Source organism: Cyprinodon tularosa, unplaced genomic scaffold (assembly GCF_016077235.1).
Source record: "Cyprinodon tularosa strain WSP-4 unplaced genomic scaffold, ASM1607723v1 ctg6, whole genome shotgun sequence".
In the NCBI taxonomy this organism is placed as follows: domain Eukaryota; kingdom Metazoa; phylum Chordata; class Actinopteri; order Cyprinodontiformes; family Cyprinodontidae; genus Cyprinodon; species Cyprinodon tularosa.
The window spans coordinates 59,299-120,246 of record NW_024039340.1 but is presented as its reverse complement, the minus strand read 5'-3'; the positions used below and the strand labels follow the sequence as shown (position 1 = coordinate 120,246).

The following is a 60,948-nucleotide window of genomic DNA, read 5'->3' as shown; positions in this document are numbered from 1 at the left end:
TTCTGAAAAAACAGATTTTATGAATTACAAAAATCTTCTGTATCAAATGCACAAATTGCTTTGCATTGCCCATCCTTTTCAGTTGCTTGCCTGTCCATCTTGCAGATTCACCTTTTTGCAGTAAAAAAAAAAAAAAAAAAACACAGTTACAGATGGTTTAAATTGCACATTTCTAAACTCTATCGCTATTCAAGTTATTCTATGAGAATCATATAAAACAAAAAAATATATTGTTCAGGAAATATAAACATTTTAACAAGTAAAAAAAAGCAAACAAGTGTAGTGCTATGAAGATTGCAGATCAATTTTTTTTAAACTGGCACCAGGAAATTGTGGACTACACAAATGAATGGATTACATAGTGTAAGAAGATACTGATCAGTATTGTAGAAGTAAAGCTCACTAGTGTGTTGAACTCTGGGTTACAGAATAAATGTGTATCATAACGATGTTAAGAGATCTCGAACTAATCAAAGGAGTGAAGAAGAATCAGCTGCTTACCAAGAGCATCGAACAGTAGCAAGCCAGGAACATCTTCTAAAAGTAAACAACAAAGCTGGATATTCTCAAAAATATCTTCAAAATCAGTCAAACAACTGTAAACGTCCTCGAAAGGCAAAAGAAAAAAGTCGCTAAAACAACCATATAGTGCACTTTTTTTGTTTAAAAAAAACACTGGCAGGTACACTTTTTAAGGATGGAATATTTTCAGATCTGTTCAGTGTTATTATTGGCAGAGGAAGAAAAAAGGTAAATATATTATACCAAGAGAGAATCTGTCAAAGTAACTGGAAAATGTGGGGCCAATATTACAATATATAACTATATCAGAAGAGTGTGTCTTGGAGAAATAGATTTTACCTTTATTTTTATACAGGTTTAGGTCAGCTTTCACCAAGCTCTTTTAGGCAAGCTCTTAGGCCCCACCCAAGTTTACAATCTTTTTCTTGCTTACTGCTTATTTAGTACTGATTATTATATTATTTGTATGCGACGGATGGATCCTCCACACAAAAATGTTTTTTTTTTTTAGATTATTTGATAGGTATTAGATTCATTGTGATTCTGTCAATGTGATGTTTCCTTAAGGAAATCAATGTAAATGTTTAGGAAATCTTCCAAGCTGTTGAGTTTTATGTAGTGCTTTGAACAGAAAAAAAGTGCCAAAGTGATTACTGTAACTCAGTCAGATGATGGCTTGCAGTATAAGTTTATTACTGAATAAATTAGTATATTTTAAAAACTTTAAAATACAAAGCAGTTTTATTTTAATTGATTTTGAATTGTTTCTATTTTTTTTTTTATTTAGCTGTTATTTTGAAAGGTTATTCAGCTTGAGTTAACAATTAATCTTTGTGTTTCTTATCAACCTAATAAAAAAAAAAAAAAAAATTAGCATTTTGATCTTAGCCTGTGTGTTTTATATGAGAGATATTTCTTATAGGTCCAGAAAATAATAACAAAGCAGTTAAAGAATAATTGTATTTACCACATCGTACCCCTGATCTGATGAAGAGTAGAGTTACAGTGACACCCCGAGGCTTGAAATGGAACTACAGCCAACCTAGCAATTTCAGCTCTTGTACTGTGTGTGTTTTCAGTACACACAGTACAATGCTCTGATTCCCACCTCTTTGCACTTCTTAGTCAGATAAAAAAAATAAACTGTTTAAATTGGCTTTATGATTTTGGTATTGTAAACAAGCATATCAAAATAGCCATTTGCTTTTATCCTCTTTCTAGGATTCGATTTGACATCACCAAAAATGTTGCTGTTTTATACATGGCTATGCTAAAATTCAGTTCTGTATGCAAATCAAAGTGATCATCAATGTTTGAAAAGAAAAATTATATCTTGAATGTGATTTATATGAATACCTGCCTGATGAAGTATGCTGTCATAAAATAATTGAGAAACACTGAATTTGTGCACTGGTTTTCTAAAAAAACAAGCACTATACAAACATACCAAATAAACATTAACTTCTTGATAAAAATATGAATTGATTATAATATTAATTCAAATTAAATTAAAATGCTTCACCTAAAAAACTAGCTGAAATAAAAAATTCAACTAAACTGCTAAGTAAAATGAAAAGAATAAGATCTCCATTCTTTAACTTTAATCAAATTTAAAGAAAAAATATATAGGGAAACATTTCAAGACACTTCATTGTATTTGTGTAGAAAATATTTGGCAAGAATGCTAATGTAGTTGACCATAAAGTCCAATTTGTATCCACAATATTAAGGCTAAATGTATCATTGTTGTATCTCTCGAGTCCAATCTTGCTTCATTTCCTTAATTTTGTGATTCTTCAGGAAACTCAGCAGGTTTAATTCATCATGTCACTGAATTACATTTTGATCCAAACTCTTGAGGCATCTGCTAGAAGGTTAACGATGAAATTTTTGTTTCAGCATCACTACGAGCCCAAACATCCATCCATCTTCTCCTGCTTAGTCCTCGTCAGGGTACCAGTGGGGCCGGTGCCTATCTGCAGCAGTGTATGGTCAAAAGGTTGGGTACACCCTAGACAGGCCCCCATTCTGTTGCAGGGTAACACAGGACCATGCACACACACAGTCACACCTAAGGACAATCTGGAGAAGCCAAGTAACCTTACAGTTAACTGTGAGAGGAAGCCGGAGTACCCAGAGAGAGCCCACACATGCACAGGGAGAACAGGCAAACTCCATGCATGCTTCACCGCCGTGCAGCCCTTAATATAAACCCAATCTACTAAAAGGTTGTTTTAAAGGAAAAGTCCAGTCACATTCAGAATACAAACTTCTGAAAGGAAATTATAAGAAATTATTACATACTGTTCAATAAATTATAAGTGTTTTAATTAAGAGTAATTTTATTTGAATTTGCTTTACCCAAGACATCCATGTTTGTCAAAGAACACTACTGCCACGTACCGGTTTGGGACATCACAGAGCGGTATTGGCTGTTGATCAAGTCCCAATGCTGAATCTGGTGTTTGTCACAACGTACTATTATCCAAGATGGGAACGAACAGTGCACTATGCAAAGCAGAGGTAACGGATTAATTACATGTTTTTCTGGCCAGAAGTTCGATGGCAAATCCTCCCTCAATCCAACAACAAACCCATCCATGGAGGATCAGTAATCAGAAATGTGAAATATGTAATGGTTTTTTCACTCTTTTTTTTTCATCTTTGGGCAGGTTCACTATAGCTCTGGTGAATTTCAATGGTGAAGTCCTCTGGAAATCTTCAATAATTGTTGTTGATTGCAGATGTGTCTAGTAGTTCCCATTGATTTAGCTTGTAAAGCGGGGAGAATGGCGCTAGGCTTACCGCACCGTGACGTCACTGCTGGAAGATGGCAGGAGGGAGGTGATACTATATTTGGGCAAAAATGGCCGCTCCCAGACGAATTTATTTTTATTTTATTTTTTTTACTGATTAACACTAAATTAATTAAATCACCGCAGACATATTAGTTTTATGTATAAATAATGATCCAGTGATAATTCCTTGCTGACCGGACTTTTCCTTTAACTTTATTATGCTGAGGTGACTGGAACTCAATAACATTTTGTAGAGACTTCTTATGGAGGAAACTAGAGAGCTGTAGTATTCATCCTCTCATCCATAAACCGTTTGATAGCCAGTTCACATAGATTCAGTCAACGTTACTTGATAAGTGGAATCATAGTTTGTCCTTCTTGCTCAGATCAAGTACATGCAAAAAAGGAATTACTATTTTATATGCTGCACTACCACAGACATCTTCTTGTTTTTGCTCTCAAACAGACCACTGAGCAACTTTTATGATTCTTCTAGGGCTTTTAATTAAGAAATAAAGAAGTACTTTTATTCATTGACTTGTCGTTTTTATAAGGTTCTGTTCTAAGAGGTGAGGTGTAAAACCAAACAGAAAACACAAATATCTTTCAGAACTTTTCTTTATTTATACTGATCTATACATCAATCGAATCATACAGCTCTCTTTTTCCTAACTTATAAATCATGTCTCAGTTGAGACTACCTGTAAAAATAAAGGTTTGTAAAAAGATTTTGTTTCCTGCATTAGAAGCAGAGGCAGTGCATTTCTGACAACAAATGACAAAGTATGGAAATTATAACCAATATTTTTATATAAAAACAGTATCCAAATCAATCTCTTGTCAGCTTTTATAATATCTATTTCTGCCTCTGCTTTTCAGAATATATTCAGACATTACACACTAGGAAATAACGGCTTTTTTCTCCCAGTTTGTAAACAGGCAGCATTTTCATGTGCCAACTTCTTAAGACTGGTGGAAAAACGAGCTGTGAGGCGTTTGTCACATAGGCTCACAATCCTCATATTCATGTAAACTCCAGTGGCTTTCCGCCAACTTAACTCTCATTGTACATAATACAATGAAATATGTGTCGTAGGCGGAGGGCTGGTGCATCATGGGGGCCCCAGGTAGGAGCGGGCAGAGCGATGCATAAACTTTTCCAAAGAAAAAACTGAAGTTGCCCAGAAGCCCTCTGGTGATTTGACTTCAGTCCAGCTCTGCTGCAGCCTGGACAAGGTCGGAGCAACGTTAGAAATCCATGTTTGGTTAAAATAGGAGACCACAAGGCCCCCCCATGCCTTCTGGGCCCTGAAAACAATTCAACTTCCGTTTTCTTCCACTGTCTTGTTCCAGCTTTTTAAAAAGCTGCGCAGTGGTGTCTGCGGTTCTCCATACAGACACTAGATGGCAGTGTTTTGTCACCATCAACTAGAGCTGCAGCCCTTCTGCTCTGTTGAGGCTGAAACAAAAAAGGAACATTTTCAATAAGCTAAAGTAGAGCAAATCAAAGTTTGTTCTTAATGTCTAATAATCCACTATAAATATGTCAGGAACAAACTCTGTTGGTTAAAAAAAATATATTCACTTGCAATAAATCTGTCATTATTTACCCATTGTCACCTTTTATATCTTAGTTTAATTGGGTACAGATTAAAATAAAACATATCCCAGTGCATTTGTGCATTGTTTTTAGATGCATTATAATTTGTTCTATTTATTTGCATTAAAATCTATTTCTTAATTCTTATAGGTTTTAACTCGAGCTTAATACCCTGCCTCTACTGACTGTCTGACCTTCACCAAAATGCATCCTCAAACTTGTACTTCAGTATCTACAGATGAATATTCTATTTCTATGGTTCCTACAACACACAAAAGAGTAGCTGACAAGTATTCTTTTTTACCTGTAAGGGCTCTGAAGCGCTTCTTGGCCTGGGCTCGCTCCTCAGAGTCAAAATACCAAACCGTAATAGCGTACCTGAAACAAATACAAGCCTGCCTTAAACTTTTGCATTTGGTTACAAATACCACAGAGCAAAAACAGCATTTCTTAAATATAAAAAGCAAGAAAACTTCCAGTGTTCTTCTAGAGGGTTACCTGGTGGCATAGGAGGGCTGCACCTCGTGTGGGTTTCTGCGGTCAGACCAAAAGACCAGAAGCCTGTCGAAAAGCGGCTTGATGTCAACCACGTAAGGTTTACTTTCTGGAAAGATCCTGAGAACTCCACCGTGCTCCTATCAACACAAACAGCCACATTAATACACAATCATGTAGCACTCAGGTGCAGCTACAGGAGAAATATAACATTAATGCTCAAAGATCTTAATTGGTTGTTGGTCAAAGATAGATTGTTAATTTTCATAAAAAATATTTCTAATTCCAAATTTCCTTCTGTTTTGTTCAAGCATCTTTCTTTCAGTGTAGTAAATCATCAGTACAGTACTAGACATGCAACTAAAGGTAATTTCACTTTACCCATAGTGAGAACAAATGCCATAAAAAATACTGTTGTGTTTAGAGGTATGAAAGAATGGAACAATCTGCCAAAACATATCCTGTTTGCGAATAATGTCAATAAATTCAAATTATATGTAAAACAGCATTTATCAAAATAATATAACTGAATGTTTATATTTATATATGTGCGCGAATATGTATGTATATGTGTAGGTATGTTTACAGGTGTAAGTGTAGAATGTGTTTTATATTTGTCATATATCACACTCGCATCAGGGTACATATGTACGCTAATATGTTTATATATTGTACATGTATTTGTATATGTGTTTGTGTATTTTCTTTTTCTTTCAAATATTGGTTGTATTCTTGGTTTTGTTTTTAATGTATATATTTTTTCAGGACCCCAGGAAAAATAGCTGCAGCATAACAGTATGCTAATGGGGATCCTATCAATAAAACTAAAATCACTGAAAGGAGCTGAGAGTTATAAGACGACAGTAGAGGTGTGCGGTGTACTTTTGGGTTCCAGTTCTTGTTGAGGTAGTAGATGCAGGTAAGATGGCGTCCATCGTGATTTGGGTTGTCCACATGCTTCACATAACCTGCCCCATTTCCTGGGTAGCATGCAACCATTGCCTAAAGACAAACACACAGGCAAACTTCATATAAATCCAAGTCAGTTTATTTCTATAGCGGCAATTCACAACACATGTCATCTCATATATGAAATGGGAACTATCAGAAAGTCAGAAGTCATTACGAGTTTTCTATGGGGATTTAGAGTCAACGCTGTGGTATTTTAATGATCATAAAAACATGTTTATGGTGGAAGATGAATGACGAAGAGTATTTCAGCGAGAACCTCCCACCATCAGCACCACAACAAAAGCTATTGCATATCAGTTGGATCAGATGGTGGAAGCTTCCTGTGCAGCAGCCGTTTGCACGTGGAGCCGTTTGCTAACGTTTCTGCCGTACGTGTGTCATAGAGCCACAAGCACACCTGCATGAACACAAATAGTCCACACGCTAGTTCACGTATGCTAGCTTGGGTCTGTGTTTCTGGCTTCGCTATTAAATTAGGCCTTGCTTAAACTAGCTAAAACAAAACCAAAGACTTCAGGAGTGAGTGGGAATTATTTCTGGGACAAATTGTCTCAGACTTTGTAGGACAGCTATGGAAGCTTGGTTATGTGAGGGTCACGTACGCATTAATCTTCCTCAGTGATCCGTCTATAAATAAGCCAAACTCAAAACTGTGGTTCACGCAATACATCTGGCATTTGAACAGCGGTGCATAGCAGAAGTTATTATTCAGATGTCACCAACTTTATTACGACAAACTGACATCTTTATATTGATGAATTTAGTCTTCCGAGGCTCCTGGTTGGAATAAAGCTGAAAATATTGATTTTTCTACATGTTTAAGCTTGTTTATAAGGAGAAGAGGTTAAGACGTGTTTATTTGCTTCAACCTTTCCACCTGAGCAGGAAGTGTGTGTTTTGCTGAGAGCAGAAGATTATCGACTATGAGGCTGGGTCAAGGTCAATAAAAAACCCAAACTTTGGACTTTCAGCCAGAATAAAGGAAATATTCCTCACCTGTTCTTTGCAACTGAAATGTTAGCTTGTAGGGTTCCTTTCGCTGGATTTTACTGGGTTTAGAAATAGGTAACCGACGATGCTCGGTCTGCCTGAAGGCCCAAAGCAACGAACAACGACAGTGTTTACAACAATGTCGTGTTTGTTATCTTTACATCTTACTAGAAAACTCAGCCCTGTTTGTCTTTACGTAAGCCTTTCTACACGCTATTGCTGCTGACAACAAACCCCAGGACTGATAAAGAGCCACTGCACAGATCCCACGTGATGGACTGCTCGTGCCGAGCGGAAGCAGGGTGATCACGCGAGGGTGTTTACTCACCAGAGCCAAGGCACGTACGCATACGTGCGCCACACTAGCGTTTCGTTTTTTTTTTTTTTTTAATGGTCCTCATCACCACACAGACTGAATAAAAACAATATAGAGGCCAAAGGAGCTGGGAGAGGAGGAAGTGGAGAACAGCTGGAGAAAGATACTCAGAGTTTAAACTAAACCTTATCTTATCTTCTCTGCAAAGAAAGGTGGGAGGGGTTGGGTGAAGTGGGAATGTGAGGAGTTCTGAGGAACAGTTTGGCTGATGTCCAGCCTGCTGATGGTTTAATAACAGAGCTACGTGTGGTGCGTGGAGTTTCCATTCACTGGAGATCTGCCCACATGTTTCACTGCAACCCTTAAACTCACCTACCTATTTCTTAGCTTTATAAACAGATTTTTGGCTGATTAGACTACTTAAAAAATGCAAAAAATTTAAATCTAAATAAGTCATTGCTTCTTAAAACATTGCATTATCTTATTTCTATTTTAAGTGTAAAACTACTAATTTCACTGGCAAATCATCTTATTTACCTACCGGTACTCAAATAAAGGGTAAATACACTTCACTTAAGATCTTTTTGCTTATTTCTAGATCGTTTTTGCAGTGTAGGTGCTAGAGCATGGCCTTTATGAGGAACTCCTGCTACTATTTCAGTTTGTAGCATGGATCAACACTAATGGAACTGAAGAATCCATCATGTCCCTCCTCTAAATGATGTGCACTTCCTAAAATGTTCTAGACAGATAGGTTCTATGTTCTGCTGGTGTCGGGGGGCAACCATTTCCAGGAAACCACCATTGTCAAATTTAAACTAAAACCTGTTTGTCAGCAGCTCTGGAAAACCTACATCCAAAGTTGGCTATGATTGTGTTCAGATTTATTAAAAATAGAAAAGGATTTAGATTGTTTCACATGTCATTCAAATATGAATCGTTAAAAAAATTGAGCAATTTTATACATGAACAACCAGAGAGGATTATGAAGACAATTTTTCTGGCTGGTTTCCAAGGAAACTTTGATGATCTATACACCACCCACCCTTCCCAAAAGCAGATTTCTGATAAGGGCTAACTATACGCACAAAACCCAGCATGCCTGCCCAACCCCAGTTAGCAGTGCGTGGAGCTGGATGGGCTTACTGGAAGTGTGTATGTGTGTGTTTATTGTACATCTGTGTGAGCCAGCGAGCTGGAATCAGTTCTGACCAGGAGCGGGGCAAAAATAAATAAATCTGAAAACATTAATCACACGTGTTTTTGTTTTCCTATGGAAACAAAACTGATGCTGCTCCTTCTGACACCTGGCTGAGGACGATGGATCGACCTCATAACAGTTATCCATTAGTCAGAAGGATAAATAAAAACATGAACGCGAAGAGTGATATAACCCCCTGCCAATCAGCACCTGCTAAAGACCACCTCTAATGGCCAGTAGGGGAGCAGTGTGTAATACAGAGATGGGAAGTAACTAAGTACAAATACTTCGTTACTGTACTCAAGTAGATTTTTCTGATATTTTTACTTTACTTTACTACTTATTTTTATGGCAACTTTTTACTTCTACTCCTTACATTTTTACACAAATATCTGTACTTTCTACTCCTTACATTTTAAAAAATTGGCTCGTTACTTTAGTTTTGAATCATCTCAATGGAGTTACCGTTATTATTTTTCACGTCATCAATACCAAATTCAGTCTAATTGGATGGGAATCTACGTTGCATTTGACGCACCACTACAAGATGAATCGACAGATTCGGTGGTATTCATTCGCGGCAAATCATTGCAGCTTGGTGGCGGTGGCGTTAGCATAGTGGCATGGACGACGAGATGATTGAAAATGAACACAACGGAGATCTAGTCCTATTGGCAGACATCCATTTAAAATGTAGGCAACGGCATGAAAAAAGTGGTTTCTACTTTTACTTTTATACTTTAAGTAAATTTATAAGCCTGTACTTTGTTACTTTTACTTGAGTAAAGAAGTTTAATCAGTACTTCCACTTTTACCAGAGTATTTTTTAACACAAGTATCTGTACTTTTACTCAAGTACGGAAAGTGAGTTCTTTTGCCATCTCTGGTGTAATATAGGTGAAGCATCCCTGGCAGTGTGATCTTTGGATGATAAAGTGATCCTTTCTGACCTTAACACACCTACAGTGCTTTGATGAGCCTGAGACGTATCAGTTTTCTCCCTTGAAACAGGGTGGCCGCAAAAGTAGAAGAAAAGATTTGTCCCACTATATTTTTCAAATATAAAAAGAAAATTCAGCAGTGAAATATATATTTTATATTTTATTTATGTTCTCCCTAATTTTTAAGCAGTAAACAGCAAAATAAAGCACAAATATATTGACTAAAACACCCACATCGCATCAGGTCTCTACGGAGCCCCTAAAGGGACATGGAGGGGGAAAAAAATTTTTTTGCAAGATCCCGCAATACTTTTGCGAGATCTCGCAATACTTTTGTTAGATCCTGCAAAACTATTGCGGGATCTCGCAAAAGTTCTTTTTTCCTGGGGGCCCCATAAAACTCGGCTTACATGTATAGTTAATACAACTATTCCTTATTTGTGCACATTGATTATGTTTTTGATAAAAAACATTTAACTGAAATGCCATCAGAACATTTATAATATTAAGTGTGTCTCAGCCTTTATGATTACTTGATGGATTTGCAAGATGCTCTGCTTGCATAAAAAAAAACAACTAGAAGTAAACATGCAAATAAAAAAAAAAGTTCTAATACTAAATGTAGACTGAGCCAAACGTTATAAAAAAAAATTTAATCCACAGAACAGAAAAAGCCTCAAACACAGATTTTAAAGCTTTAGGACGACAATGGTGATTTCAAACATTATTCCTTATTTTATAAATCAATTAAACCTTTTTAGCTACTAATTAAATTTGTTTATTTGGCACAGAACATAAAAATGTTTTAATCGAGAGATTAAAAACAATGGCAGAATATAAATAATTGAACTTTATTGATCTCACATTGGAGACATTTACCTCTGCATTTAAGCCATCCTGGCGGGGAGCAGTGGGCTGCCATTGTGCTGCGCACTGGGAGCAGTGTGGGGTTGGTTAAGGGTCTTACTCAGAGTGGCAGTCTGTGGGAGTGGGTTTCAAACTCACAACGTCAGGATTTTAAGCTCTATGCCCTAAACACTAGGCCTACACTCCCCCTGTATGTCCTCATTATTGGCTTCACTACAGCTGCACGGCTTCAGAGCGCACAGCTGATCGTTGAAACAAACAGACAGACAGACAGACGTCAAAACGAAAGGATTTCTACTGATTTCTTATTTATTCAAAAAGAAATTTAAATACCACAAAGAGCGTGCGGATATTGGTTTTGAGGCTTCTTAAATTTTAGTGAAGTTCAAATCCAATAACTATGTTGGGGAGATTAAAGTTTCGTCATGAAACAAAAACTATCCCGCAAGTTTCCAAAAGTATTCCTTAAAGCAAAAGTGTAGTTAGATGATTGCGAGAAAGTTTATGTCAATCATTTGATCTTTGTTATTGTTGCTCCTTTCAGATCATTGAGGAAGAATCCATTCTTTGCATCCATTTCTGCTTTATTGTTTGCATTCATTTTCCCAAACACTGCAGCTGGCTGTCCTCCTCTTACCTTGGACCTCTCCTGGATTGCCTTGTCTCCCAGGCGGGAGGCGCACACGGAGATGAGCCGGTCGATCAGATTGAGCAGGAAGCTGATCGCCTCGCAGCCGCGCTCTGCGCCGCTCACCCAGGCGATCTTATCCCCCCTGATGCTCCTCCGGCTGACGCCCGGGATGGAGCCGGCCAGGCGGCCGTCTTGCAGCTGTCCGGAGTTGTGCATCTCCACCACCTGGTCCAACACGGCGCTCCCGGCCAGCTCCCCGAGGAGCCCGTCCACGTAGCAGAAGCCGTGGGACAGCAGGGCCGGGACGAGCCGCTGCAGAGCGAGCCGCTCCAAGTCCGAGTAAGATATGTGTTCAATAAACGGCATTTTAGCTAAAGAACCAATGGTGGACTTCACTAAGCTTCAGCAAACTTTAAGAAGGACATCAAGTCTACAGACAGTGAGAGAAGAGTCGGTGTGCAGACTGCTGTCATAGACTGAATCAGACTGACAGGCGGATTTTCTCTGGGTCTCCTGTCAGGATAGATTTCTACCCGTGAGGAACCACAACGACTTTATTGAAGGAGGGGCAAACTTTGCCAGCACGTCGCTTCCGGTCTTACTTCACAATAAGAGTTTTCTTTCAGCATCATGTTAGAATTTTGAATCAAAAATTTAAATCAGTAATATACGACATTATATTGATTTTAATCATACAAAAACAACTTATTTAGTAATTATTTTATAGTGTAACATAACATTGTTGTTACAAAAAAAATGTTTGATCATCACTTGTGATGATTCTACTTAAATAAAAGTAAAAAAACAAAACAAAACAAAAAGCAACCTTTTTTTCCCAAGTTTCTTTTCCCATCCAGGAAGCTTTATCAATTCAAAATGTCAGGAATAGCGTTGAGTTACAGGTTTTATACAGCAACCCAACAAAGCCTTGTTTTTGTTTATAAAACATGCAAATTGAAACAGATGATCGGCTCCACCCCTTTGGGTTGGGGGTCATTTGGCTTCTTTTGTTAGCCTGCAATAAATTATACTGGTCTATGCCTCTGAAAATGGGTCATTTGGGGGAATTGGCTGAATAGGTGAGGTCCTATAGGCGAGCAGACCTTGCCCTAACGACCCCCCTTATGACTATGATCTGGATGACTGAGAATCTTCACCAGATGATTCTATTATTCATATACTTTTTTCTGCTGATACTTAACTAATAGCTGTAAAGTGTTTCTTTGTATTTTATAAATGTGCATGTTGTACACATTCCTCTTGTTTTGTTTTTTGTTTTCTTGCTCTTCTAATATTTCCCTTGTATATAGGTCTCCATTTACATCCATAAAGAGTATCAATTATTCTTTCTTATTTTCTTAGTAGAATAATAGCAACATTCCATTACCAACTGCATTGGCCAAATACAAAGAAGCAGAAATGTAATTAATTAAATACATGAATATTCAGAAAATTATGAAAATAAAATGTTTGGGTTTCTACTTTTGATCAAATTAAAATGTAATAATGAAAAAAGCTGCATAAACACACAGCCAGGAAGACGAGCAGTTGCCTTTGCCTTTTGTATCTCTGCTTCTGTCTCCTTGAACCCCAGTCGGCCTCAGCAGATGGCCGCTCACACTGAGCCTGGTTCTGCTGGAGGTTTCTTCCTGCTAAAAGGGAGTTTTTCCTCTCCACTGTCGCTACAAGCATGCTTAGTGTGAAGCATCTCTGGCAGCGTGCTGAAGAGTCAATGAGTTGATGCAATCAACTGCTTTTCCGTAGATAGAAAACTTTGAAACAATCTGACTGGATGATCTGGTGAACTGTAAAGTGCCTTGAGTTGACATGTGTTGTGAATCAGCGCTTTAGAAATATACTGAATTGAATTCATTAAATTTATCCAATCATAGCTTTTGGGATTTGTTACTGTTAGAAAAGGCAGAGGTCTGACTGATATGTTAGTTTACTTTTCAAACAATTTGAAGAACTGAAATGGCAAACAAATACATATATATATTTTTGGATATCACACATTTTAGCAACCAATGCCACTGTTTTCTTTTTTTTTTAACCTATTCATTACACAAAATTTCAACTATCCTTTATTTTGAAAAGCAATCTCCACACTTCCGCTGTTATTCTCGCAGCTTTCCAATGGGGGTTGAATGTGAGACGTGCTGAATGTGATGTTCCCTATGAGTTGAAAGAAGATCAGACTGGGCACTGCCTTTAATGAGACCCTGTTACGTCACCACGGGATTTCTTAGAAAAGTCCGTTTTTGGATCAAATAATCCAGTCCTTCTATAAACCAGAAGTAGCGCGCGCAGGGGTTGGTTGCTGTTTCTCAGTGTGTAAACACTGGAACTGAACATGTGTCAAACTGGAGATAGCAGCCTGCAGGGTTAAAAGACAATCAAAGCTGTTTTCTACGTGCTCGCACCGGCGCCATTGAGAACAACGCGGAGGGCATGTAGCCCTCGCGCTCCCACGCAGCCAGGAGGAAGTAAACAGTGGACGTGTTGAACCCCACGCGCAGGGGGAAACTGCTACAACCGATGGAAAACAAAGACAGCAGAGTTTCAATTCGATTCAGTTGATTTAGCTTTAAAGCGCCAATTAACAACGCATGTCATCTTAAGGCGCTTTACGGAGAGTTAGAAAGATACAATTAGAACAGATCTTAATTACGGCTTTGGTAGGACTGTTAAGTAGAGACCAATAAAAAAGTACCTGGATCAAGTTATTAACTGAATATACTTGCTTAATTAGGTAATCGTGTTTTCTTCTAGATTTTCGAAGCTCCCATATTTATAAATTTAGTGAAGTCAGACATCCAATTAAAACACTCTAAATCAAGTAAGACTCTGCATCACACTGATGACAACAAAAAAGGGAACTGCATATTTGCACCACATATATTTGACTTGGAACACTCTTAAACCTCCATATCAATGCGTTTTGCAACTTATTTTTTTCTTTCACGCTGTTTACATTTGACCACTGATGCACTTTATGGAATGGAAATATTCATTTCAGTGCTATGCTGCTTATTTACTGTCTGAAAGCTGTACTAAACGACATTTCATTTTGTTTACAGTCTGTTTATACAAGATGACAATAAAAGTTGTCTAAGGCTACGTTCACACTGCAGGCCTTGATGCTCAATTCTGGGTTTTTTTCCCCTTGCCGTTCACATTTCACAGTCATATGCGACTTCTATATGATAAACTGCAGACATAAAACGCACGTGTCCCGCATGCGCAGTAGAGGACGCAATGACGTCACAAGTCAGCGTGCTCTGTGTTTACGGAAGTAAACATGGATGGGAGTGCCGGAGTGCATCTAGCGATCTTTCCTAACCATAAAAACACAATCTTTTCAAGATGGTTAAACATAAATACTGCTCTCCGCATCATCGTCCGCCATAGCAAGAGCCAGAATAGTGACATTTGTCGGGTATTAATGACGTTCAGACACAGGTCTTATTTGAAAATGTCGGATTCAGAACCACATAGCCAAGTGGACTGGGGTCGCATTGGAAACAATCGGATCTGTGCTGCTCAAACAGCCATGTAAAGATCAGATACAGGTATGGGCCAAAAAAATCGGATTTGGGTCACTTCAGTCTGCAGTTTTTCCAATGCGACCCTGGTCTGAATACCAGTTTTGCTGCAATGAAATTTCAGCAGAATGGACTAACCTGCCGTATCATTTTTTTCACTGTAATTTTTTCGGTGTTTTGAATTCAGCCCTCTGTAGGTTGATAATTTTCATTTCAATCAAATGATGTAGTATCCTTTGTTCCCAACACAGCATCCAGTCCATATCAGTATAAATAAACAGCATCACACCCCACCATTGAGATCTGATGTGTTTTTAAAGTGTTCCTTTTATTTATTTATTTTTTTTTTAGCAGTGTATTTGGAAATACTTAATGTCTGTTCTGTTGAACATTGATTCCCATCCGGGGGTATTTGTACCCCTAGTGCTCCGAAAGTGCATATTTCTCAGGTAGTAAAATAAAGTAGGGCTGGGATCTGTTCTACTTTGTGTGGACCCAACTAAAAAACAAAACTTTTGTTGTTTTTTTTAAACAAAAAGACATTTACTGTCACATGTTTAAGTTCGTCTTCAGCTTTGATACACATCGAAACCAAGTAGAGGAACAGAGCTTACTGCAGCTACATTCATCCATTTTCCATCATGCTTTATCCCTGCTGGGGACGTGAGGGCCCTACAGGCAAGAGGTGGGGTCCATCGCAGGGCAACACAAACAACCATTCACACACAAACACACCTAAGCCAATTAACCCAACAGTCATGTTTTTGGTATGTGGGAGGAAGCCAGAGTACCCGGAGAGAACCCACGCCTGCTCAGGGAGAACATGCAGACTCCATGCAAAAAGACCCCGGGAATCGCACCCAGAACCTTCTTGCTGCAAGGCAGCAGTGCTACCCACTGATCCCAGCTACAAATCCATCCATGAAAATATTGTCTCACATTAAACGAGCCACTGCTGTAGATATTGGTAGGAAGGAACCAGCATTTATCTGCAAAAAACATTAAAAAACAACTAGGATCTAAAATATTTGGAATACTTTGTTTACCATAACATTACCTTAGTGCGTACTATAGATGAAAAATGTAGAAAGTTAGAATAATCAAACTACAATAATTTTAATGGATTTTCACAATAATAAAAAAGATTTCACTCAGTAGGACTTATAAAACACTTTAAATCGTAAACATTTATATATAAATGGTTAATAAGGACCACTCAGTTTTACCTTAACCTCTGGTCATAATGACAAAAGGATTGCTTTATATTAAAATGATTAAACACTCAAAAGTAGGTAAAACAGAACTTTAATAAGTTCACACATCTATAGATAGAACAGTATTACAATGGATTCACAAAACATCTTATGCCAACAAATTATTGGACTACAAAACTTTACAAATATGTATACAAGATTATATACATTGAAAAATATTGTGTCACAGATTTCTAAAGGTCAACTGTGGCAGTGGGAGTTTATATCAAGCAATAAATGGAAACACAATATCAAAAGAATAGAGGTCCAAATTTCCACACCTGGAAATGTGAGAGCAGAAGGATTTAGATTGAAGCTGCAGTTGAGTTCACTATTGCGTAGAGTGTTGACCTTTGGTCCAAGCATTTCAGAGATAAAATCTGATAAAATACCAAAGAAGAACGTTTACCGTCTACTATCTCATCTTCAACAAATAGACAATCCAGTCTCATCTCAGATAAACTGAATGGGAAAACTTAAAGAAAATACAAATTATTTTAAATGGAAATAGTGCAAATCCAAAAAAAACAAAACAAGCAAATTTAGAGTTATGCTAGGTTCAGACCGCTAGCAGCAGAAGCAGCTAGTTTCCATGCAATGTCAATGGTTGACGTGCATCAAGGCACTGCAAAAGGTCCTGCAGCACGTCTGAGCAGCCAAAGCAGCGTCTCATGAGCTTCTGAGGCGCTTCAGAAGCAGCAGCTGCAAGAGTTGAAAAAATGTAACATTTGCTGCTCAACACTCCACATAAACCAATCAGAGGAGCTGGCAGGGAGACAGACACAGCACTGCTGATGCAGAGCGCTATGATCACCCCTCTGAAACAGTTTATTAACTCTTAATTAACTTAAAATTTCGAAACCTGCCGGGAAAATATGCTAGATTTTAACATTCTGGTGGTTGCAGGTTGGATTGTGTACATGAAAAACACCTGCTAGCCGCCACAAATAGTAGCGGAAAACCACAGAGAGGCCACCGGGCCACAATTGAACGGGATTCCTGGTGACAGCTCACCGCCATTGTATGGGGGTCTGAGTGGCTCAGACAGAGACAGAATATTCATCTGGATGAACTGACTGCACAGCGGAAGTTTTCACAGCAAATATAGCTGCCATTTTTACAGGCAAAGAAAGGATAGGGTAGCTCCGCCCAACGCGCATCAGTCTCACTTTTCCACCGAGCAGCTACAGCAGCAAATATGCTTCAGCCGCGCATCAGAACTAAACTGGTACAGGCATAAAAAATGAAGCAGCATGTGTTTTTGCTGCCCCTGCTGCATGCAGTCTGAACGTAGTATTAGTCATTTCAAAGAGATTTTCACGTTGAAACAGGTTTAGATCTATTGCATATAAAGGGAAACGTCTGCTTTTTTAATTTTATACCTCATCTGTAGAAAGCTAATTAGTGTAGCTGAAAGTCTTGAAATTGTTATTTAGTGAAGGAGACTTTGTAGCATTATTAGTCAGTTTTAAGTCAGGCAATAAAAGAGAAACCTAATCAACAAAATGTGCTCAAAACTGCAGAATGTTACTTTGGAGTTAAATTCAGTTTTTTAGTTTGAAAAACAACGATCTGAAGAAACAATTATGATCACCGTTAATGGGATTTAAAGCATTTGTAAAAAAAAAAATTAAAAAAAAAGAAAAGAAAAAGAGATTAAGAACTGCTGAAATAAAGTCAACTGGGCAATTATGACTGCAGCATCCTACTTTGTAAAAGGAAAAAACAAAACTTTACCTTTAAAGATCAAAACCTCTCAGAGCTTTTGCAACACACAATGACTGTTTTTTGTGGAATGATGCTGTGTTTTTATTTCAAAGTTAGTGGAACGCTTCAGCTTCCTGACAGATGAAAACCGATGGAAGGAGCCACCTTAGATGAAGCCCCTTCAGAGACCTGACTCTGCTCCAACAGTGTTACACGGATCCAGTTAAACATCTAGTATTTCATTTATTGTCCAGTGCTTAAACTACACAACAACATTTTGATGTGAATAGAAACCAAAGAAAGCTCAGTCCATGAACAAAGTGAACACCTTCTGAAACAGCTCTTTACCTCCCAGTAAAACGTCAGCTCCCAGAGAGGGGAAGGACAGTTTCAGCGTCGAAGGGTTTTTCCTAAACAGCCTCCAGCACAGCATTCCAGTTTGGTTTGAAATGGGGTGAGAAGAGACTTTTAGATGGATGGACAGCAGGCGGAGGGGACGGGCTGAGCCGGCGGGCATCAGGAGGAACCGGGTCACTGGACCACTTCAAAGTAGTGGAGAATAGCCATGATGTGTTGCGGCATGAAAACGTAGCCGGTGTAGACGGCCATGGCAGCCACAGAGATCAGCAGGGAATCTGAAAGGGAAAATTAAGGAAGAACTTCGAAATGTGAAAACACTATTAGGCTGTAAGGAACCAAAACATGATTACTTTAGTTTTGGAAAGACAAACAAACATGCTGGAAAAAAATAGAAATCTTTTTTTCTTAAAATAAGTCTTTTTTTTTCTTCTTGAATTTAGCAGGTAAGTGAGACTTTGCCCATGGAACAAAATTATTTACATTTAGAATAAGAAAAAGAACAATTGCATTGTCTTATTTCAAGTGGATATTATCTGATGCTCTTATTTTAAGAGTAAAAATACTCATTCCATATCATCTTATTAGTAATGAGGCATCTCTAAGATACAACTGTATTGATGCTGCGTTGATACTGTCTCACAAAATACTGACACCTGCTGGACATTTAAAGACACTACAGGAACTGAACTTATTTGATGACCAGTACAATGATATCATTCAAGTTATTGTAGTTTATATTGTATTATTTCATATCTAAGTTTAAATTGAAAATACATTTGATATTTTTAGAACTAAATAATGTAAACATATTATGCGAAAATTTAGGAGAAAATGTTAATGAGGATGCTTGTGGACTAGGATTTTAAATCATATTTTTAAAACTATACAGTAAAACGGTAAATAAAATAAGAGTTAATTTGAAATTTAATTTAATTCAGATAAGTTGAGTTATAACTGAGAGGAAAAGGATGAGACAACAAGAAAATTAAAATAAAAACCCAACGGCTAAAACGTTCCTATTCATTTTAAGCAAAATTCTTGATCATTTTAATGATAAACCACAAAAGATGAGACATTTTTTTTAGCAGACGCATCATGTTGACAGATACGCTTTTAAACACAACTTAGTGAGTCAGTCAGTTAGAAACAACTCCTGTATCGGTCACATAACTTTCTTGAAACAACACGTTTTTACCTGTTTCTGCATTGTTTATGCAGATGACGTCCATGTGCGGCAGCTTCACCACCTCCTGCTGTAATCGGTAACATCTGAAACTGTCAGTAATCAGCTGGGGGAAATAGATTGATAAAAAATACTTTGAAAGACTTCATATAAATGTCCAGTTCTGATGGTGCAGGATACCTCAGAGCGCAGGAATGCAGCTAGACTCTCCTGACTTTTATCACTACTGACAGAATTCCAGACATACTATTGGAGCTCAACGATTTTGCCAAAAATCATCTTTCTTTTTTTTTAAACCAAAACTATAAAAGATTTTCTTCCTCCACTAGAATTCAGTTGTTTTACTTGAGGGTTTCACTGTTTCCATGACCTTGAAAACTTGCTTGTCCAGAGGTCATTATTGCAGGACTTAAGTTACAATTGTGTGGAAAACTGCTCACTTCTGTCTTACTTCTTTGTGACATTATCACCACCTAGAGGGCTGGATTGAAAAAGTCAACATCCAACTCATTTCAAACTGGGTGCCACTGAAATATGAAAATTGTTTTACGTAATTTGCAATTAAAATGCAGTTAATTTAAAGCCATTGTACCTGTTCATGTAAAATCACACTGCCCTATGCACTAAAGAATGACGTAGTGCTACAGTAAACAAAGCATGGCTAAAAAAAGCAGATTACGCTGGCTGCAATATTAGTGATGGTCACAGTAGGGAATAACACTACATCCTGGGCATTCAGCACGCCTGTAGAACTTTTCTAAGCATCTCCTTGACCCAGAGTCGACCTGGGCGGATGGCCGCTCACACTGGGCTTGGTTCTGAGGGAGGTTTCTTGCTAAAAAGCAGAGTTTCTCCTCTCTACTGTCGCTGCATGCGTGCTTGGTGTGAGGGATTTCTATAGAGTCAACGACAAAATGCAAATTGTTGCATATAGTGAATACAGTGCGTGTCCGGCAAAGTCAATGGCTGTATCTCAATTCACAAGAACGCGAATACGGACTTGTGTCCTGGCCAAGTTTGTTCTTAAGGAGAACACAGGAAAGTGTGGACTCTGGGAGAACGGGAGTATAAATATGGGTGAACTGGAACACAAGTATACTCGTGACGTCACCACACGCTCAGCTCGTCTGGAGCTGCATTTCACCTCCTGTTATTAAGAGTCTCTAGACAATATTACATTCTTACTTTCTTCATTTAGTGGGGGAATAATAATTAACAGAGCCAGATAAATAAAAAAATCAAATGAACATTTTGCCAAATAAAACCAAAAAAAAAAATAAAAAAATCACCATCAGAGCCAGTGGTACTTCACACACAGGTATACCGAGAGAGGGCTGCTACTTACGGGCTAACATTAGCCCTGGCTGTGGTTAGCCTCGGAGGTCTGCTGGTTGCCGTGGGACAGCTGTCAATCTCAAGAATGGACAAGTCTGCTCATGCATGCTGGGTAAAAAGGGAGGGGTGAAAACAACATTTGGGGACTTTGTTGATTCTCGGTCTTGCGTTCTTGTGAATTCGAACAGTACTAGGGCTGACGACGTTTCACAAGTACATGAGGATGCACAAGATAGAAAGATAGATAGATAGAAAACTTTAAACCAGTCTGACTGGATAATCTGGTTGTTTCTGTAAAATTCCTCAAGATGAGATGTTTTTAAAATTAGCACTATATAAATAAACAGTAATGAATTTTACCGTACACATTAGCAACTCGTCACCTGCTGCCAGCAAGGGGAGAGGTGTCCCCCATCTGCTGGGGGAGTACTGACATCTCCAGGTACGTTCCCACTGAACTCTAATGAGTCAAATGTTCAGCCAGGTTGTCTTGGGGAGGTCTCTTGACATTTCTAGCTGCCTGTTACATACAATCACTGGTTATGGCAATACGTTTAAGATTTAAGCAGTTAATTTCTCCATCTGGATAACATTAATGGATAACTTGAAAGTCATTCTGAATTTCAATTGAGTTTTGACTAGACAAAATTATCTCGCAGGCATCAGTAATGAGCATCTGGTCTTGAGATCATATCTTGGACAGCTTGCCATACACGGCAACAGAGCAAGTTTGCTTCACGGTGTAATAAAACAGAAAGAGGTTCTTTCTGCTTGCTGCTTCCAGCCGGTGTTCTGTCAGATCAGCATACCTCGTCAGACCAGCATACCCATAGTCAAAACCCGTTTATCCCCAACGGGCATATATCCCTTTAGCCATGTACAAAAAATCAATTTAATTACTCACTTTTTGGTGATTTTCAACTGTATGGCAACCTGACCTTAAATTGTTTTTGTACATGATTAAAGGGATACATGCCCGTTGAGGTAGTCTTTTCATACAAAATTAAAGGGATAAACACAAATCGGAGGTCTTGCACATGCATATTGACTAATGGCATGCTGGTCTGACAGGGTATGCTCATCTGACAGAACACTGGCTTCCCTGGATGCACAAATATGCTCTGACTTTGGTTTCAATTTATTAATATAGCTCAAATTCACAATGCATCACCTCAAGGCAATTCACAGAGACAATTTAAACCGGCCGTACAGTCAGATCAGTTTTCAGTCGGCTCCACCAGCTGCTCCAGGGGCTGTGGCTGGACCATCACCTCCAGCAGTACTGCCCTCTATCCAGAACCTAGTCAGGAGTGGCTCTGCTGCTGCAGGAAGACAGATCATCCTGCGGTGAGTTTTTGAATGAATGAGTTTTGCCTCCAATCTGCTTCTTACATCACAACAACATCCAGTCCCCTACAGGTTTAGCTAAAACGAACAAAGAACTTCTGATTTTTCCTTTTCTGTAAAACTTCGCTCTCCTCTCACCATGCATCCATCGCCCCTATAACTGCCTTGCAGCTTCACTCCGATAACCAAATACGTCCTTAGATCACAAACGTTGTACCGCAGGCCGCGTAGCCATGCCTTAATATAACGTTCCACGGGGATAACATGGAAACCATTCTCTGCGGTTGCCACATTCACCATGAACACACCTTTATTGTAAAACAACTGGACCCTAAAAGTGGAGATTGCAACTGCTTTTTTCGAATTCCCTCTTGATATCCGTCCGCATTAAGATTAAACCCAATGACAGCAGATTATTCTCCATAAGCTGTCAGGTGATAGCAGAAAGAGTCTGGGAAGTTGTTTTTTTTTTTTAAATCGGTGTAACCCCAAATCTCAGCCCTGCTGCTTCAATAAACAATAATCCATAAATAAAAATATAATATTCCTTTAAATGTAGCTGCATTTAAAAGTTGAATTACTCTGTAAAATGTTAAGCATAATGGTTTATAATTAAAGGATAACAATATATCATTACATGATACTAACATTGTTTCTGTATTTGCTTAGAAAGAACAGCAAAAAACGTCCTTGTTTTGTGAATATTTTACTTGAATTGTTTTAATCTCGCTGTCATTTAAAGCAAAAGTCCATTCAGCAAGGAATAATCAATGGATCATTATTTATACCTAAAACTAATACGTTTGCGGTAATTTAATTAATTAAGCGTTAATCAGTAAAAAAAAAAAAACTATAATTTTCGTAAAATTATTGCGCCCATTTTTGCCCAAATATAGTTACCCCTCCCTCCTGCAATCTTCCAGCAGTAATGTCACGGTGCGGTACGCCTAGCGCCATTCTAACCTGACTCCGCCAGATGGATTTGCTCCGCATATGACGTACTAACAGCATATGACGTACTAACAGAGCGACAACGAAAAACACAACCACAAGCCAGGCTACTCTTGCTGCTGTTGCCGAAACCAGTCGGGAGAAGAGCAAAAACATCTTTTCCTCTGAGAAGTGAAGAAATACTCTGTAATTCCGACAAAACTTGCTCGATAGCCACGCTAACGCTAGTTTCATCGGCTGAAGCGGCCATGTTCCTTAGACTGAACTGTCGCGCTTCTCGTTGCGTCACACCTCAACCCGCCTCAAAGCCAACGCTGATTGGACGTTCGTTTGGTGAACGGCTCCAAATGTTCTTTGACGGAGAGTCTCCAGACTGATCTGCGAGTGAAACATTGAAAGCTCGCGAGATCAGGATGGTCTCACGAGGCTAGCGCCATTCTCCCCACTTTACAAGCAAAATCAATGGGAACTACCAGACACATCTGCAATCAACAACAATTATTGAAGATTTCCAGAGGACTTCACCATTGAAATTCACCAGAGCTATAGTGAAACTGACAATGCCCATGGCAGTTGGATGTTGGAATACATCGGGTAAAAGTGAAAAATAAAGAGAGTTATTTCACCTTTCGGATTCCTGATCCTCCACGGACGGGTTCGTCGTTGGATTGCCAACTTGAATAGGGAGGATTTGCCATTGAACTTCCGGCCAGAGAAAAAATGTGTAATATGTAGCCAACATTTGGAAGAAGAATGTTTTCAAGATGACTTGGATGGATGACTTGGCGCTTTGTGACAAACACCAGACACAGCACTGGGACTTGATCAACAGCCGATACCGCACCGTGGCGTCACAAAAAGGTAGGTGGCAGCACAGGCGAAGCTTTCTAAAGGACTGGTGTGGACATATCACCACCACCATGGCCTGGTGGGGACAGTCCCCACCAATAATTTCCGCTTTTTTTTACCCCTTTCCACTCATTTACTTTGGCCAAAGGTAACAGAGGTTGGGTGCAGCTAACTGTGTTCAGAGCATTCTGAGTCAGTGTTTTTTTTCCCTCTCTCCCGCTGATCCCGTGTCCCTCCTCTTGGTGTTACATCATCGGATCTATCGCTTTGAGACATCCAATTTGCGGTCGCATTTCAATGTGTACAAAGTAGCTACGTCTGGAGGAGAGACACACAGCAGCACTCAGTGAATATTAACTAGCAGCTACTTCAATGTTTAAAAGTTAGGAGACGGGTTGGTTAAAAAAAATTGGAGATGCCACTGAAAAATCTGTTCATTAGACATACGGAGCTGTTTTAGCTAAAAATGGCAACAGATTGTAAGTTTATACAAGTTAGCATTATAATGCAAGAAGCTTGAGAAAACAGTTTTTTTCTTCTTTACTAGTTAAAAAAAAGCTTGGCTTCACCGAGGACCAGGACCAGGAATTTTAACCAGGACCAGTTACAGGTTAAAATTCAAACCTTTTCTTATTATACAGATAGAATCAGACTTCAGAGCTTCTATATTTGACTTTTTTTTTTTCCTGGCATCATTATATTAGTAAAGAGATTCATAAATCTTTTTAAACAGAGAGAAGCAGGGAGAGCTGTGGATTTAGAGGCGAAAAAGATTTACTGGGATATATATATATATATATATATATATATATATATATATATATATAATGCACTAAAAGGCATCTCTCTATTTATAAATATAAATATCAGAGTATAACTTTCATCACAAAGTTACACCCTTGGGTGGCAGTAGTGTTCTTTGCCAAACATGGATGTCTCCAGAAAAGCAAATTCAAAAGAAAGTTACACTGAATCAAAACTACTTATTTATTGAACAATATGGAATAATTTCAGATTTAAAGTACTTTCAGAAGTTTGAATTCTGAATATGAAGGGACTTTTCCTCCAAGTTCCTGTTAAACGTTAGCTCATCTGCTAAAGCCTGACCTAGATTTGGTTGCTTCAGCTAAATGTTTTTCTAAATGGGTTCATAAGAAAAAGGACCCGAATAAACATGTGGCGAAGCGTAAAACTTATGATTTATGATTGAAAACGAACTTTTTTAGGATTGGTGAAAACGCAGAAGTGACGCAATGATCAAAATTTCTTTCAAATCTTAAACATCAGAAAAATCAGTCAGAGCTTTAATCACATTTACTCAGTCTCCTTTATAATTCAACATCTGTCAGTTTTGTTTAGACTGGTCTGTTTAATCTTAAACGAATGTAAAATATCACCGGTTTCAATTTTTAAACATTAACCGACAGATATGTCATAAAATCTCCTCATTTTGAGGAACTACGTGTAATAAAACTTTTGGATAAGAGGTATAAACTGTAAAATGAAGCAAAGTTCTGTTCTTCATAACCACAGACCCACGTAGGTTAAGATTTCCACCGGACACGAAAGTAAATCAACACAATTGAGCTATATTTGTGTTAAACTATATGACCATTAGCTTAAAGCTAAGGTTAGCTTCCATTAGCAACAGCTTTGAGTCATGGCGACATAGAAAAGGATACTGAACACGGTCCTCTCCCACGGCTCCAGCATATACAGGGCTGTCACCAGGAGGTACTGGTAGTAAAACCAGGACAGCTGCTTCCAACAGTCTCCAAGCGCCATGATCCAACTTCCAAACACCAAACTTAGCTGTTCGGTTCGTTGATTCTTCTTCCGGCGTTTCCCAGAGCAGCTAGCTTCCTGGAACGTTTCCTGAGGGGCTCATTTTCAACCAATCACAGCTCAGTTCCTGAACTTACGATGGAGTATAGGGCAGGGTAGACAGTTTTTATTTATTTATTTATTTTATTTCGAGAATAAAGTTCTAATTAACGATAATAACGTCGTAACGTTACAAGAATAAAGTCATAATATTATGAGAATAATGTTAAAAAATAAAGCACTCCCCGCTTCAGAAGGAAAGCTTTGAACTCCACTTTTACATCCTGCCCAATTTGATTCTGATTTGCTAAAACATTTCCCTATTTGTCAAAAAGATGCCAAAGCAGAACTTCACGTGATGCTCTACGTTCCTCATTTTAGGGAAGAAAGTGCTTCTTGTAAGAGTTGTCATAAAATAAAACTTTATTCTTCTAATATTAGGACTTTCTTCTCAGTCTTTTCTCCCCCGTCAGTGTCCACCATATTGGATCAGTCAATTTGCTGCACATGTTCAGAAAGATCCAAACAGACAGCAGCAAACCATTTGAAAACAAACGATGTGAAGAGCAGTGTTGCCAACTTTTATTTAGCGACTTTTCAGACCCCTCTAGCAGTTTGATTTCAAAAAAGCGCCTAGCGCCAAATTAGCGACTTTTTTCTGCTTCTGGAGATTTTGGAGACAACATCTAAAAGCAGCGAACTCTGTTCTCCAGAGCAAGTAGATTGGTAACCCCGCCTCCTGCTCTCCTCTATCTTGTCTGCTGTCATGATTCATGCAGCCATTATTTCATCCAAATGAAAAATGGAGAACAGAGAAGCAGATCATGGCTTGTCTACAGTGAAAAGAAGGACTGGGTTATTTACTTTTGCCTTTTTGGAAACACAGGAAGGAGCAATCAGCTAAGTGAGCTTAGTGCTTGGAAAAAATCTTTCATTCCTTTAGAGACAGCATGAAAAGTCAGCTGAGTACAAAACATAGAGAGGAAAACAACAAGAAAAGGGACAAGAAAAGAGGGACAAAACCTAGAACAAATAATGGATGTCTATTCTATTAACATTTCTTTATCTGTAGAATGGGTCTGTTTTATGTGTTGTCTTCTCAATCAGAGGGCCCCCTGCCTGTCTTTGCCTAGGGCCCCACATTTCTTAAATCCACCCCTGCTTGTCATTTTATGAATTTATTCTCGTAAAGTTACTTTGTTTTCATAATGTTCCTTTATTCTCGTAATTTTATTCCTTTATTCTTGAAATAAAGAAAAAAAATCTCTAAGCCTGGGTCTAATACTCCGTCATATGAACTGACTTCATTGTGGATTCACAGATATTTACTTTTTTTTTTTTTTTTTTTACATTTATTGATCTTATTTCTCATTTTCTAATGTCTTACTACTTTAGAGTCAGATGTACAGGCTTTTGGAAGATAAACAGACTCAGTATCACAGGACTGTAATTAGATCCAAACGTTTGCTCAGCTGTTCTATAGAGAAAACTCCCAAACACGATAAAAAACATTAACACTACTGAAAAATAAGGCCCAGCATTTTTAGTTATATTAGGAAGAAAATAAGTCAGGTAATAGATCTTACTTTTGAACCAGAGCAATTAAAGAGCCACGTTTCCGTTATTATTAATGGAATCTGACTGCATGACAGATGAATGAGTTTTTAATGGCAGAGGGAAATTATTTGTGAAATGTAGATTTACTCCTTATTGATAAGCACTTTTTCCTAAATATAATTTTATCGTGTGCGTGTGCAAACTGTTGTTCAGGGAATCAACAAAATCCCAGACATTTTAAAAAATTTGTTAGGCTGAAAATGCAGCAAATTTGAGATTATGGATTTATAAGATAAAAGGAAGTAGAATCACACGTAAAATAAAGCTGCACATTTTTCTTTCAGCTGTATATCAATTTAAAGTTCAAATGTACAATTATTGGTTGTTGGGTACCCAACTGATCCAGGGTCAGGCCGTGCGGGTAGCAGCTTCAGCAGGGCCCAACAGTCCCTCTCCCTGGCCACTTAGGCCAGCTCCTCCGGGGGAATCCATGGCGTTCCCAGGCCAGCTGGGAAATATAGTCCCTCCAGTGTGTCCTGGGTCTCCCTAAGGGTCTTGCCTAAGGACCCACAGTGGCAGCTCATTCCCCCCAGGCTTCCTGTCTGCAGGACAGGTGACTTACCACTTTAGCCAGCTGCTGAGATAGCTAGCCGATATAAACTATATTCAAACTCGATCAGCCTGAATCTTTCAGTCTGGTAAACATTTCAGTTTATAGGTAATCCATTACAAACACGACTTTATGGCCGGGTGTCAGGTGATGGTTGGTTAAAATAAGAAAAATGTAATAGTGGGAACAATAATACCACTGGATAATTATCAGGGTTCCTACAGCATAAAGCAAGTTAAATTCAAGACTTTTTAAGACTTTTTAATGCCACTTGAAATAAAAATTTAAGACCAAATTCACAAGAAACACAAGAAAAACCTGCTTGCGACAACTTAACCCAAAGGTTTATTTTAACATAAACCACTGCACTAATGTTTTAAATTTTGAAAAACTTCCCATACAGGAAGAAAGCTAAAAACAAACACATGAAAGATATATTTTAACAATTATTTAACTGAATTCACAAACTTTGTTTTAGCAGGGAACAAAACAAATCAGTTTTAAAGCCCCAACATAACCAGTACTAAGTCTTTTTTGCAGCTATTTTTCTTTGTATCGTTTTCTTAGTATGTTTGATTTGGTGAAAAGTGGAGGCGTTGCAGAGACAAGGGTGGAACTAAACTGAGAAATACCGGCTGTTTCTCAGTAAATCCATTTTGACACTTTGTGTTTCGTGCTTCGCATGTGCGACTCCACTGCCTTAATTCCCATCGTTCTGAGCTTGAATGACTTCTTGCACTAAATCCACTGAGCTTCATGTATGTTCCCTGGTTTTAGTCATGGAGAAAACTCTTGGCTGGATAGACAGTTTTGGTTACATTTACACTTGCTCATATTTTCCAGACAAAAAGTTAATGGTGCATCTCCCAAATGTCCCGGCCGCAACAACGCTTTTATTGGTTCCGCTATCGGGATGGAACCAATAATGGCGAATAAATAATAAAAAAATGTTTTCAATTTTAATGTTTTATTTAGATTACAAAAATAAATCGTAATAAACAGAATCCTATTTATGATGTTTTAAAAAATAAGACCTACGAAAGACTGATTTAAGACATTTTAATACCAATTAAGGCCTTAGATTTATTTTGTAGAATTCAATGCCTTTTAAGACTTTTTAAGGACCCGCGGGAACCCTGATTATTTTGAGCTGTGCTAAAGAATGCAGAAAAAACCCTGAAGCTTCTTTAAATCTATAATTTTATCTTTTTAAGAAAAATTATATTAAAAATATGATCATTTGGTTCCAGTAAAGTGGTACATTTGGCAGTGCAACAGAATCCAGTAAACCCCTATGAAAACCATTGTTTATTTACACATGATGCCAGTACAGTAGACTGGATTTATTACCAGCTATGTAAATATAAAAAAAACAGGTGAAACAGATTAAGGTTCACACGAGGAACACAGAAGAGTTCAGTCAACCTCAGCAGTGGCTGGCCAGTATGTTGAAAAAATGGTACACCTCGTCTTTGTCAAACACGGCCACCTCCGTCGAACACTCGGTACATTTCACCGGGTGATAAATCTCCTCCGGCTCCATCCCGGCTGGCGTTGGGCCGGTAGCCCTGTTTGATGACAACAGTGCTTTTTGGCCCCTCCTCCTCTTCCTCGAGTTTTTGTCCTGCTGTGTTTTGTAGCGCAGCACCTCATCCGTCTTCACGACGCAGTTCATCACGAACATGGCTCGGTACTGTGTGCGGTACTTTTCATGCCTAAACGGACACAAGTTGTTTAAGCATTAGTGATCTTAGGAAGCTTAAACCCTTCTGTCCCACACAGAAGGCTTAAATGACGTAATATTGAGCTTATGGACAAATCGTAGCACATGTTTAGCAGTATTGTAAGAAAGATACAGTCATATGAAAAAGTTTGGGGACCCTAATTACTCTTAATTATTTTAATTTCTAAATGTTTAGGTGTGTGCAACAGCTATTTCAGTTTGATATATCTAATAACTGATGGACACAGTAATATCTTAGTAATGAATTGAGATTTATTAGACTAACAGAAAATGTGCAATATGCATTAAAACAAAATTTTACAGGTGCAAAAATATGGGCACCTCAGCAAAAAAGAGACATTAATATTTACTAGATCCTCCTTTTGCAAAAACAACAGCCTTTAGTTGCTTCCTGTAGCTTTTAATGAGTTCCTGGATGATTGGATTTGTTGATTAAAAGCTACAGGAAGTGACTAGAGGAAGTGACCATATTTTTGCACCTGTAAAATTTTGTTTTAACGCATATTGCACATTTTCTGATACTCAAATATTATTGTCCGTCAGTTAATAGATATATCAAACTGAAATAGCTGTTTGAAGCACCAACATATTTAGAAATAAAAATGATTAAGATAAATAGGGGTGCCCGAACTTTTTCATATGACTGTAGTTTATCATTTTTTGATGTATTCGTTTTGGAAATCCTATTTTGATGGAGCAGACGACTAATAAAAACGCCGCTGTTCATCACCTCTGACAGTCCAGGCAGAGCGTTGTCATGCAAGCAGGACAGTTGAGCACAGCATCACTGCTGGGTAACGGCTTAGACTGGCGAGGCCGAGAACGGGATGCAGAGTCCTGCTGCTTCCTGCTTTTATACCTTCACAGGAGATAAAAGGTTGAATCAGAAGGAGAAGGGAACAAACATACAACATAGGGCTGCAACTAATCCACGAATCTTCGATTAATCGAGAATAAAGTCATATAATTATGAGAATGAAGTCATAATATTAAAAGAATAAAGTTGTATTTTATAACAACTCTTACTAGAAGCCCTTTCTTCCCTAAACTGAGGAATATGGAGCGTTATGTGAAGTTATACTTTGGCATCAGTTTGACAATTAAGGAAATCTTTTAGCTCCAGCATCAAACTGGGCAGGACGTCAAAGTGGACTCTGGTTGCTTGGTGGAGCTGGTCGGCCGTCATCTGATGGGCGGAGCTCCAAGTTTTCTTTCTGAAACGTGTTGTTGTATGATGAGTTCATTCTCGCTATTTTTCAACTTCATCTCATAATATCACGACTTTATTTTCTTAATATTACATCTGAAGTCTCATAATGTCACGACTTTAATCTCGTAATATTACAAATTTATTTAAAAAAATATTTATTAAAAATCACTATCCTGGCCCTAATGCTCCATCGTAGGATAGAGCAGATGAAAGAAGAAAATATTTTCATCTTCAATGCAAATTTTGAGGTTTTGGTATAATTGCTGCTCTAAGTGGGTCCATTGACGTAATTTTTTACGAGGGAGGGAGGGAGCAGATGTCCCCTGCACATTTTTAAACATCTTTTTTGGTCCCCTGCACTTTAAAACCACGGTTTTACATTTTCTTTAAATCCAAAAAGACCGGCAATATTTCTAACCTCCTGGAATCCACCCAGGCCTGGTCTCTGTCATCTGCATCTGGGTCGTACAGCAGCTCATCATTAGTGGGGATGATCCGCCGCCTGCGCCTCTGGTCTGTGGAGCTGCCTGTGACACATGTTTATAATCACTGAACACAATTCAACAATTTCTATAGCTCACTCCATTTGTTATCTATTGTTAATGTTTGATTATTCATAAAGATTTCTTTTTGTTTAAATTGAGACTTCAGCAGCAACTATCAGGGGTCGGTTGGACAAAAAAAATCATTATAGGCCTGAGAGAGCCTGCACACTGCTAAAACGATCCAGAAATAAGTCAATATTTCTTAAATGAAGTGTATTTATCCTTAATTTCAGCTGGTAAATAAGATGATTTGCCAACAGAATGAGATAAGATAATATGCACTTGAAATAAGAGACTGAAAACGTACTTTAAATGTAAATAGTTTTATTTCATTGGCATTTTATTTTTTACTTACCTCCACAATTCAAGAAAAAATGCACCTAATTTAAGAATAATTGACTTAGATTTAAAGTTTCTGCAGGGTATGGGCTGATCTCTAGTTTAAGGTCGTAACATGTTGTAAGAATAAACAAATTAATCATTCAGAAGGACGTCTTACTTGGTTTGTCCTCCTCCTCTGAGTCAGAATCAAAGTAAATCTGGTCATACATCTGAGGGTTGGAACTGCCAGAACCTCCATCGTTACCTGCAGCTCCTCCTCCACCTGTGGGAACTGTAACAGAACAAACATCCGTTTAATAGAAAGGAGAGTCAGACTAAGGAAATGCAAACAGTTACCGCGAAATCCCACATCCTCCGTATCCACTAGGGGTGGAACGCTTCACAAAATCCACGGTTCGGTTCACAGTTTCGTGGTCACGGTTTTCGGTTCGGTTCCGTATACGTTTATTGTTACACCGAAATCCCATAAAACTTTATGAAATTAATGAAAAAAAATAAAAAATTAATGAATTGAAATTATTTTTAATGATCCGCGGAAACCCTGGATCATTTCCGCATGTTTTGCTGCTTTGAATTTAATCATCTCGCGCATGCTCTCTACCATCTCCAAGGAACTCAGAGCGGAGCGGACGGGAGCCACAGTGGAGGCTGTAGGCTTTGCTTTGTGCAGGCGGTCTGGAGCGCAGCGCTGACGGAGTATGTGGGATTTCGGGGTTAGCATGACATGTTGGTCATGTTGCTGTTAGCATAAACAAAACGTGTTGCACAATGCTTGCACACTGTTGCACTTTTATCCACAGCTTTCTTTCCGCCGTCATCGTAGGTCACTCTAAATGCAAAGTGGTCCCATACAGCAGACCTATAAAGTGCTGCTGGCGCGTCTCCCAACTCCTGTTCTTTCCCACTCGCCATACCCACACAATTCTTCACAACAACTGGTTTTTTTCTGCTACACCCGGCTACGCTGCTTCGCTTCTTCTTCTTCTTGTTTACTACTGGTGGTTGGCTTTGGTCGCAGTACCGCCACCTTCTGCTCTGGAGTGTAAACGCTTCGCCTATGAGAAAAAGGAGCAGCGCGCGAACCGAACGAAACACACGCGAATCAAACCGAGACAGTCGAACCAAACAGTTCGGACGGTTTTCATAAACCGTCCCATCCCTAGTATCCACCCCACCACGCTCCAGACCGCCAGCGCAAAGAAAAGCCTACAGCCTCCGCTGTTCCTCCCCTCTTACTCCGCTCTGACTTCCATGGAGCTCGAGGAAAGCATGAGCGATATTATTATTATATAGCGCGTAGAAGCAAAGCATGCGGAAATTAATGCTTAATTTAATTACATATAAAAAAAAAATCCCCACCAGCATCCAGCACATGTGCAGTTTCTGCCCAAATATTTTCTTTTTGTTGTAGATTTTTAAAAAAAGGGATAACTAGAATCATTCAACATTGGTTTATATGAACTAAGTTTGTTCTCTCCTTCCAAACGCAGCATCTCTTCATCCAAGTTTCTTTTGAGGTAGTGAGATGCACTCTTGGAAGTTTTGACTGGATTTGATTACAATTTTAAGCCTAAATAAACATTTTAGGGATGCACGATATTGGGATTTTGGCCGATATCCGATATGCCGATATTTTAAAACTCATGTAGCCGATAACCGATATCGATACCGATGTTAAAGCTGGACAAAAATAAGCAGTCATTGAAAATAGCAGTTTTATTATCCATTTCTGACACTTTGAAAAATAATATACTCAAATATATTTTCATATGCTGATATCAAATAGATTTTTAAAAACGCGGTATCGATCTATTTTACTTTCAAAATCTCGTGAAATTTCATCGTTCTGTTACAAACTCTCGTGATATTTTGCAAATTCTTGTGAGATTTTGTTAGTAAAATAGATCGATACCGCGTCAATATATCAACATATAAAAAAATGGCAAAATTCTGTGAATTTTCGGGGGATTTCGTAGCATAACGATGACATATAGCAATATTTCATTAGTAAAAGAGAATGATATGGTGTTTTTAAATGGCAATATATCAGCATATGAAGATATTGTGATATTTTAATGGATCAATATTTTTTCCCTCGTCTTTAGAAGTTTTTAAGTCTGTAAAAAAGAAGTTTTTGAGGAAGAAGAAGTAGTATTTTTTTTTTTAGACTTTAGAAACTCAGAAGCTGATCAAACATCGGGTTAAATATCGGTGGGGGGGCCAATGTCCGATATTCAGTTTTAAGGCCGATACCGATAGGGGGCCGATTATATCGTGCATCCCTAAAACATTTTGATCGAAATGAGAAATATGTTTCCTGGTATGTTGAAGTACCAATAGTTTGCATCCAATCAATTAAATAAACGGTCTTAGTTTTAGGGAATATATAAGAATTATGCTCTAATTTGTAGTTACCAATCCATTGTTACTATATTTTAATTTAACAAACCGGACCTTCTCAATGTTCTTTTTCCTGTTTGGTGAGATTGCAATAGTGGATCTTGACCTGGCCGGAGCAAAAAGTAGCTCTGCTCCGTATTTTGACGATAAAGGACGGAGAAGACGTACGTGGACGGTGACAAGTGGAGGATGTGGAACACCTCTCATTGATTTACATGACAGACAAGTACTCTGCACGACGTACGTGAGCGGAGCGGGGCGAAGCGATGACGGAGGATGTGGAATCTGGGGGTTAGTAACTAGAAGTCAAAAGAACGCAGACCTGAGCTGGACTATATTGGATTTATTTGCAGTTGTGAGTGAAGCCTGTGTGTAACTTTCCCTTTAATAATAATCAACTCTGGCAGATGACCAGGATGATGACGAATCAGGGAGAGTAATCGGTTTTATCAATATTGGAATTTTTTGGCTCATGAAGATAAAATCTGTTTTTTTTTGTTCCACTCCTTGGGCTCCCGTAGATGAGAGGGATACCAGTTCATCACTTGGTCAAAGTTTGATACCAAAGCTGCAAACATTTGGCACGTTACATTTTCATTGTTTGCTGGGAAACATGATTACTTTACAAACTCGTTTTACAGCTTGATGTTTTTGGAAAACCACCACCAGTGAAGAAGAGCAATAGTACCGCAACCACGACAACGGAGAGCAGCCGGAGTGAGGAGACTGTCCATGCACCTCTGGTGGCAGTTGCAATGGCACACCCAGTCCCAGCACCAACAACCCAACCTAGCGTGAATGGATTAGACAAGCCCTTCCAGCCAACATCTAGTTTCAAATTTCCTGCACATTTTGCGGTAACGAAACGTTCTCGCGTTCTGTGGCACCGGCTGGGTTTGCTGGATGGCAGCGGCTGCTTTATGTGGAAGATACTGATCAGGTTTTGGGTTCTGTTTGTTATAGTCAGAAAATACGGAAGAGGATTAGGGCGACTGAAAAAAAAAAAGTTTACTGATTTTAAAATTTTATTTCAATTTAGTATTCTGAGAAAAAAAGTCAGAATTCTGACTTTGATCTCAGAATTCTGAGAAAAAAGTCAGAATTCTGATATTAATGTCAGAATTCTGAGAAAAAAGTCAGAATTCTGGGAAAAAAGTCAGAATTCTGATAATAATGTCAGAATTCTGAGAAAGAAGTCAGAATTCTGAGAAAAAAGTCAGAATTCTGAGAAAAAAGTCAGAATTCTGAGAAAAAAGTCAGAATTCTGGGAAAAAAGTCAGAATTCTGATAATAATGTCAGAATTCTGAGAAAAAAGTCAGAATTCTGACTTTTATCTCAGAATACTAAATTGAAATAAAATTTTAAAATCAGTAAACTTTTTTTTTCAGTGGCCCTAATCCTCTTCCGTATTTTCTGACTAAGACAAACAGAACCCAAAACCTGATCAGTCTCTTCCACATAAAGCAGCCATCCAGCAAACCCAGCCGGTGACTTTTTCCCCATACTAAACTAAAATAAAATTTAAAAATCAGTTAATTTTTTTTTTCCACTGGCCCTAATCCTCTTCCGTAAGAAAAAAACGTAAGAAGACAACCCCTTTGAAAATTCCGGCTTTTCAAATTGCCGTAAAGTTACTGAAAATCTTTTTTTTGTAAAGTTTAAAAAACAGCACATTTATTCACCTGAGAACGGATTAATGATAACTGTGTGTTACAGACCTTGGGTTTGTGAACTGAAGTGCATATCACAATAAAGTAGTGAATCTAAATCTATTTTTTTTTTAATAGGCCAATAGGCTTATACTGTAGGTCTTTTCTTTTGTCCAAAAAAAAAAAAAAAAAAAATGTTCAAAATGGCTTCCATCAGCCCTGCCAGGTGTGCTGTTGAGCACTGACTATAGACCAAAACAAAACACTACATTTAAAAGCTACTTTCCATCAAGCTTGGTAACGTCACACTAAGGTTATCAAAGATATCGATCTTGAAAAGCATCATTATTCATCTGAATGAAACATTCATCCCTTATGATATTGCAAAAGGTATTTAGGTATTTAATATCTTCCTGGGCATAGATGCAGAATTTAAGACTTTGGATCCTTTACCGACTTAATAAAATTGAGTCTTTGTGATTCCAAAAAAGTTAAAAAACAATCCACTGAACTGTTTCCAAGTTTTAAGATGTTTCATTTCCTATCTTGGAAGTTTTTTTTTACTTTTTTTGGAATGACTAAGACCTGCTTGACTGAGAATCTTCACCAGCTTAAGTTTTTATGGTTTAAATTATTTCTGGTTCATACAGCAGAATCAAAGTTATCTCTGGTTCTAAAAGCTCAATTTGAATAGAACTGAGGAAGCAGCCGTCTGGACATCATGAGCGCTGCAGCCAAATCTTTTTCTGGTCCCCCAGTTTTTATATTCAGGTCTGTAATCACAACAGGCCATTTTTTTAATTTTTATTTTTTAAGATAACTGCACAGTCCTTTTATAACTTTTTTTATAATACTTATTTCCTTTTTATTGCATTATTTGCCTGCAGTTTTGTTTTATATTGTTTTGAGCTGCAAAAAAAATTGGCTGCATCCAAATTAATTTAATTTTGTTGCCATTAATAGCTGGTTGTATCCACTTTAATGGGCAAAGCTCAATGAATTAAGAGAATTGGATGTTTTTTCCCCCCACATTGGTGTCTTGTATTTCTTTTGTATATGATATTTGAGTTTGACCATAAAATTATTTCAAAGGGAAAATCTTTTGTGGTGCTGATCTTTAGCTATAGTCATGAACTCATATGTTTTGCCATTTATTGAGCCATCATCATTTAACCATTTAAATAAAAACTGCATTTAGTGAAGTTCATTTCCAGTCACAGAGCGACTTTAAACAGGTTCAGAGTGAGATTTACCAGCTGCTGGTCCCCAGGTTCCCTCCATGGTCCTGATGGTCGAGCTAAGTTCTGCCTCCATCTCCTTCTCAAACTCATCTTCACTGGACGACTCGCTCTCCCCTGTCAGATACTCCCTGATCAGCTTCTTTTTCTGCTCTGCAGTCCCGTTCAGCAGCACATCCAGCTCGTCCTCTGAGCTGGAAGCAAGTCAGAGGTTTAGAAATAGGAAGCTTTATGCCACTTCTTTCTTTCCTTGATCTTCATGCAGATCTTGACCTTTGCACATGTTCTTCGCTTAAAATACAATCTTGAATATTTTGATGCACTGTAACGGTGTTATGAGTCTTTGTTTTCTTTTAAGTCATAAAGGTAAGAGTTAGATTATAACCTTTAAAGTTATTCTGACACGAGTCGGTTCTCCACTGTTGCAGCTTTTACATAATGCATAGAAAATGACTTATCTAACCTTTTCAAGACTCATAGATGTTTTTGTTTTTTTTGCTCCTTATCTGTTCTTAGATTGATTTTAATATCTTCCCTCAATATTGATGTAAAAAGATGCCAGCTACTTATTTACATTTCTACAAAACTTATTTTTTCATTTACGTAATCTCTTAAAGTTCCCAGCTGAAAATGCCTAAAAATGCATCTCCAAATTCAAACTTTAATAGCTCTTGAACTATTTGACCCAAATGTGATTGGAATATCTGCAAAAATTGTATTTCTACAAGAGCTCTCACACTTTAAATTTCCTGATATACTTTTGATGTATTGCCAAATAAGGAAACAATCAAAAAGTATAAAAAACAAAAACAAAAAAAAACCCATGACAGTCTGGAGGAATACTTTTTTCTTCATTCGATCAAAATCCCACAAACAAAACGTGTTCTAGAATGCAGCTTTATAAGGGGAATTAAATAATTGTATAACTGCTTTTTCTCAGGCTCAAACATCAGTAAACCTATAGGACTTTTATTAATTATCAATTCCATTACAAGGCAGAACATGTAGAAATTAATCGTTTATTGTTTTATCAGGCAGAACTAAACACTGACATAACCAGGCTTTGGCCAGAAACCCAATGTGGAAACCTTGTTTACCTGTTAGCATCCAGCTAGCTTTGAGCTAGCTTTAAAGCTAATCGGTATCTTACCTGCTCTCAGCTCGCTCCTCGTCGCTCGGTTCGTCAATTTCATATGAGTCATATTCCTCGGATTTATTCAACTTGTTCATCCTTCAGCCTGTAAAAAAATACACAACATAAAAAGAACTAAAGTCGCACTGGAAGTTACATGAAGCAGCTTCTTCTTCGTTTATTTAAACTCTGACAGTTAGCGTTGGAGTACATTATCGCCACCTGGTGGACAAGACAATAATTGTGATGTAAGGATTCCTAGGATTCTCTCGTTATTCTGTTTTCGAACAGTGAGTCACTAGGTTGATTAATTTTAGTCAATCAATCCATGCATTTAATCTATCTATCTATCTATCTATCTATCTATCTATCTATCTATCTATCTATCTATCTATCTATCTATCTATCTATCTATCTATCTATCTATCTATCTATCTATCTATCTATCTATCTATCTATCTATCTATCTATCTATCTTGAAAACTGTAAATCAATATATTCTACATCATGTTTCTGCAGAATGTTGGGAGGATGCTGACAGACAGCTTTGTTAATATTTTATGTTAAAACATAGAGGTATTGTCCAAATAACAGCACTAAATCAACTTGTTGTTTTCATTGGTAGATCATTTAGTATATCAGTTTAGGTGCATCGAGTCAGATTTTAAAAGATTTAAAATAACAAAAACTGTAATAGTCAGGATTAGTAAATAGTAACTACACATGAAGTTTCTGTTTGGATATTTCTATTATTTACAGAGTGAAAGTCATATTTATTTCACTGAGTTTAAAAAAATGTTGGATGCTGATTTATTTTTGCTTTTCAAACCTTCCCCTGAAAGGTCTGATGAGGAATTGTCTTCAGATCAACAAAACCATTGACAAAAACCATTAAGACTGTTGTCGGTGAAGTATTCCGAGGGAATGGTCTTACTTGAGAGGACTTTGTAGAGCAATTCTATTCAGTTTATTTCTATAGCACCAATTCAAAACACATGTCATCTAATGACAACCAACTGCTTTCATTGATTTTTAAAGCAATCTCTCACACTAAGCATGCTTGTAGCGACAGTGGGGTGGAAAACTTCCTTTTAACAGGAAGGAAAACTCCAGCAGATCCAGGCTCAGTGTGAAACTATCAAAGCCGACTGGGGTTCATATAGACAGAAGTAGACATAGAAAAAGAAGTACAGATAAAAAAGGCATAAAAAATGTCAACCAGTCCCGAGCCAGCTCCCATGTCAGAGGATGAAGGAGACCACATACATTTAGTCACAGTCAGAGAAACAGGACTACACCGAAAAACAGACCAGGCTCCAACATCTTTAACATCTCAAAACCATTTGAAAGCATTTAAAATAATAACTCAGAATGCATTAAAATTACACAGGTAATATGTTTACCAATATAGACATGTTAGACATCGTTGGAAAACTTAGATTCTCCACCAAGTTTATTTTATGGACATAGCGAGCACCAAAGCACAATTATAGCAGCATGTGGAAATGTAGCATGACAAAGCAGCCACAACAAGCAAGCATGTCTTTATTACTGCTGTTCAAAAAGACTTTTATTTTCGAGAATAAGTCATGTTTGAACTGATGCAGCTTGGGTGTTTACTTACCCAATTTTCATGTATGTGTTCAGAAACTAGAAGGTGTTAGCTTTCAAATAATTTATCACACATGTAATTTGGGCTTACAGATCCTCAGCTATTCGCTTTTCCATTTTCAAAATAGGCAAATTTCCCAGAAATTAGGTAGATATTAAGAGGATAAACAGTGTAAAAGGTGTAGATGACAGCAGCACAGCTGATATTTCTCTCCAGGATGGAGTCACAGCCAAACAGGAACAGACCAGATGAAGCTACTATGAGAAAAAGCAGAGAGAGCAGAGTGTTAGAGATTGAACTAGCAAATATTTTGGTTCTGTTTAAGTTTTATCTTTGAGTTTTCATTGGTCTTATTTTAATTTCCTGCACTTTAGGTGTAGCCCATACTAAATGCTATGTTTCTGTGGATTCATATTTTTCCTTGGCCTATTTTGTGAGATAAAATGTTTTGAGTGTTCCTGTTTGAATAGGAGTAATGATAGAGAAATCCTGACCATTCACTATGCTGTACTGTTTAGGGGGACAGAAAGCAGATGCCTCCCTACTCTAGACAAGGGTGAAGGGAAAGTCACGAGAGATGATGGCTCTGTTCGAAAACCTGGGCTGCATCCTCCAAGGACGCGGTGTACCTGGATCCTTCAAAGTCCGTGAAAATAAGGAGACCGGAACAGTTTTGGCTGTGAATTCGAACAGGTCTACCCTTCGGCGGGTTTTTCCACTGTATGCTCTGTTGCTTAGCAACCGCGAAAGTTGACACACAAAGCAGGGAAAGAATGAAAACCGAAGTTTTCAAAACTGTTTGTTTATTTATTTTTTTTTTTATTGTAAAGTGAACAAAGACTCACAAGAATCCAGAGTAGAATAAAGGTTCCAACCACCGGGAGCAGGAACAAATAAAGTCAAATGTAATGATAGAAACCTTAGTCAGTTAAATAAAATGCTGCTGTCATTCTGCACATCTCTGATGTTGCTGCTATTTTCAAATATCCATTACTGTAAAGATGTCCATAGCTGCATATTGGTTATTTATTCTCCAGTTTTATATTGTTAAAACACTTAACAGAATTGTATTGTTTATATTTTAACTCTTCCCTATTATGTTATTCTTATACATTTTTCTAAGGTCCACATTTGTGTGACCATTTTCAATAATCTTTCTGCTGCTGTAAATCTGCCCATTGTGGGACAATAAAGGGATTTTCTATTCTAGAAAAGGGTTAGAATTATATAAGTAAATCTAAACAATGTATGTATAAAAAATATATCTGCAAAATCTCTAATATTCAACAACAAAAATACTTAGTTAAGCATATTGTGCAAAACAGCAACAAAAAAATAAATATCAGATAATATCAGAATAAATAATCAGATTTATAGTCCCCACCCTGCATATATATTAGAATCTGTCCTTAAATTACAGCCAAACCCATTTACACAGTAACAGATAAAAACCTTTAGATAAATCAAACATTACCGCCACATATCTGACTCAATAACCATTAAAGCAACTATTTTCATTCATTTCAGACTGACTTGTATTATATTAAACTGAACTTCCAATATTCACCACTGTTCGGCGACAAGTAACCTTTCCTCTGATCATGGCTTGCTTGGTCTCGCAATGAATCCTGGGTAAACCAAGGATACATCGGACCCGTCCTTCAAATCCGGCAAAAAGAAGGACACATTTTAAGGCCGCATAACGAGGACTCTTGGAATCCGAACAAGACCTCGGCGCCACGCTATGACGTCATCGTCCTTCGAATCTGGCCTTCTAAGGACGCGTCCTAGGTTTTCGAACAGAGCAAATGAGTTCACAAAGCCTCCTTCATGCTGTGGCTAAAATTCATGTCCTTGATGAAGTGTTTTTCTTGGGAATAACCAGATGTTGAAGTGTGAGAGAGATCTTTGTGCAAGTGGTGGGTTTAGTTTCCTAGGAGAGAGAAGTCAGAGAAAGCTCAATCTTCCTCTCCCTCCAAAGGACAATAAATACAATTAAATATCTTGCAAGAAAATGCTTCAGATTCCTAACTTCACATTTCCATGTTCATGAATTTTCTTTTAAGGATATTTTATTATCTTCCACAAGTGTGTGTAATGTGTCTTCTGGCAGTTTCTCATCAATTTTGTCTTTAAGAATGCTTAATTTTTTGTGTTTTTCTTTTAAGGATGTTTTACATTTCTATGGTCATCGTCTAGGATGCTTTTTATTTTCTGTGTGCTGGTAGAGATTCTCAGACATCCAGGTCATAGTCGTGCCAGAAAGTTAAACAACAAACCACTGGACTTTGTTTTCCAAGTTTGAAGATGTTTCACTTCCCATTCAGGAAGCTTTTTCAATGAAGATGTTTGGGTTAGTGTTGAGTTCCAGGCTTTTATAGAATAGCCCAACAATAGCCCAACATTTCTGTGCTAAATGTATACCTCCATTCTACATGTGCCTTCTGAGTCAATGTCTCAACATTTTTTTAATTATTGTTTCATAATGTCAAGGATTCTTGATCCTTCCTCTATAGAGCATTTACATATGGGGACAACACAGATGCATTCATTTGATTGTTTTCTTTGAGTTACATCCAATCCTGTTATTCCATGACATTATGCTTACCTGTTTCCCTTTGCTCTTTCTATCCCTTTGCTCTTTCTATCTATCTATCTATCTATCTATCTATCTATCTATCTATCTATCTATCTATCTATCTATCTATCTATCTATCTATCTATCTATCTATCTATCTATCTATCTATCTATCTATCTATCTATCTATCTATCTATCTATCTATCTATCTATCTATCTATCTATCTATCTATCTATCTATCTATCTATCTATCTATCTATCTATCTATCTATCTATCTATCTATCTATCTATCTATCTATCTATCTATCTATCTATCTATCTATCTATCTATCTATCTATCTATCTATCTATCTATCTATCTAGGGTGACCATATTTTCATTTGGGAAAACCAAGACACCTTGGAGCGGAGCGGGGCGGGTGGGGGGGGGGGGGGGGGGGTGGGGGGGTGGGGGGTGGATAGATAGATAGATAGATAGATAGATAGATAGATAGATAGATAGATAGATAGATAGACAGACAGATAGATAGATAGATAGATAGATAGATAGATAGATAGATAGATAGATAGATAGATAGATAGATAGATAGATAGATAGATAGATAGATAGATAGATAGATAGATAGATAGATAGATAGATAGATAGATAGATAGATAGATAGATAGATAGATAGATAGTTGCTAGGGAACCAGGGCAACTTGATGACAAATTGGCTACTGGAACATAAACAAGACATAGATGGACTAGAGCAGAAAACTTGGTACTGATGAAATGCTACTTTACAAGCGTCCCCAGTGAGAGAGGTTACATGCAGAGACTATGGGAATTATGGCAGCTCCAACAACCATTGTCATCATTGACAAAGAAACAACTACTAACACAGTGTTCCAACATCCGCAAACGGCAGCTCCTATCACAGCTAGAAATTGACGAGGTACAACTGACATGCTGCGGCAAGGGGGAGTCAGGACAACAGGTCAGTACGGAAATATCATCATCCCAACACACAGAGATTGGGTCCCCAGCCCCAACTACAACCAGCCCACTAAACGTAAGGGCAGCTGACCTGCGACAGCAGATCATAACGAAACTGGATCCCCTAGTACGACGACCAAGACTGCCAAGGCTAAGTGACAGAGTACCCTCTGAAAGTCTTCTAGAAGATGTAAATGCAGCACTACATACTATCCCTACTAAAGACATAACTGAGACCAACGAGCTGACCTACGCCATAGCTACAGTGATCCTAGAGATGCTTGGCTATAAGATAAACACCACAGGCCACAAAGCAGAGCCCCCATGGAGAAGAAGGCTGGAAGCCAAGATCAAGGCAACACGAAGAGAGGTTAGTCAGCTCTCAGACCTGCAGAAAGGTGTAGGGAAGAGGTTACCTAAGTACAACAAGCTGTCGATTCCTGAGGCTTTAGAAACTGCCAAACAAAGACTCGCCGCCCTGGCCACCCGCCTAAAGAGATACAAGGGAGAAGCAGAAGCCAGGAGAATAAACCAGGTGTTCTCCACCAACCCATCCAAAGTGTACTCACAGTGGCAGGGTAATTCAAGATCAGATCCACCCAGGGCTGAGACTGAACAGTACTGGAGAAACATATGGGAGAAGGAGGCATCCCACAACACCAATGCTCAGTGGCTAGAAGATCTAAGAACAGATCACAGCAATCTCCCAGAACAAGACACAGTAACCGTTACAACGGCAGATGTCCAAGAAAGAGCGGCAGGTATGAAGAGCTGGACAGCACCAGGCACTGACATGATCCACACCTACTGAAAAAACTAACTGCACTTCATGCACACCTCGCAGCACAAATGAACCAACTGCTGATGGATGGGACCCACCCAGAATGGTTAACCCAAGGACGGACAATCCTGATCATGAAGGATCCGCAGAAGGGAACAACCCCATCCAACTACCGGCCAATAACTTGCCTATGTACAACATGGAAGCTCCTGTCAGGCATCATAGCGGCTAAGATGAATAGGCACATGGCTCAATACATGCACCCTGCTCAGAAGGGAATAGGAAGCAACACCAGAGGAGCCAAGCACCAGCTACTAGTGGATAGAGCAGTCACCCGAGACTGTAAGACCAGGCAGACAAATCTGTGCACTGCCTGGATTGACTATAAGAAAGCCTATGACTCAATGCCACATACATGGATACTGGAATGCCTGGAAATGTACAAGATCAACAGGACTCTAATAGCCTTCATCAAGATCTCAATGAAGCTGTGGAAAACAAGTCTGGAAGCCAATGCAAAGCCAATAGCACAAGTCACCATCAAGTGCGGCATATACCAGGGTGATGCACTATCCCCGCTGCTGTTCTGCATTGGCCTGAACCCCCTCAGCCAGATCATCACAAAGACTGGCTACGGATACCAATTCCGAAGCGGAACAATCATCAGTCACCTCCTCTACATGGATGACATCAAGCTGGACAAGCAGACTGGACAAGTGCGGTCGCATGGTCTCAAAGAGAGGGAAGATGATCAGAACCGAGGGGGTTGAACTACCAGAAGGCCACATAACAGATGTTCAGGACAGCTACAAATACCTTGGGGTGCCACAGGCTAACGGAAACCATGAGGAGATGGCAAGAAAGAATGCCACAGCTAAATACCCTACAAAGAGTAAGGCAGGTCCTGAAAAGTCAGCTGAATGGGAAAAACAAGATCCAAGCCATCAACACATATGCCCTACCAGTCATCAGATACCCCGCTGGTATAATAAACTGGCCAAAGGAGGAGATAGAGGCTACTGACATCAAGACGAGAAAGATCCTCACAATGCATGGAGGGTTCCACCCCAAATCCAGCACTCTGAGACTGTACACCAAGCGTAGCGAGGGAGGCAGAGGGCTAGTGAGTGTCAAGACCACTGTCCAGGATGAAACAACTAAGATCCAGGAGTACATCAGAAAGATGGCCCCCAAAGACAAAATGGCTTGGTGAGTACCTCAGGCAGGAGAAAACTGAAAGTGAGGACAAGAAATAGGAAGGAGAACCATCATGGAGGGACAAGCCGCTGCACGGCGTATACCACAGACAAATAGAAGAAGTGGCTGATATCAAAAAATCCTACCAGTGGCTGGAAAAGGCTGGACTGAAGGACAGCACAGAGGCACTAATCATGGCAGCACAAGAACAGGCACTCAGTACAAGATCATTAGAGGCCAGGGTCTACCACACCAGGCAGGACCCCGATGCAGACTGTGCAAAGATGCCTCTGAAACAATACAGCACATAACAGCAGGGTGTAAAATGCAGGCAGGAAGTGCATACATGGAACGCCACAACCAGGTAGCTGTCATAGTGTACAGGAACATCTGCCATGAGTACGGGCTGGAAGTCCCAAGGTCAAAATGGAAGACACCTCCTAAGGTAGTTGAGAATGACCGAGCTAAGATGCTATGGGACTTCAAGATCCAGACTGACAAACAGGTGATGGCTAACCAACCAGACATCGTGTTGATCGACAAACAGCAGAAGAAGGCAGTAGTGATAGATGTGGCAATCCCAAGCGACAGCAACATCAAGAAGAAAGAATACGAGAAGCTTGAGAAATACCAAGGACTGAAGGAGGAGCTAGAAAAGATGTGGAAAGTAAGAGCAGCAGTGGTGCCAGTGGTAATTGGAGCACTGGGGGCTGTGACCCCCAAACTGGGAGAGTGGCTACAGCAGATTCCAGGTAAAACATCAGAGGTCTCTGTCCAGAAGAGCGCAGTCCTAGGAACAGCTAAGATACTGCGCAGAACCCTCAAACTCCCAGGCCTCTGGTAGAGGACCCGAGCATGAGGATGACACATACCACCCCACGAGGGGTGAGAAAACAGTTTATATATATATATATATATGTATATATATATATATATATATATATATATATATATATATATATATATATATATATACTAGTGCTGTCAAAATTATCGCGTTATTATCGCGTTAACGCGAGGCCATTTTAACGGCGATAATTTTTTTAACGTGAGATTAACGCTATGTGGTTTTATGGTACAATTTTCCAAGTACATCCCGCTGCAGCCTGTGAGAAGGCGGGGCTATTTTCCCCCAGTCTATGCATTTTCCATAGGCTTCAAGAGCGGAGCTCCACAAGGAAAAAAGACGCTCATACACTGGGTGGCGCTAGTACCTTTTCTTTAAGCCCCACCACCAACAAACAAGTTGAGTGTCTGGTAACTAGTAGCAACCTGAAATACGCTGAGAAAACAGATTACTGAGGTGAAATGGAATCTGCTACGGCACTTGCTGTCTGTGTACGCCACAGGTCGGTATCGTGTGTGTGTGTGTGTGGGTGGGTGTGGCTGTGTGTGGGTAGGTGGGTGTGTGTGTGTTCTCATTTTTGTTAAGAGGCTGAAAAGTAACTTTCTAGAGCATAGACTACCTCCATCTAGTGATGTCGGTCTATTGATTTTGATGTATTGATTGAAAATTGTTCATTATTATCTTGGTTAATTAACATCTAATGTTAACTGTACTACATTTTATAGCAGTAGGGTAAAATGCTTGTCTTTGTTCAAAAGACTGTATTAACTGTAAAGACTGTCTTTTACATCAGCCTGTTTTCAGGGCCTTTTTTTTGGCTACATATTTGTTATTTTTTGCTACATGCCTCCCCATCTTCTTGCCATATGTTTCTATGGCATAAATCAGTGTCTGTGACCTGTTTTCATTTAAAAAAAAGAACATTGGCACAAACCTAGCCTGTATGTATTTTTTGTATGTCATCGAGAGTATTTAAATGATTTTCAATCAGAAAAAAAATTTGCGATTAAAATGCGATTAATCGCGAGTTAACTCAGGCATTGATGCGATTAATCGCGATTAAAAAAATTTAATCGATTGACAGCACTAATATATATATATGGCTTTATAATTATGTGCTGAAAAGTTTGATTTAAGTTGGATGGGGTTGTTCCCTTCTGCGGATCCTTCATGATCAGGATTGTCCGTCCTTGGATTTGCCCTACTTTTTAATTTTTTTTTAGCAATGTTATTTATTTTTGTCTTTATTTTGTACTTAGAAATACAAAGATTTATTCACAACTCTTTGCCTGATAACATTATTTTAAGCATTAAATCAGATCTTGATTAATTTCCAGGATGACTATTTTCTAGTCTTACTTGAGTAAAACTCTCTGCTAAAGACTCACCCAGTCAAACACAAACCTAGAATCTGATACAGATGAAATGATATTAAAGGTGAGATGGACACATGGACATCAACAAAGACCTCATCAGAAGGAAATGTGCATCATTGGGGTTACGCTGACAACAGAATATCGATTTATGAGCTAGGTTCTATCATTTGGATTCTTTGGTTATTGCCTGTAACACGCCTCTCCAGGTGTTTTCACTTTGGCTTGACTTTTAAGCAGGGGCGCCTCTAGAAATGTTTCATAGGGGTGGCCAGATGGGGCCTCTTAAATTGTTGGGGTGGCACAAAGAAACATAATTTCAGGGTTTTATTCTACTGCTGTGGTAAAACTGCCTGTGGAAAACACAATGGGGCGGGGGGATTGGGGGGTTTCCAGGGCATAGCCAGGGGGTGGCTGTGGCCACCCTCAGCCACCCCCTGGTGGCGCCCTTGCCTGCCAGTCCCTGAAGCCTCAGTCAGATCAATGATTTCCCTGATAGAATAATGACCCAAAACCCATAAAGCTAAACACTCTCAATATCCTTAGAAAATAAAAAAAAAACATTAGAATGTCGTTAAAAGGCCTTCCATTAACCTGGATCTCAATTCAGGCAAACATCAATGGAAGAATATGAACAAAAGTGCAGCATGAGGGAATACTACTCTGCAAAGCTAAAACAGTTTATGGTTTCTAGAAAAATGCACCAAACCACCTGTGGACTGATGAGCAAATCTGATTGAGATATGCAGGATCCCTTACTGGCAAACATCCCTGCAGAAGGTGCTGTTAAATTGATATATTAATCAATTTCATTCCATTAATTATATGATAATATTCAAAGAGTACAGAAAATCAATGTCTGACTAAAAGAAACAAACAATAAGCAACATTTCTGTTGCTGATTACAGGTGCTGGTCATAAAATTAGAATATCATGAAAAAGTAGATTGATTTCAGTAATTCCATTTAAAAAGTGAAACTTGTATATTATATTCATACATTACATACAAACTCATATATTTCAGATGTTTATTTTGTTTAATTTTGATGATTACAAATGACAACAAATGAAAATCTCAAATTCATCATATCAGAAAATTAGAATATTGTGAAAAGGTTCAAAATTGATGGCCCCTGGTGCCACACTCTAATCAGCTAATTAACTCAAACCACCTGCAAAAGCCTTTAAATGGTCTTTCAGTCTAGTTCTATAGGCTACACAATCATGGGGAAGACTGCTGTCTTGACAATTGTCCAAAAGACGACCATCGACACCTTGCACAAGGAGGGCAAGACACAAAAGGTCATCGCTAAAGAGGCTGGCTGTTCACAGAGCTCAGTGTCCAAGCACATTAATAGAGAGGCGAAGGGAAGGAAAAGATGTGGTCGAAAAAAGTGTACAAGCAAGAGAGATAACCGCACCCTGGAGAGGATTGTGAAACAAAACCCATTCAAAAATGTGGGGGAGATTCACAAAGAGTGGACTGCAGCTGGAGAGAGTGCTTCAAGAACCACCACACACAGACGTATGAAAGACATGGGTTTCTGCTGTCGCATTCCTTGTGTCAAGCCACTCTCGAACCACAGACAGCGTCAGAAGCGTCTTGCCTGGGCTAAAGAGAAACAGGACTGGACTGCTGGTGAGTGGTCCAAAGTCATGTTCTCTGATGAAAGTAAATTTTGCATTTCCTTTGGAAATCAAGGTCCCAGAGTCTGAAGGAAAAGAAGAGAGGCACTTCATCCACGTTGCTTGAAGTCCAGTGTAAAGTTTCCACAGTCAGTGATGGTTTGGGGTGCCATGTCATCTGCTGGTGTTGGTCCATTGTGTTTTCTGAGGTCCAGGGTCAAAGCAGCCACATACCAGGAAGTTTTAGAGCACTTCATGCTTCCTGCAGCTGACCAACTTTTTGGAGATGCAGATTTCATTTTCCAACAGGACTTGGCACCTGCACACAGTGCCAAAGCTACCAGTACCTGGTTGAAGGACCATGGTATCCCTGTTCTTAATTGGCCAGCAAACTCTCCTGACCTAAACCCCATAGAAAATCTATGGGGTATTGTGAAGAAGAAGATGCAATACACCAGACCCAACAATTCAGAAGAGCTAAAAGCCACTATTAGAGCAACCTGGGCTATCATAACACCTGAGCAGTGCCACAGACTGATCGACTCCATGCCACGCCGCATTGCTGCAGTAATACAGGCCAAAGGAGGCCCAACTAAATACTGAGTGCTGTACATGCTCATACTTTTCATGTTCATACTTTTCAGTTGGCCAACATTTCTATAAATCCTTTGTTTTTATTGGTCTTCAGTAATATTCTAATTTTCTGATATGATGAATTTGAGATTTTCATTTGTTGTCATTTGTAATCATCAAAATTAAACAAAATAAACATCTGAAATATATGAGTTTGTATGTAATGTATGAATATAATATACAAGTTTCACTTTTTAAATGGAATTACTGAAATCAATCTACTTTTTCATGATATTCTAATTTTATGACCAGCACCTGTATATATAAATTCACCCATATTCACCATATTTACTGTAACTAATGCTTTGGGGTTGGGATTTGTTGCTTTTTAGATTAGAAAAAGACAGAACAAAATAAAAAAAAAAACTGTAAAAATCCTGTTTCCCCTAAAAAGAAAAACATTTCTTTTTAAAAGCTAAGATTTTTTTAAATCAAGGTTCTCTGTGTGTTCAAATTAGGTACAGTACATTAGGTACAGCTCTTTCTCATGATCCTGTAACTTTACGGTCCACACAGAAATTCTTGCTCACCCATTAAAAACGCAAAATGCTCCCTTTGTTTAACTTTTATTTAGCTATATTGATTTAGCTAAAGATTCATCATAGACCTGAACTACAGTATGTTAACCACAAACCTCAGTGTTTTGTTGGATTGTTTGTTTAAGACCAGCACATAGTATTCTATAACACTGAAGTGGAAGGAGAAATATGGCTTAAATATATGGATACATTCTCTGCAGCCATTCCAAAACGACTTATGCTTAGTCAGATTGGATAAAAAGCATCTGTGGAAATGGTCAGTCTTGAAATAGATATTCTGTTGGATGTACTGGAATTTGAATGGGCCTTCCAACACTTGAGCTTTGAAAATATTGCAGTGTCGTTCTGGCAGAATATTTAGGGTAATTATGGTCACCTTTCTGCTGGAGCCAGGGCCGGCCTGTTGCTTAGGCAGTATAGGCAAATGCTAAGGGCGCAAACCACCAGGGGGCGCCCTGCCAGTACCTATACCTTAATAAAAAAAAAAAAAAAAACAAGCCCAACGTTTACCTGCAACCCGATTTTCGGTCTATGTTGCAACTAAAATCTCACCATGTCAAAGCGTCCTAAACTGTCTGGTGTCCAAGGGAGGAAAAAAATAAAAGAAGAGGAGGAAAAACGTGACAATGACAGAGGTAATGTTCACTGTACTAACAATAAATTACAGTAATAAGAATTATTACTAATCCAAAATTATATTGTATAATATAAACGATAGTGTACATCATGAATGCATCTATTTTTTGTTTATATTATTTTATTTAATTTTACTTTATTCTTCAAATCATCTGTTTATTATTAGACATTAGACATTATTATCATTTTGCATTTGCATTTTGCAGCCATATGGTATGACGTTCTCTGCAAAATCCAGCATGTTAGTAAACTGATGCAGTCACCCTCCATGCAGCTTGATGTAGCTGTCGACTTGCTGAGGAAAACCAGAGATTCCCTCACCAGTTACAAAAACACTGGATTTTCTGATGCACAGACAATAAAGGAGATGTGTGAAGACGTGAATGTGGAGGCTGAACTAAAAAAAAGCGATTGAGAACCACAAAAACTCACTTTGGCTATGAGTGTCCAGATGAGCCCATTCAAGATGCACTACAAAAAATGGAAGCCACATTTTTTAATGTAGTCATGGATACTGCCATTTCTTCGCTTGATGAGAGATTTCAGAATCTTGGAGAAGTGAATAACATGTTTGGTGTGCTCCTCCATTTCCCCAACTTAGAACAAAAAGATCTGCTACAGAAGTTTTAAACTCTAAGTGCTGCTCTGACCCGGGACAGCCAGCAGGACATTGATGGAGCAGAACTCACAAGGGAAATGCAAAATTTCCCACCATTGACATCAATGAACATGACAAATTTGGAACTTTTAGCCTTCCTGCATGAGAAGAAACTAGCAGAAATGTACCCCAACATGTGGGTTGCTCTAAGAATCTCTGCCACTCTTCCTGTTACGGTGGCTGCTGCTGAAAGAAGCTTCTCCAAGCTTAAACTGATTAAAACTTACCTGAGATCTACTATGATGCAAGAACGTCTCAGTGGACTTTCCATCATAAGCATTAATTATGTGGTCTCAAATCAGCTGTCTTATGATGATGTTGTAGATGACTTTGCTTCAAGAAAATCCAGGAGAGTAAAGATGTAGTCATGTGAGAGTATATAGTTTTTGAAGTAATTCAAGTTAAGGGAGACTAAAAACACCACTAGAACTATCATGTAATTTTTTTTTCTTTTATTTAATAGTATTGTATTATTTGTGCCTACTCATTTATTTGATTTCTTACTTTGCACAGTGCTATATTTATATTGTATTTAAGTTAATGTCACTTGTTTACACTTTTTTTTGGGGAGTATTTAAATTTAATACTTTATGTAAATTATTTATATGGTATTTCATATGTTATTTTTTTGTTTCTTTAACTATTTTTACGTTTTTTAATGTGAATATTGTTTTATGTAAATAAAAAAATGTCCAAGACAAAGCTTTTTAGTTTCTTGTGAGTATATTTACACTAGCAGACATGCAAGTCCTGCACAGTGATGCAAGGGGGCACCACCTAAAATCTTGCCTAGGTCACCAAACTGCTCCCAACACTGGCCTCAATCAATGACATGTAGGAGAAACCATGAATGGCTCGCTACAGCATTCGCCGTTAGCATCTATTTTTTATATTTTAAAAAAAAAAGATTGAACTGAGAGTTTTTCATGGATGTTTTTAGGAAAGTTTAGGGTCCACTTTTAAGTGAAGTACAAAATGTGACTCTTATTTAGAAGGACAGTTTAAATAAACCAAAACACTTTGCTGTGCTTTCAGGTCCCAGACTTGCTGGAGTTTATCAGCCATCCAATTGACTTCTCCACTATGCGCTCCAAGCCTTAAAGTCATTCTTACGGCTCAGTGGCCGACCTAGAGGCAGACTTCAATCTGATGGTGTCAAACTGCCTCCTCTACAACACCATAGACACAGTCTTCTACAAAGCAGCGCCTTGTCTTCGCGACTTAGGGGGCGCCGTACTGTGGCACGCCCAGAGACAGGCCACAAACACCGGCCTGGATCTGGACACTGGAATGCACCTCCCTGAGTCCCCCCCAGAAAAAAGACTTTTATAGCTGCACCTGGGAGGACGGAAGGTTCCTGTCCTGTTATGATTCTGCAGAACCATTGTGTCCAACAGAACACTGTACGAATGGAGGACACACACATAATTCATCCGAGTCCAATAAATCTTGTTGATGTTCCCAGTTGACAGTGTCCTGGATCCAGATAACCGACTCCACATGACGGTGGAGGAGGAGCTGAAGGAGCTTCTGGAGAAACTAGACTTTGTGGCTTCCATGCGCTCCAGTGGCGCCCGGGCTAAACGCATCCACCCGCTGCGGCGCGAGATCAACCAGCTGCGGCACAGACAGGAGCAACCCATGGGCCACGGCGTCCAAAACGGGCATTTTAAAGAGGAAGGTGAGGAGGATGACGATGAGGATAATGAGGCCAAAGCAGACGGCAGCGTTGGATCCTCAGACAAAGGTGAGTGGTAAGTTGCACTAAATCACCAGCAGTATGAAATCTGAACATGAGCCAACAGAACATTGTCCTCAGGTTTTTGAGCCTGCAGCATGATCTATTCGATCGGCAGCTTCCCTAAGAAGAACCGATACAGAACGTGCTGCACCCTCTGTGTTCGCCATTTCTAGACTGCTTTTCGGAGGGAAAGTCCACAGGAACTGAGCGCTGCAGTTGCATCTAACCAACCAATAGGCTGCCATTGTAGCCTGAAGACACCGCCCCTCATTATCATATTAAAGCAGAAGCAAAGAGGGGAAAATAGAATGTGATAAATAAAAAAAAAGGAAATACTTAATGAATAAGGGAAATTGGAAAATGGGAAAATTAAAATTTTTTCAAACAAATGGTAAATGAAAAATAGATAAAAGAAAAATTAGTATATTAAAAAAGGGATATATGAGAAATTGATTAATGAAACCGGGAAATAGGAAATCGGGTTAATGGAAAAAGGAAATTGAAAAATGGTTAAATAAAAAAATAGATTAATGAAAAATGGGTAAATGAAAAATAGATAAAAGAAAATGGGTAAGTAAAAAAAGGGATATATGAGAAATTGATTAATGAAACTGGGAAATAGAAAATTGGGTTAATGGAAAAAGGAAATTGAAAAATGGTTAAATTAAAAAATAGATTAATGAAAAATGGGTAAATAAATAAAGGGATAAATGAAAAATGGACAAATGAAAAATAGATAAATGAAAAATAGATAAAACAGAAATTGAGAAATAGATAATCTGAAAAATAAAAAAATAAAAAAATTGGCTTAATGAAAAAGGGAAATTGAAAAGTGGTTAAATGAAAATTAGATTAATGAAAAATGGGTAAATGATAAAGGGATAAATTACAAATAGATAAATGAAAAAGAGAAATTGGGAAATTGATATAATGAAAAATAAATAAATTAAAAATTGGTTTAATGAAAAAGATAAATTATTTATTTAACAAATTTGTTATTTATTTCCCTCATTTTCTTCATTTTTTGATTTATTTTACTCATTTTTTATTTATTTCACCCATTTATTTATTTATTTAATTTTGGCTGAAATGGCTCTCCATAAGTAACGTTGAATTGTAGATAAATAAGATTAGAGAATAAGTAGCAATACTTTACTCAAGTACTACTGTTGAGTACTTCATCCACCACTGGACATATGCAGTGGAGATTATTTTACTCCAAAGATCTGAATGGGTGTGTACACTGGAAAAAACTACCTAGAAATTAGTCAACATTGCTTAAATTAAGTGTATTTACTCTTCATTTGAGCAGGTAAATAAGAGGATTTGCCAATGGCTGGGCCGGATTTTAGCAGGGGCTTACCGGGGCTGCAGCCCGGGGCCCCGGCATTGCGGGGGCCCCGAAGGATGTTTTATATTTTTGTGAATGGATAGTGTCAGAATTTACCATATTTTCACGACTATAAGGCACACATAAACGTCTTTTTTTCCCTCAAAAGGTTCGGTGCGCCCTATGTGTGTTGTAACTGCGACTTTTGAGACCCCCTCATTGAGAAGATGATGAAAGAGTGGCTGAGTGAGGTGAATGTAAGGAGACCAGGTGGTTTTTTTCCACTCATCAACATCGCTGTTAATCTGGGACTCCATGCGTGCCCATCTCACAGCCGATGTGAAAAAACATGGTGAATCAAATGAACGCTGTGCTCGCCGTTATCCCGGGAACTTTTTTACATGAGGGTTAAAATTATGTTAAAATAACTTTGGGGCTGTAAAATAATTTGAAAACAAACTTGGTCTTTTTTAAAGTTTATCTGCTAAATTAAAGTAAAAATTTAAATGATTGTAGATACAAAACAAAGATTGTGCATGTCTGCATTATAAGACGGGCTCAACGTTTCAAACTTTTCAGGGTTTAGTATTGTTTTCTTATTTGGTTTGCGTTTGAGTAAATGTAGGTCTAGCCCAGGGGCCCCCATCCTGACTCCAGCCCAGGGGCCTCCATCCTCCTAAATCCGGCCCTGGCCAATGGACCGAGATTTCTTTACTCCTGAAATAACATAATTAGATAATATGCACTTTAAATAAGACAATGCAATTTTCCCCCTTATTTTAATTGTAAAAAAAAGTATCTCACTTACCTGCTCAAGTCAAGAACAAATGCCCTTATTTTAAGAAAAAAATTACTCATGTAGATTTAGATTTTTTACAGTGTACATGACTGCAAAACGGATTGGAAAAAAAAACACCTCTCTCATTCAGATTGAAATTTCTTTCTAAATTCAGATTTATTGTCAAATATTTCAGCAGAAAACCTTAGAAAGCGGCCAGTGAACTTTAGAACTCAATCCTTTGCCTTATTAAATGCAAGCTTTGACTGAACTCACCTTTAGGTCAGCATGAAACTATGATAATGCAGAAAAACAGGCTCTGCTAATTAGCTGTTGCAATTAGCCACTTTTTCCTAATTCTTCTCACGCACGCACGCGCGCGTGCGCACGCGCATCCGCTGTCATGGCAATGGAGGCCTCTGAACGTCGCAGCCATCTTTAACCGCTACTTTCTGAGCCGGACCTAGAAGCTTGACTTGCTGCAGTCTGTGGTTTTTACTAACCTGCCAAAGATGTGCTTCATACCGATTAACAACAGGTTGCTGGATCGGCTGGAAGGTGAATGTCACTATTTTACTATGTTAATTTAAAAAAATGTTACTTGAAAAATGATTATTTTGAAGTTTTTCCATGAAGTTGTGACGGCTAGCTTAGCATCAAGCATCTTTGAAATCTCAGAGATTAAATGTGTTTTTAGTCGACTGAATTTGTCAGGAATGTTAACAGCCATTTAATTATTTGAAAAAAAACTATTTTTGTTTCAGAGAAACAACTTTGTTGAATTGTATGGGAAATGTTTGAAAACTAGATTAAGCTAGGTCTGTTATTTAAAAAAAAAATGCCCTGAAAATATGTTAGCTCTGTATGGAAATGTTGGTGAAAATACATTAAATAAATGGAAAGAGAAATTTGAAGGACGTTTAACATAATATATTATAAAGCCAAACTGCTCCTATTTAATAAAAGTAGTATTTTGGAAGTTGACTTAATTGTAGCTGAAAAAAAAAGAAAAGATTAAGATTTTAAAGTTATTTAGTTTAGTAAATGTGTTTAGGAAATGATGCGTTTTTACCAGTGTTTTTTATATAGTACAAAAAAGTTTTTAAGGGGTATTATGTATTAAATTGATTTTTATTGATCGGAAATGGGAGGAATGATAACAGAGATGCAACGATGTAAAACAGAAACAAAGTTTGGTTTGAGAGAATAATCTATGATGAATTTAATGTGGAAATGGTTGAAACAAATGGAAAATAAATTATTTTAGGATAAAATGGATTCATTGAATATAATTGAATTTGAAAAGGAAGGCCTTTTTTAAAACATGCTGTAGTAAACATATTGGTCTCCATGGATACCTTAGTTGAATGCATTAAGCAACTTTAGGACTTTTTCAGGTGGCATTTATTTTTTACTTTAATGGAAGGTCAAAGGTGTTAAAAAATGTTTGAGAAATTTTAAAAGTTTCTGGTCTCAGAGGATCATTTTTGGCGAGTTTGGTATCCAATCCTTGAAAAACAAGGTGATTTTGAAATCATGTTTTTAAAGGCAACTACTAAGCAACTAACTAACACTATTAATTTTAATAAAACCCTATACATGATCATTTATTTGTTTTAAGCTTTTGTTTTCATCAAACAAAAATCAGGTCCTTTACATTTTTTGGCTGTAACATGTTTAGAAATTGACTGAGTTTATAATAAGGATAAAGAAATAAAGAATAAATGTTTAATTAAGAGTTGAGAAAGAAGGATTATATGTTTATTTTACAGTGAGAAGGTAGAATTAAAACATGAGTTTAGAACAATATATTATTTAAATGTTTTCCTGCAGCCCTTGTTTGGATCAGTTGAAAGTAAATAATTTAATCCCATCTATCATCAGTAATAATAGTTTGTTCGTAGAGGACTCTATCATTTTCTAAACATTGAACACTGGATGGTTTCTTCTGAACCATGAAATGTTCTGTATAGGATCCCCTTTCTTTTAGAAAAAAAAATCTTCTAAATAGTTTGGCATTAAGTTTGCTAATGTCCATTTCTGCTCTGAGCTTTCTTGTGTGTTAATTAAGGTCTTTATTTCTACTCTAGGATGCACTGAGGAAGGGTCTGATAAGCTGAGGTTCTGATTCTGAGAAATTATAGATCTGAACTTTAAAGCTTGATGTTATTAAGCCTTTATTTCTCTTAATTAGGGTTAGGGTTAGTTTTAGGGTTAATTTTCTTTTTAGAGTAAATGAACTTCAAAGATGCACGATTATATTACCAAATCAGCCAATAAAACTTTTTTCTGGCAAAGAGATATATCTAATAGTTCAAAACTATTTCTAATTTGGTAGTCTGTGTTTAATGAAAAACGTTTTTTACTGACAGCTTCAAATGTTCTTTAATCTGAACTAATCTAAATGTCTGTAGCTCCCAAAGGAAGATATGTGCCCCCTAGTGGGAGCACAGTTTAATAGCAGGGGACGTGGTAGAAATAAACTAAATAAATGGACCATTTAGAGCTAATCTTGTTTGTTTTGATAACTTTCTGACAGTAAAATTCAATGAAATAAACATTTACATTAAAATAAACGTACAATTTAATTGTAGTCTTGTGATTTAAAGGATAATGGGAGTTTTTTTTGTTATAAACTTAGCCACAAGCAAGATAGCTGGCGAGGACCAGCAAAATGTCCCCATTTACAACAATCAGTCCTCAGGCTGATGCCGAGACAGGGCAACACAATCATATACACACATATATACATATATATTAATATTTTTTATTTTAACACTAACCAAACCGTTAACATTGTTTATATGTCTTATTGATTAGATCTACTTAAACCTGAAAAACTCACACAGGCACATCCAGAAACCTAAAATAAAGCATTTAGTCTTTTTCATTTAATTTTCCTTAATTAATTTTCGTGGTCTAATGATTTTTTTTTCCTCACAGTTCCAGACATCGTGCTTCCAGCTGATCCTGAACCGGAGCCCTGGTTCTTGATAGAGGATCCGGGTAATGTAAATGTTATTTATATTATCATCACAGAACCGTACCCCCTTTACAATGAGGAGGTAGAAGTCCAAGAAGTAGTGGTTGAGTTATGAGGAGGTAGAAGTCCAAGGAGTAGTGGTGGACGAGTACGAGCAGGCGGAGATGTGGTCTTTTGAGGGGGAAGATGCTGATTTTGACGATGTCAGGTCTTTTTCGGGTGAGTCTCTTGAGGTATCTAGTGTCTCCTACGGGTATGATACCACGAGCTCTGAGGAAGAAGATGATGAAGACGATGACCACCTTCCCCCACATCTTCGGTTCACCCAGAGGATTCCCCCCGACTTCAGACTCCCATGGAACCACGAAGAGCCAGAGGAGTCCCTGGAGTGGCAAGAAGACCGCGTCTCCAGGAAGAGGAGAAGAGAGGAAGATGAGGAAGATGATGAAGACAATGACCACCTTCCCCCACATCTTCGGTTCACCCAGAGGATTCCCCCCGACTTCAGACTCCCATGGAACCACGAAGAGCCAGAAGAGTCCCTGGAGTGGCAAGAAGACCGTGTCTCCAGGAGGAGAAGAAGAGAGGAAGATGAGGAAGAGGAGCTTCCCTGGAAGAGGCCCTGTCGTGAGAGGGATATTTAAGAGGAATTCTGGCAGGTCTAGGGATGCCTTAGGTAGCGTCTTGCACCGTGGCTTTTATTTACCCTGCTGCTAGATTCAGTTTTTTAGATGTTAAGGATTCTGGCAGGTCTAGGGATGCCTTAGGTAGCGTCTTGCACCGTGGCTTTTATTTACCCCGCTGCTAGATTGAGTTTTTTAGATGTTAAGGATTCTGGCAGGTCTAGGGATGCCTTAGGTAGCGTCTTGCACCGTGGCTTTTATTTACCCCGCTGCTAGATTTTTATTTAAGTTTTAGATGTTAGAAATTTCGTTTAGCACTGACATCTGAGCAGGAACTGAGGACATGACAACCATTTAAAAAAGGTGTGGAACATGAGAGCTGGTTGAGGCAGACATAATCTAACATGCTCTACATCTAATGTCAGAGCTGGACAGTCTGCCAGCTAATAGAAGGCAACACAAACAATTAAAGGATTGATAAAAGAACATCGTTTGAAAAGAAGAAACACAGCATGGAGGCAAATGAACAAAAAAAAAAAAAATCCCGGTTGAAAACAGATGAACCACAAGGAGGCAAACCAATCCAACGAGCAGCTGGACATCACTGCTGAGGACAACGCAGGAGGTCTAAGAAAAATCTTAAAGGTCTAAAAATGGAGTTGAGGTTACCTAAAGTCTATAGGCAGAGGGCGAAGGCTGTAGTGGAGACAGATTGTCTAGAGTAGGACGATGCTGCTGGGGACAAACTGGATCTAGAATGGAACAGAGGCACAGTTTGTGGTGGTCATCAGTGGAACTGGTCTCTGGGATGTTGGTGAGAAGGTAGAGAGACGATGCTTGGAGGGACAAACTGATTTCAGACCAGTTTGAGGCAGAGGACAGGACTGATGTAGGGATTTGGGTTGTGAGAGGAGCCGACTGTTAGAAACAGCTTTCAGATGTGAATTGGTCTAGTTCTAGATGTTCCTCTGGTCAGTTAGTTTTCAGGCCTAGTTTGAGGGAAAAGAACCCTCTGTAGAAATATTCTCCATATGATCAAGGCCTGTTCTGACCGCAGTGGATCTCTTCTGTGTTTTTTGAATCCCATGTTGGACCGAGCCTCTCCAAGCTTTGGGCCTTCAGAAGATGCTGATGAGATCTGCAGCGACCAAACCAGAGGAGGATCATCTGAGCTGCTGACCTTCACAAAGAGTGAGAGCATGTTCACTAAGGAGCAACAATAATCCATCATTTAAATAGAAAGTTAACATTTCAGATGGCCTCACTTAGTTTTTCATGTTAATTTCAGACTCTGTGGTCGTCCTAAAGCAGAACTTCTGTGAGGAACCGGGACATCCAGGATGGCGAGGAGCTTCCCAGTCCCCACCTGAGGACGGCACAGAGAAAGACTGGAACAGAAAACACACGGAGTAAGCCTTCATTAACATGACAAACCGACAACTCAAGCTTCCCAGGCCTGATTAAAAGCTAACAATCACTGAAACACAGAAAGACCAAGATTATGATGAAAACAACATCCTGCCCAGATTTAAACTTGGTGTCGAGGAAATTAATTTGTCTTCTTTTTGCAAGGAAAGCAGGTTGAACATGGAAGCAATGTTCTAGCAGCCGGATCACATTGGAATAGAGTCCATCCACACGTGTTTGGAGGTATGTTGGTTGTTATTTGACTAGAGAAGCATCACATGCAGACAGACTCTGAGGACACTTTGCTTTCATTGATGAAGGAGCTGAAGAAGAGGACAGAGCACAGAGACCGCTAAGAAGGAGAAACATGGCTCCTCTATTTCTCTCCAACATGCTGGATTCCTGGACTGAAAAACGTTGACGACCCCGCAGCTAAACCATCAGTCTGCTACACCCAGTAAGAGAATATAACAAACCTTTATTGCTTCCAGATGTTCATCAGTATTGGTGAAG

General features: G+C 38.4%; 3 protein-coding genes across 5 annotated transcripts; all 3 read right to left on the bottom strand.

Annotated features, from left to right (window-relative positions):
* Positions 1-3,920: 3,920 nt before the first annotated feature.
* egln3 (egl-9 family hypoxia-inducible factor 3) lies at positions 3,921-11,871 on the bottom strand. Its single transcript, XM_038306993.1, has 4 exons — positions 11,340-11,871; positions 6,298-6,417; positions 5,419-5,555; positions 3,921-5,298 (listed from the first exon to the last, which is right to left on the bottom strand). The coding sequence occupies exons 1-4, from the start codon at positions 11,697-11,699 to the stop codon at positions 5,133-5,135; spliced, it is 783 nt and encodes a 260-aa protein (XP_038162921.1). The 5' UTR covers positions 11,700-11,871; the 3' UTR covers positions 3,921-5,132.
* A 6,051-nt stretch (positions 11,872-17,922) lies between these two features.
* sptssa (serine palmitoyltransferase, small subunit A) lies at positions 17,923-25,736 on the bottom strand. The gene is made up of 2 exons (XM_038306992.1): positions 25,546-25,736; positions 17,923-18,473 (listed from the first exon to the last, which is right to left on the bottom strand). The coding sequence occupies exons 1-2, from the start codon at positions 25,646-25,648 to the stop codon at positions 18,370-18,372; spliced, it is 207 nt and encodes a 68-aa protein (XP_038162920.1). The 5' UTR covers positions 25,649-25,736; the 3' UTR covers positions 17,923-18,369.
* Positions 25,737-29,147: 3,411 nt separating this feature from the next.
* On the bottom strand, positions 29,148-38,309 carry LOC119797790 (e2f-associated phosphoprotein). 3 transcript variants are annotated; one of them, XM_038306997.1, is made up of 6 exons: positions 38,134-38,309; positions 36,999-37,177; positions 31,853-31,966; positions 31,227-31,335; positions 30,329-30,457; positions 29,148-29,569 (listed from the first exon to the last, which is right to left on the bottom strand). In XM_038306997.1, the coding sequence occupies exons 1-6, from the start codon at positions 38,211-38,213 to the stop codon at positions 29,281-29,283; spliced, it is 900 nt and encodes a 299-aa protein (XP_038162925.1). In that variant the 5' UTR covers positions 38,214-38,309; the 3' UTR covers positions 29,148-29,280. The 3 variants fall into 3 exon arrangements, with proteins under 3 accessions (XP_038162925.1, XP_038162926.1, XP_038162927.1); XM_038306998.1 differs by having other exon boundaries at positions 31,853-31,957; XM_038306999.1 differs by lacking the exon at positions 30,329-30,457.
* Positions 38,310-60,948: the final 22,639 nt, after the last annotated feature.

Coding starts and splice junctions, on each gene's coding strand:
- LOC119797790 (XM_038306997.1), bottom strand. CDS start 38,213: ATGAACAAGTTGAATAAATCCGAGGAATATGACTCATATGAAATTGAC. Junction 37,178..38,133: donor GAGGAGCGAGCTGAGAGCAG/GTAAGATACCGA, acceptor ACTTGCTTCCAG/CTCAGAGGACGAGCTGGATG. Junction 29,570..30,328: donor CTCTGCCTGGACTGTCAGAG/GTGATGAACAGC, acceptor GTGTCCGTTTAG/GCATGAAAAGTACCGCACAC.
- egln3 (XM_038306993.1), bottom strand. CDS start 11,699: ATGCCGTTTATTGAACACATATCTTACTCGGACTTGGAGCGGCTCGCT. Junction 6,418..11,339: donor CAATCCAGGAGAGGTCCAAG/GTAAGAGGAGGA, acceptor GTTTGTCTTTAG/GCAATGGTTGCATGCTACCC. Junction 5,299..5,418: donor CAGCCCTCCTATGCCACCAG/GTAACCCTCTAG, acceptor TATTTGTTTCAG/GTACGCTATTACGGTTTGGT.
- sptssa (XM_038306992.1), bottom strand. CDS start 25,648: ATGGCGCTTGGAGACTGTTGGAAGCAGCTGTCCTGGTTTTACTACCAG. Junction 18,474..25,545: donor GTGGGAGAGGACCGTGTTCA/GTATCCTTTTCT, acceptor TTTCCCTTTCAG/ATTCCCTGCTGATCTCTGTG.